At 28.1% G+C, this 71167-nt stretch overlaps 16 protein-coding genes across 16 annotated transcripts in view; 8 read left to right on the plus strand and 8 right to left on the minus strand.

Annotated features, from left to right (window-relative positions):
- Positions 1-429, minus strand: part of OCT59_011078 (uncharacterized protein) — a gene marked incomplete at both ends in the record, with an annotated part of 2325 nt that extends 1896 nt beyond the window's left edge. Inside the window, one exon of the mRNA XM_066136278.1 lies at positions 47-429. Coding sequence (XP_066000917.1) covers positions 47-429 — 383 coding nt within the window. The remainder of the gene's footprint in view (positions 1-46) is intronic.
- Positions 430-2769: 2340 nt separating this feature from the next.
- Positions 2770-3685, plus strand: OCT59_011079 (uncharacterized protein; the record flags this gene model as incomplete). Its single annotated transcript, XM_066136279.1, has 2 exons — positions 2770-3273; positions 3659-3685. 2 exons carry the CDS (start codon positions 2770-2772, stop codon positions 3683-3685), a joined length of 531 nt encoding a protein of 176 aa, XP_066000918.1.
- A 1197-nt stretch (positions 3686-4882) lies between these two features.
- OCT59_011080 (uncharacterized protein) lies at positions 4883-5905 on the plus strand (the record flags this gene model as incomplete). Its single annotated transcript, XM_025329317.2, has 1 exon — positions 4883-5905. The coding sequence occupies one exon, from the start codon at positions 4883-4885 to the stop codon at positions 5903-5905; it is 1023 nt and encodes a 340-aa protein (XP_025172817.2).
- Positions 5906-6631: 726 nt separating this feature from the next.
- Positions 6632-7090, plus strand: OCT59_011081 (uncharacterized protein; the record flags this gene model as incomplete). The annotated part of the gene is made up of 1 exon (XM_025311334.1): positions 6632-7090. One exon carries the CDS (start codon positions 6632-6634, stop codon positions 7088-7090), a length of 459 nt encoding a protein of 152 aa, XP_025172816.1.
- A 1333-nt stretch (positions 7091-8423) lies between these two features.
- On the minus strand, positions 8424-9701 carry OCT59_011082 (uncharacterized protein; the record flags this gene model as incomplete). Its single annotated transcript, XM_025311333.2, has 3 exons — positions 8424-8621; positions 8776-9581; positions 9653-9701. 3 exons carry the CDS (start codon positions 9699-9701, stop codon positions 8424-8426), a joined length of 1053 nt encoding a protein of 350 aa, XP_025172815.2.
- An 11377-nt stretch (positions 9702-21078) lies between these two features.
- On the minus strand, positions 21079-21570 carry OCT59_011083 (uncharacterized protein; the record flags this gene model as incomplete). Its single annotated transcript, XM_066136280.1, has 2 exons — positions 21079-21352; positions 21425-21570. 2 exons carry the CDS (start codon positions 21568-21570, stop codon positions 21079-21081), a joined length of 420 nt encoding a protein of 139 aa, XP_066000919.1.
- A 385-nt stretch (positions 21571-21955) lies between these two features.
- OCT59_011084 (uncharacterized protein) lies at positions 21956-22255 on the minus strand (the record flags this gene model as incomplete). The annotated part of the gene is made up of 1 exon (XM_066136281.1): positions 21956-22255. The coding sequence occupies one exon, from the start codon at positions 22253-22255 to the stop codon at positions 21956-21958; it is 300 nt and encodes a 99-aa protein (XP_066000920.1).
- A 3474-nt stretch (positions 22256-25729) lies between these two features.
- On the minus strand, positions 25730-30243 carry OCT59_011085 (uncharacterized protein; the record flags this gene model as incomplete). Its single annotated transcript, XM_066136282.1, has 7 exons — positions 25730-26881; positions 26958-29538; positions 29668-29751; positions 29833-29892; positions 29972-30001; positions 30097-30107; positions 30241-30243. The coding sequence occupies 7 exons, from the start codon at positions 30241-30243 to the stop codon at positions 26240-26242; spliced, it is 3411 nt and encodes a 1136-aa protein (XP_066000921.1). The 3' UTR covers positions 25730-26239.
- Positions 30244-31790: 1547 nt separating this feature from the next.
- Positions 31791-37173, plus strand: OCT59_011086 (uncharacterized protein; the record flags this gene model as incomplete). The annotated part of the gene is made up of 22 exons (XM_066136283.1): positions 31791-31922; positions 32383-32483; positions 32569-32641; positions 32710-32771; positions 32844-33000; positions 33075-33266; positions 33347-33395; positions 33488-33676; positions 33763-33864; positions 33933-34132; positions 34219-34309; positions 34609-34750; positions 34837-35000; positions 35073-35230; positions 35287-35400; positions 35476-35550; positions 35638-35835; positions 35916-36104; positions 36169-36327; positions 36402-36559; positions 36622-36709; positions 36780-37173. The coding sequence occupies 22 exons, from the start codon at positions 31791-31793 to the stop codon at positions 36945-36947; spliced, it is 2961 nt and encodes a 986-aa protein (XP_066000922.1). The 3' UTR covers positions 36948-37173.
- On the minus strand, positions 37121-39603 carry OCT59_011087 (uncharacterized protein). The gene is made up of 9 exons (XM_025327121.2): positions 39392-39603; positions 39129-39322; positions 38913-39065; positions 38693-38837; positions 38351-38629; positions 38117-38280; positions 37722-38051; positions 37539-37647; positions 37121-37477 (listed from the first exon to the last, which is right to left on the minus strand). Exons 1-9 carry the CDS (start codon positions 39530-39532, stop codon positions 37220-37222), a joined length of 1773 nt encoding a protein of 590 aa, XP_025172812.1. The 5' UTR covers positions 39533-39603; the 3' UTR covers positions 37121-37219.
- Positions 39604-39751: 148 nt separating this feature from the next.
- On the minus strand, positions 39752-41300 carry OCT59_011088 (uncharacterized protein). The gene is made up of 2 exons (XM_025327120.2): positions 40531-41300; positions 39752-40460 (listed from the first exon to the last, which is right to left on the minus strand). The coding sequence occupies exons 1-2, from the start codon at positions 41164-41166 to the stop codon at positions 40293-40295; spliced, it is 804 nt and encodes a 267-aa protein (XP_025172811.1). The 5' UTR covers positions 41167-41300; the 3' UTR covers positions 39752-40292.
- A 175-nt stretch (positions 41301-41475) lies between these two features.
- OCT59_011089 (uncharacterized protein) lies at positions 41476-43362 on the plus strand. Its single transcript, XM_025319821.2, has one exon. It carries the CDS (start codon positions 41485-41487, stop codon positions 43291-43293), a length of 1809 nt encoding a protein of 602 aa, XP_025172810.1. The 5' UTR covers positions 41476-41484; the 3' UTR covers positions 43294-43362.
- Positions 43363-44068: 706 nt separating this feature from the next.
- Positions 44069-52294, plus strand: OCT59_011090 (uncharacterized protein). The gene is made up of 13 exons (XM_025327119.2): positions 44069-44412; positions 44547-44614; positions 44750-45088; positions 45161-45303; positions 45377-45638; positions 45710-45907; positions 46045-46499; positions 46580-49922; positions 49993-50590; positions 50674-50912; positions 50988-51116; positions 51198-51464; positions 51540-52294. Exons 1-13 carry the CDS (start codon positions 44367-44369, stop codon positions 51744-51746), a joined length of 6294 nt encoding a protein of 2097 aa, XP_025172809.1. The 5' UTR covers positions 44069-44366; the 3' UTR covers positions 51747-52294.
- Positions 52295-53315: 1021 nt separating this feature from the next.
- Positions 53316-55081, plus strand: OCT59_011091 (Fructose-bisphosphate aldolase 1). The gene is made up of 2 exons (XM_025319820.2): positions 53316-53709; positions 53812-55081. The coding sequence occupies exons 1-2, from the start codon at positions 53405-53407 to the stop codon at positions 54584-54586; spliced, it is 1080 nt and encodes a 359-aa protein (XP_025172808.1). The 5' UTR covers positions 53316-53404; the 3' UTR covers positions 54587-55081.
- A 10074-nt stretch (positions 55082-65155) lies between these two features.
- OCT59_011092 (uncharacterized protein) lies at positions 65156-66495 on the minus strand. The gene is made up of 2 exons (XM_025319819.2): positions 65792-66495; positions 65156-65704 (listed from the first exon to the last, which is right to left on the minus strand). The coding sequence occupies exons 1-2, from the start codon at positions 66194-66196 to the stop codon at positions 65588-65590; spliced, it is 522 nt and encodes a 173-aa protein (XP_025172807.1). The 5' UTR covers positions 66197-66495; the 3' UTR covers positions 65156-65587.
- A 3406-nt stretch (positions 66496-69901) lies between these two features.
- Positions 69902-70183, plus strand: OCT59_011093 (uncharacterized protein; the record flags this gene model as incomplete). Its single annotated transcript, XM_066136286.1, has 1 exon — positions 69902-70183. The coding sequence occupies one exon, from the start codon at positions 69902-69904 to the stop codon at positions 70181-70183; it is 282 nt and encodes a 93-aa protein (XP_066000923.1).
- Positions 70184-71167: the final 984 nt, after the last annotated feature.

The following is a 71167-nucleotide window of genomic DNA, read 5'->3' on the forward strand; positions in this document are numbered from 1 at the left end:
TAAACACTAAAAGTTCATAAATTCAATAGGAATTAATAAGAATTACCTATAATCTTTTATTTTTTTATATTCAGAATTCATCGGGCGAAATTTTACCCATGTTCCTTTTGGTAGCTCTTTTAATCGGATTGTCACTTCCGCACCTTCGTCGAGTGAGAGTGAATTATACATCCATTCTGGTAAATAGACCTTATCATCACTTGCATTAAATTCCAAGACACCTCCATGAGTTATTAATTGTGTTCTTGGATTAGATATTTGGAAAGTAATTGGATAAGGAAGTTGTGCTTCCGAAAAATCGTTATGTGAATTATTGCTAGCCGCACGTAATATCTCTTCGAGAACAAAAGGTGGAAGAATAAGTTTATCTCCCTCCAAAGTCGAGATTACTGATCCTGACAATAAGGTTCGGGTATAAGAAAAAGACATTGTTAAAAAAACTTTCGTAGAATTCTTGCAAAGAAAAGTTGTTCAGAAAAAAAGGATGACCGAATAACTCTATATATTTTTTTATGACAGATTACGTAATAACAAGTACGGACTCTTAATAATCTGTATAGATTATTCTCGATTATACCATTGTAAATTTATCGCACGTGAAAAATATGATTACGCAACTGGTAACCTGTACCATTATGGGTATTTAACTACCTAAAAAACCTATATATAAACACCAAATTAACTTGAAATGACATAATTCATGACAAATGATTTTTTTTAAAAACACGCAATATACCAATATACAGTATTATCGTTCAGCCAAATAGGATCATGCAGATTTTCATAGACCGATATTTTTATTAGCCATAGCAATAACACATTATTTATATAATAAAGTGGAGTAAAAAAATGGCGTAAATGAATATTTTGTAGGAACAGTTTAAATAAAGCTTATAAAAATGAAATTTATAGAAACTTATTTATGATGTTATTAATTAATGCATGATCAAAAACGTCAGAACGATAACACTTTTATTGGATGTGGGGCTATATCGGTCACAGGGCCCTTCATTGATTGGTCCTGTGACCGATATAGCTTCCAATAATATGTATATACAGTATCCCACTGCACATAATACCCCGGGTATTAGGCCAAGTAAATAAAATTATTCGTTTCTCATAACCGGGCAGGTCATGTAAAAGATAAAAAAATTTATTTTATTTAGTCATGTGATTTTAGTTTTGACCAATCATAATCATAAAAAAATAATTTTTTTTTCCACCCAGTGACCCGGGCAAAAAATTTATTAAATCAACCAATCAACTTCTAGGAATCGGCTAAATTTTTATTAAAAAATAATTTTTTTTCCGGGCGGCCGGGTCAAATTTAGCAATTTTTTTTCATGAGAAAACGAATAATTTTATTTCTTTGGCCTTATACAAAATACCTGATTTAAAAATTATATAATACCCGTGGGTACTTTATGAGATACCAGGTATTATATGAGGGCGTCCTTAATGTACAGTAGGGGTGTACAATATTAACGTACAAACTGGCCCGAGTTTAGGAGTTATGCACTTGCACGTGATAGCGTTAACGTTAACTCCAGTCAGTTTGTACATTAATATCGTACACCTTCACTAAGATTGCTTGTCTAAACCTCTTCAAAATCCTACGATTAGTTTCGTCAAAATTTTACTATAGATTTATTATAGTTTCGGCAGAGTTTCGGCAGTTTCGCCATTTATAATAAGTTTCAGCAGTTTCGCCTTTCTCCAAAGTTTCGCCAGTTTTTTAATATAACTTTAATATAGTTTTGGCAGAATTTCGCTTTTCGGAAAAATGCCATCTTGCCTAAACCCCTAGGTTTCGGCAAGCAACCTTAACCTTCACTGTACATTAAGAAATTTCATTATATGAGGGGTACATAATAATTTTAACCAGAATTAAGCTAAAGTTACCAGAATTAGGGGGGTACTAAATGAGAGTAGAAATTTTATATCTAATAAAATACCTGGGTCTTATAACGTGGGATACTAATTTTGGGGAAATACTATAGGAAATAAATATCAGTAACACTATTCACTGCCTCAAACAAACCCAAGTGAAATTTATATTAGGAAACGAAAACTCAAAGTACCGTTATTGTTGTACATTTTCACGTGCTAAATTATTAGCAAATATTTAACAATTATTGATCATAAAAAACTTATATACCACTAGATTTCTCTTATTAAAACCATCTTTTCAGGTTCAATATTGATATGTCTAAAATCATATAAAGGTAAATTTAATATTATTATGACTTTATAAAATTGATGTAATTTGACAAAATATTCTTATATTAAATTGTATTCAATTTGCCAAAATTTAAATTGTATAATTAAAGTATATGCATTTCTAATACAATTACGTGCAATAAAAATATTAATAATTTTTCACCAAAACATTTCTAATAAATTATTAAATCAAATCTTATCTTAAAATCTGGTATTTATTTTATAATTGGACGGGTTTATTTATTGCACATAGAATTGGTATTCGAATAGGAAATTTTAATATTCAAAAGAATACTTTAGCTGCTTTTAGTCCCCTGCTTCCTTCAGCTGGAAAATCTAATTATACTCAATCGGTTTCACATTTCTTTGGAATTCTTGAACAATACCCCAAATTAGAGGAAAAATTGCAAATTGCAGGTCTTTTAAAGTATCAGAAGATAGATTTGGACATTTTATGGCATTTGACGAAGCTCTAGAAACATTCGGAGTAAAATTTATTAAGCAGAATGTTACAGGTAATGTTATAGATCAGGAAAACCTTAAGCGACAATGCAAGTGAAAGTATCTCAGTCAGAGTATGAACGAATAGAATTATTTTTGAATGAATATTTGCATAATAATACCTCTACTAATCATGAACGATCAACAAATTTAAGAAAAGATGAAATGTGGAATTTGGTGGAGAAATTGTTGATAGCTTTTGATACCAAAGATTTCAATCATTATAATCAAACACATGATTTTTTCCATACTTCATATCCAAAAGAGATTCATGCTGATGGAATAAGACGATTAAAGGAATGCTATAAGCAGGGACTTCACCATATACATCTCATATATGCACAAGAAGTGTTAAAAAAAGAAAAAATTGATACTACAGGACGAAGGGTAAAAGAAGTATTAGTTACCAAATATAAAGATATTGAAAAACCTCTCAGAAAAAGAAAAAACACAAATATTTTAGATAACCAACCTGGATCATCTGATGAACCACCTAAGAAGCGAGTATGTCGAATTCCATCAAAAGAAGCTGTTGAAATACTTGCCCCGATGGTGGCTAAGGTTGCTTATCTAAACCTCTTCAAAATCCTACGATTAGTTTCGTCAAAATTTTACTATAGATTTATTATAGTTTCGGCAGAGTTTCGGCAGTTTTGGCATTTATAATAAGTTTTGGCAGTTTCGCCATTCTCCAAAGTTTCGCCAGTTTTTTAATATAACTTTAATATAGTTTTGGCAGAATTTGACTTTTCGGCAAAAGCAGCCATCTTTACTAAACCCCTAGGTTTCGGCAAGAAGCACTAATGGTGGCCCGTTAACACCTTTCTTAAAGAAGAAGTACAACGATATCTTGCTGCACTTGAAGATATATCTTTATCTTCAGATATTTGGGATGCAGCTCGATTAACTCAGTATTATAAAAATTGACATAAAAAAGCTAAATAATGGCAAGGAAAACGGTTAATAACAATATTTGAAATTATAAAATAAAAAAAAAACATTTTAAATAAAAAAAACTTTATATTTGTTTACTAGTTAACTACATACTATATTATTTAAAATTACAATGTCACTTTAAAGCTCTATTATCTGTTATATATCAAAACTAATATTAGTGATAGTGTATGTTTTACTCGGACTGGTTTCGCAAATCTGGGTACTTACAAAATTGTAATATTTCTTCCGTTTGGAGAATCCTTGCCATAAGTACGAAAATTAAGACCATATTTAACTAATTAAAATAAGACCAGAAGCAGGAAAAAGTAAGAAATTTCTTTAGAAATGTATAGTTTGAAACTTGGAAAATGAAGTTTATTTAGAAAGAATTCGCAGTTAATATATGACAATTTGACATTAATATATTCCCTAATTTCTACGAATGATTGTTACACAAAACAATTTAATTAATGATCTGCACTCAATCAAACATATCACCTGACTGTTAATTAACATTTCATCTCTTTTTTTTTTTAGGTAAAGGAAGCTGAAAAATAAGTTTTAGATTTTTATATCAAAGATAAAACTTCAAAATGTATTATTTTTTTATTAATTTTATTTAATAAAATGTTAATACTAATATTTTTTGCTTTTTTTAGATTCTTGCTACCTATTTTGAAGGTAAAATGTAAAGATTTCAAAACTTTAAATAAGTTTGCATTTATTTTTTTTTTTGTTTCAAATTTCTTTTTACTAACTTTTCTTTCTTTCTTCTTTAAGTTTTGGTAATTTCTCAAGACTATAAGTGAGTTTACCATTAGGTTTTTTTCTTTTTTGTTTTTCATTTTAAAATCTTTCTTACTTATTAACATCAATAAAGCTAGAAATACTTGCACTATATTTACTATATTATATGACCAAAAGCTGGTCAATAAATGTGACTTATCTAATATTTTAAATAGAATTTTTTTTTTATGTACCGTTTACATCCATTTTTCACATAAGAATTAATATGCTTTTTTCTCGTTAAACTACTAGAAAAATAGCACTTCAATATTAAGACAAAGGTGTTTCTTGGTTTAAACAACACACTTTTTATTATCACTCTTTTCAGTTCGAACAAGTTCACAAGGGCTTAATAGTCCTTTAAAGATATAAAAGTTTTGTTTTCTTGCAAAATTTTTCAAAAAGAAGGCGTAAATATAGTGCACCAATCAGATATAGGATGCCGAATAAAGAAATTTTTGTCGGCTATACTTTTTTCCGTCCAGAAAAAGTGAAACGGTATACGGGTGCAGATACGATCTACTCCACCCGAAAAGAAAAGTCCTATATTCTTTTACATGTGGATTCGTTACAGAAAGAGAAAGATACATTGATGATTATTACCAATAATAGACATATAGTGAAGAAATATGATAAGCCGTTTAAGACTAATTCAGATAGGGCTATTATGAATACTAAATACAGGATTTCAAAATACTTAACAAGTGTATTTTGTGGGTTGCCTATTGATTTAAATGCTAGAAATAAGTATTTTTGTAGAATACGTCAAGTATTATTGGATAAACTTGTAGCGATAGAAAATAGATTAAAGAAACAAGAAAAGAATAGACAGACTACAACTTATATTAAATTTAGTTATGGTAAACGAACATGGTATTTGGGATTCTATATTTCATGTTCATTTTGTAGTAATGTCTGTGCTTATGTAATGTCAAACAATAGAAAAGTATGCCAAAATTGTCGTTCAAAGGTGATGGTAATACCTACACCTCCTATGCAAAATACGTTTAAAAATTATTGTCAAAGTAAACAAATAGTAAGTAAACGCATAGGCGTTACTTATACAAAAAAGGTTTCAATGGATAGTGGCACAGGTAACTATTTAGTTATATACTCGAATTTGGCTATTAACAAACAGTTCAAAACGATGAAAGAACAAGAGAAGTATAAAAAGAGGTTTACAAATAGCCTCAAACATCATACGAATAAATGGAATTACATTAATAATAGATTTGAGTCAAAGCCAGTAGTTTTCAAACATCGATTGAAACGAAGATGTGATATTCTTAAGAAACATTATATATCTAACAAGGAATTGGAGTTTCTGTTAGACCAAGTTACAAGTAGATCAGGCTACAACATGTTGAAAGAAGATATTTTTATTAACCACTCCTTCAACAGTGAATATTTTCTTGAATTAAGAAAGAAAAAAGAAGCTGCTTTTGAACGTGAAGATATTTAGGTAGCAGAACAGTCGTTCAGTGCTGATAAAAATACTATGGTCGAAAATATTACCACAAATTTTCAAGAGCTAGAAATTAGAGAACAGGATAACGTGCTTTCCTGACAAGAAATACTACGTAAAGAAACACCAATTACAAGGCCTGAATTTCATAGGGGTTGAATAGTGTCAGAGATCTAAAAACTCTGACGATATATCGTAATAGAGTTAGAAACAAAAGACTTGTTTATAATTTGTCTTATAAGTATGTTATAGATCAGTATAAATTAAGGACTCGTAAGATAAAGAGCGCCTCGTGGTGTTAAGAAAGTATTAATAAGTAATTAGTTATTCTTGTTTTGTTTTTCTATTTTCTTTTGTGGGATGACTAATTATGAAGAAACAAATTATCAAAAGGGAAAAAATGAATAATTATTTTAGGATTTTAAATCATTCCTTATTTGATAATATTTACATAAGGCTATTTGGTTAGAAAGAAAAATATATAGACAAATTGTCTATTGAATTTATTTTTAGTTTCACACCATTCCATATTTAATAATATTTACATATGGCAAATTTTATTTGAAAGAAAAATATGTAAACTTCTTTTAGTAGTTTTAACGAATTAATTATAAATCGTTTCATCATTCTGTATTAGATAGTATGTACATACAGCTTTTTTAATAAAGAAAGAATCATACATGCACGTTATTTATAACGTATAGTGTCGTGCAAGATATACTCATGCGATTAAAAATTTTTTTAGTTAAAATTATACAGGAGTATTCAAAAAATGATATAGATACGCAAGAATTAAATGGTAAAATTAATGAGCTTGGTATGTGCGATATTGGATGTTTATATGATTTTACATTTTTAATGAAGAATCAAGTCAGTTGTCAATTAATAGAATTATTAAGGTGCTATAAAATAATTGAAGAAAAATTGTTGTATAAGATACTGAAACAAATAACTGGGAGAGTTTTATTAGAATTCAAAGTGCTTATTTGGAAACCAAGGAACGAGTTACAAATAAAGGAAGAAAAGCAGTGCGGTATTAGCGATAAAGATAAAAGAGCTAAGTCACATAGTAATCGTACTGAAGTGGGTGTTAAAAATGTTGGCTGTAAGATGTTAGAAAGTAATTGGAATAAATGGAATGATTTGGCATTCCATCGAGGTGGTCATTGGGCAAATTTTTAGGTAGATCATGACAGTCACCTTTGAATTTGAGGTCGCATCATGGTTTTTAACAATGATGTGATCGTTTAAATAACAGGTCGACTTGTTCTTTTTGAAAAGTAGTCTTATTTCATAATGCTTAATTCTTATATGTATTTTTTTATCTTATATTTTGTAAGTTTATATACTGTATGTAAGTAAGCGTGATTATAATAGGACATGATCGCATCTATAATAAAGGTTTAAAAAAAAATAAATAAATAAATAAATAAATATGACTTATCTATCTTTATATTAATAAACATTTATATAATGAAGGTTTTATCAGCCTGAACATCCACTTTATTATATTAAGAATTGACTGTAAATTGGCCTACCAATCCATTATTTACCTACTGAGTGAAAGAATAGAATTTGGGATTGCTTGACGTATTTTAGGGAAAGAAATTTCCATACTCATATATTCTGAAAAAAAACTTTTATACATATAAAACACTACCATATTTTATGTTTCTTATGCAATTAGCTTGTATATTTCAGAATCAGAGTTTCATTATCATTAATTAAGTGTATCCCATTATACTTGACATACTCCTCATAACTACCTTCAAAATACTTTAACCATCGGGACTGGACATAACAAATATACATTACTCCCAGTAAATAGTTTTTATATAAATTTATACCAAACTGATTCATTGGCTCAAAATTAACTCAAATTTATGCAAAAAATAATCCAAATTTAAGCCAATCTAGAGTAACTATATATGGATAAGTCCATTTGGTACAAATTTATATGAGATAGATAAAAAATGTTTAATGATTTATAGCAATTTTATCAATTTTATCAAGTTGAATATCAGATTCATTTTATTCATTTTAGAAAAATGTGTCATATGAGGTGATTGTTGTGTTATGGTGAATAAATTTTAGGTGATTTATGATCATTTGCGTCATGTACAGATCAAGAGCAGCTATATTTTTACATCATTACTCCTTCGGTCTGCAGCTACATAATGGCTAATCTTTGATATAATTATACAGGCATCAATCACAGTGGATTCTCAATCATTATTTTATAATATAAAAATCACATATTATCGCATTTACATGAAAAAAAAATTGTTAGTATTATACTATACATTTAAGTCCAGATCAAACTGAAAAAAAAAATCTGAATCAGGGAATATTAGTATATAAACACAATCCTGCAATCACATTACTCTTAAAAATTTTAAGCCTTATGTGAAGAAACTTTATTATATTCACGAATCACTAGAATAAGTACAGTTTCTTGTTTTTTATGATTAAGACTACCTTAATACAAAAAATATATGAAGAATAGAAAATTCTTTCATTTATCATTAAATCTCCCTTGAGAAGAACAGTGATGCTTTGAAAGATATTCACTATCATCATCATCATATGTTTTAGCTTGGACTTGTAGAATCTGAGCAATGTATTCTAATATTTGTTTTTCGTCTTTCATATCATCACTATAATCACTAAGTTTGCAAGTAAATTCTTCAGTAATATGGACTATACTTCTCCGCTAATTAATTACGTCGTATTTCGGCGAACGGACCAATTCACTATTTATTATAAAATTACTATGAATTAATTACGTCTGTCAAAATACATTACGTCTGTCAAAATAAATTTAATTAGTATTTTGTCATTTTGACGAAAAGTATAATATGGACTACTGGTTCATTTAATGATCCCGTCCAACGGAAAAATCTCCATAATTTTCCAGTTGAAACTATTCCGTACACTATTGGTTTACTGAATTCACGAAATAGTTTTTCTATTGCAATGTACGCTTGTACAAAAGCCTGTACCGCTCCTTGTTTTAGATCATCTGATTTTGCTACAACTAATAAAATCAAAATTTGAGTGAGTTTCACTAAGTAGTCTAGGGGTCCATAATCACGAGTTCCGTCTAGCGCTACTTTCACACTCAACTGTAATGGCTTATTCATAGATATTTTCACATGTCGAACTGCAGTTGTCATGAAGGGATTAATGTATATACGACTTGTCATCTCATTAGTAAAGGCTGCTTTATTGAATGCTTCAAGGTTTTTTTGAAGTTCCCACACAAAAATTTCTAATTCATTTTTAGAAAATTCGTGTTCTAATGGAGGTAGGGTCTTCATGTCTAAACTTAGCATTTTCTCAAGAGAAATATAATTCTTTTGTAAAATCTCACTAAACACTTCCTTGATATCCCAAGCACTAAAAGACTTTTTATCATTTTCTACAACTTTTAATGAATCAAGTATATAGTTATTACCATCAAGTTCACGTTCAGATATAAAGGTGTTAAAATCATATTCGTTCTGGATCTGACGTTCTACATTTCCTTCCTCATATACAAAATCGAAGTTTCTTATCTTCAAATCTTTGTAGTATTCCATAACTACTTCTTTTATCAAATCAAGAGAACCACTGCTATGCGGGATATCAAATTTAACAGGTTTATGATGCCCATACTTGCAAGTCACTTGAACTGCAATTTGACAGAAACAAATAAGCACTTATTTAGAAGTAGGAAAATGAAGCCAAGAAAAGAAAACTTACTATTTGCATTTGAGAGCGGGTACCGCACAAGAAGTTTTGTTTTATTCATAACTTTCAGGTTTTTGAGGATAGTTTTTGCCAGAAGAAATTAGTGTTGGCCAGAATCAGAAAATACATAAATCTCAATTTTTCCTACCTCTTGAACATTCTTGAAAACTGTAAATTTCTTTTGAAGACGAATCTTAAGGTCATATACGTAGTTTTCATCATTAAAAAATTTATCTTTGATGTTATACAAGTCGGGCTCTTTGTTTCTCTCAAATAGAACCCACATCGTTATTACAGACTCTGAAGAACTTGGATAAGAACTTGGACGCTCTATAAGTTCAAATCCGCTTTTATCTTCAGACTGTGTTATCCTTCTTACAGATTTAGTTAATTTGAATAACTACATCAGGAAATTTGTTTAGGCGTAATTTAGTGTAATATTTCGAAGGTGGTGTAAAATTTCGAAATATTACACTAAAAACGTAATATTACAAAAGTTTACGCTCTTAAATTTGAATAATTATAGTAATTTAAGAATATCTCGCTATCTACTGATCCAATTAAGACGATCTATAGCTCATTGGAATCAGCTCATCAAGACGAATCGAATGGTAGTAAAATCGTATCTTTACGTTTGATAGATGACTTTCTATTAATTTAAAACTTTACTGCATACTATAAAGCGTTCTATCAACTGTAGAAATGCGAATTTACTACCATTCGATCCGTCTTGATGAGCTGATTCCAATGAGCTATAGATCATCTTGATTGGATCAGTAGATAGCGAGATATTCTTAAATTACTATAATTATTCAAATTTAAGAGCGTAAACTTTTGTAATATTACGTTTTTAGTGTAATATTTCGAAATTTTACACCACCTTCGAAATATTACACTAAATTACGCCTAAACAAATTTCCTGATGTAGAATAGGCTAGAATTAATTAATTGCAATATTTACTAATATGCAATTGATTTGTAAATTATAAAATATTTTTTTTTTTATTGCGCAATTGACTTAATTTTTTTTTTATTGGACAAGAGCTTTGCATTTTGCAAGTTCTTTAAGTGTATTTATTTTTATTGGGGAAACTTTACTAAAAATGACACTTTTTTTGATATATATTTGTAATATTTCTGTAAGCCTTACAAAAAGATTGTGTATATATATATATATATTTTAAGTGTTGACTCAATTTGGTTACGAGTTTAGTGGTTAATTATAAATGATCTCCTAAGATTATCCAGCGGAACATTAAAATTTTATGCTATTGGCATAAAGTGAGTAACGTAAAATCACATATATTACTCAATCTGTACTTCCATATATAAAGCACAGAATGTAAGATGAACTTTATCCACCACCCCTTATATATAGTATACAAGTAATATATAAAGAATTTATATTTACCTTACGTTCCGTACTTTATATATACACAGGCAATCTCGATCCTCGATAAACCAGATTTGGCACTATTTTGGATTTATATTAAAACAGTCTTGATATATCGGACTTCATTAGTAAAATCTCGATATTTTGTAAATCGGATTTTATCCTAGATCAACTATAGTTAAAACTTAAAAAAATCTTAATATGATGTATTAGTTTTTTTGGAGTCCAAAATAATTATGTTAATCATTTATTAATTAGGCAAACAATTTTTCTCACTGTGTTTTTTTTCAAACTATACTTTAGCATGAGAGAAAACAAAGATACAAATGAGGATGCCCGTAGCAAAAAGGGGGGATAGGCCAAAAAATTCAAATTTGAGATTTTATTATAATTATATGTCTATTAGTCTAATTATTAAGAAAATATGGGTTTTTATTAATAATATATTAGTAAAAAAGTTTAATTTTGAAATTTTCTTATTATTTGCATTTTACTTTTATAAAATTAACAAGCAACATAAACTTATTAAAAGAAAATCAATACTCTTAGTAAATTGCCTGTAAAATTTAGTTTTAAATAAAAAAAAAGGTCTGAAAGTCAATTTATTTCACAATTAAGTGATGATCTGCCAAATTTATTACGTGATTTAAATTGCGATTTTTTTAAAATTACGGAATTATCCCATTCCCCCCTTTTGCTACGGGCGTCCCCAAATAATAAAAAGAAGAAATCTTTAACATTAGCTTAAAAGAAAGAAATTTGCAAAAAATGAAGAGATCAAAAACTTAATTAGCAGCATGATATGGAATTTCCACTAGCGCAGTTTCTGATATTTTAAAAAGATTAGAACATTGGGTTTCCATTGATACCACTGTACCAAATGCAAATAATTTTTATGAAAAATCTAGTGTTTATCTACAACTAGAAGTAATGAGCATTTGGGTTAATCAACAAATTCAAGAAATTTAACTATTAATGGATCTATTATTCAACAAAAAGCAGTGGAATGTGTTAACTTACTTGATATTACCAACTTTTCAGCATTTGCAGGATGGTTAAACAACTTTAAACAGAGAAATAATTTGCATACATATAAAAAAAAGGAGAAGCTGGCAGTGCTCCTATTGATGAACTTCCATAAATGAGAGTTGAATTACAAAATTCTTTTAGCATATGAACCAAAAGATATCTAGAACTGTGATGAAACTGCTCTTTTTTGGCATTTAGAACTATCCAAAACAATAGCACATGATCCTGTACTTGGTAAAAAATGTCCTAAAAAACATGTTAGTATTTTGGCAACTTGTAATACTTCTGGTGATGAAAGATTGCCTTTAGTTTTTATCCATAAATATGAAACACCACGTGCATTAAAAGAAAATTTCTTCTTATTTGGTATTATAGTATTAAAACTTGGATGCAAATATTTTTAAACATTATCTTGAAAGATTAAATTCCAAAATGCTTAGAGAAAATCAGCATATTATTTTACTAATAGATAATGCTAGATGTTATGAATATCAATAGTCTTTCAAATATTAAGATTCATTTTTTATCATTAAATACAACATCATTTTTTCAACCATTAGTTCAAGATATTATATATAGTTTAAAAGCACAATATTGCAAATTGCTATATTAATAAAATTATATTCAAGCTTATGATTTTTATAAAGAAGGAGATTCCATTTTACTTCCAATTGATATTTTTAATTCAACCAATTTAATTGCTAATACCTAAAAAAAAGTATTTAAAAAAACAATTTTTAATAGTTAGGTTAAAACTGGAATTTTTTTCAATAATAATATGGAAGATTCTGAATGTTCAAACAATTCTAATTATAAAGAAGATAATATTAAATATGAATTACAATCATTAATTGATAAGTTAGTATTTGTAAATCCTTTAGCTGTAAATAACTATATTAATATTGATAATAAAGTATTTGCTGAAGAGGAATTATCATTACAAGAAATTGTTGATATTGTAAAGGAAATAAATGAAAAGGAAATTGAAGAAATTGAAGAGAAAGAGGAGTAAGATGAAATCTTTACAATAGTTATGTTAAATAGTATTGAAAATGTAATTAAATATATTCAACAAAAAGATTTAGAAATTGGTAATTTAGAAATGAAAAATTTAATTAAATTGAAAAAAAGATTTTTTTTAATAATATAAATGAAAAAAGATAAAGTAAACTAAATGAATATTTTGATTTTAATATATAACAGATAGTTCTTTTATAATAACAAAATTACAGTCAACTCTCAATATAATGAATCCTTTGGTTTTCATCTTAGTTCGTTATAAGGTTATAACAAAGAATTTTAAAGAATTTGATTAGTTTCTTTATTATAACATCATATTTGATTGGTTAAATGTCATGTTCTTTGTTATATCACAAGTTCGTTATATCAAGAGTTAACTGTATATTTCATTTTTAAACTTTAAAATTTTGAAAATTTTGAACGAAAAATCAGGACCCCGGATATCTAATATAAAGGTCATAATGGACTTTTGGCCAAAAACACCCCTTTTTGCTGAAACTCAAAAAATCGTTTTTTGTAAATATCTCAGCATCCAGTAATTCAATTTTAATGAACTTTTTTTTATTTTGTAGCCCTCATTTAGCTCTACAATTTAAAAAAATGTTCATCAAAATTGGACTACTGGATGCCGAGATATTTACAAAAAACGATTTTTTGGTCCCCCCGAAAATGGGCCAATCTGCCGAAAGTGTGACTTATGACCTGTTTTGAAGATATCCGGGGTCCTGAAAAATCACATGATTTTTTGATATTTTGAATTTTTCATATAAATCCATTTTGGTGAGATTTTTTTGATACATCAGATATCTTAATATATCAGATATTTTTACTAAAACTAACTGATCTGATTTATCAAAATTGCCTATATATAAATCATGATATAACTTTTATATTTATTTTAATAATCTTAATGTTATCATCTTTATATGAAAAAAATTACAAATATATATATTTATATTTTTTTTATTGTATTTCACATATAATGTTGTTAAGTATAAATTAAACTGAACCAAGTCTAACTGGACTGATGGGGTTGATAGATAAGTTAATAGAACTAATGGAAAGTTAATAGGACAAATATTAATAATCCCATTAGTTTGATTTAGAGATCTAAATCAATTGATTTGGTTTGACTTTAGTTTTAAGTCAGACCAAATTAAACTATTAATAACATTATTTGTACAATATCTTTATTACAATATTTTAATTATTTAATAAAGCTATTATTTATATCATTATATTATTTAATTTTCTTCATATGAGCCAATTCTTGGAATCTAATTTTTTTACACAAAAATAATTTTATTAAAGCAAATATGAATTATTATTTATATAAAAATAATAAATTTATACTAAATAATGCAAAAAAAACTAATTAATTATATAATTTTTGATTTTTTTTTAATATAAGATATCATTAAAATTTAAAAGATCAAATATAACTTTTATGACAAAATCATTGATAATTCTTCTTAGAAATAAGCTATATAAATAAATTTATATTCATTTGAAAGAGAAAATCGAGATCTATTTAATAAATCTAAAATCAAGTGAATTGAATTACTAGTTATTCAGTAATCATGTTCAGTATATTTATTGAATTTTATCTCATTAATTACTTTATATGTAGTGATTCAATTTGAATGATCTTTGCTTTTTAAGGTGATGCCAACTTTTATTTTTATGTTTTTGTTATTATTTTATTATTATAATATAATTAACTTTGATATTATTTTAATATTTTAATTTCAAAAATACCTTAAATATATCTTGATATATTTTAAAAATTTTACAAAATAATTTGAAAACCATTGTATTTAGGTTTATAAAAATATTTCAAAAAATTAGCCATTTTTAGTAAAGCATTCATGATAATAAAAAAAAAAAATAAATCCCAGATTCGTACTTACGAATCTTGGTTCATCTATTCATTAAAAATCCACCTGAATCTATAAAAAAAAAAGAACAGTTAGTAAACTATTCCATAATAATAAAAAATAAATAAAACCAAGATTCTTAAGAATCTTAGTTTCTCTTTTTTGTTTCTAAAACTTTAAATAACAAAATCCTCTTTCTCTTTATTCTTTTTCTGTTTTTACCTTACAGTTTCATGAACAATTCAGCATTCTCCTACATGCCCTACAAAAAAAAATAATGAAAAGAAACGTTAGTTTGTTTTTTAACTTTAAAATATTAAAATTCCCTTTATACTTCCTCCATTCCCTATTTTTACTTTAAAGTCCAGTTTTGTGTTAAAGTTGATATCCTCCTATGTATTCGAAGTTGCCACAGATGTGTTAATAATATTAAATTATCTCTATAGTGTTGCAGGTCAAAAGTTAAACCAGTAGTGTATTTGGAGATAATGGTGAATAAGCTTGAATTTACGAATATCGCAAATTTTGTTATAGTGAATATGATGGAACATTAGTATCTGGGTGTTGTGTACAATCAATGCAGGGTATTATTCCTGTTAGGTAGAAATGTGGGTAATTTCATTGAAGGATATTATGTGTAGACGTATAGATTGGGTATACAGAATGATTGATTGAAAAATATACTCATGTCACACTTGAAATTTTTAATATGTATGTAGAGGATGTGGTTATAGGATTGTGGTTTATATACTAATATTCACTGATTCAGATTTTTTTTCAGTTTTGATTCGGACTTAAATGCATAACAATTTTTTTTTCACGTAAATGTGATAATATGTGATTTTTATATTATGAAATAATGATCAAGAAGCCAACGTGATGCCTGTATAATTATATCAACTTCATATGAAATGTTTTTCTAAAATGAATCTGATATTCAACTTGATAAAATCAATAAAACTGCTATAAATCATTAAACATTATTTAAGTGGTTAAAGTGTTTTGAAAGTAGTTATAAGGAGTATGCCAAGTAAAATGGGATGCATTTAATTAATGATAATGAAACTCCAACTAAGTGAAAGAATAGAATTTGGGATTGCTTGATGTATTTTAGGAAAAGAAATCTCCATACTTATTCTGAAAAAAAATAACTTTTATGCATACAAAACACTGCCATACCTTGTTGATGGAAAGGAATATTTCCAAAAATGTGAAATGGCTATCTGTTTTTCATGCAATCAACTTGTATATTTTGGAATAGAAAACTTTTCAGTAAATAATGGATTGGTAAACCAATTTATAACTAAGAGATTCAAATATATTACCTTTGATGAAATATAGTCATAGCTTATATCAGAAATAAGTTTTGCAAACTAGATTTTAAAGAATATATGGAAATGAAATAGCTGATCTCATTGGACAAATAAATGGATTTCATCAATATAATTTGCAAATTAGTGTTACTTTGAGGTTTATAAGCAAAATCAATTCAATATCAAAACTGTATCAAATATATAATGTATTGATATCTTTTAATATAAATTGAATTAATATCATTCAATTTAATATTGATTCATCATGATATTATAGGAATATCTTTCTAATAACAACTAATATGACATACAATATAATATTAAACTTATATTATTTTAATATAAAGTTGATATGGTGCCGGAAGTCTATACTTGACAATAAAAATGTAACACTTAAAAATCTTTCAACTCCTTAAAAAAATACAATTTAGAAAAAATAAACTGGTAATTTTATTCTTTGAGGTAAGGTTGCTTGCTGAAACCTAGGGGTTTAAGCAAGATGTCATTTTACCGAAAAGTGAAATTCTGCCAAAACTATATTAAAGTTATATTAAAAAACTGGCAAAAATTTGAAAAAAGGTAAAACTGCCGAAACTTATTATAAATGCTGAAACTGCCGAAACTCTTCCGAAACTATAATAAATCTATAGTAAAATTTTGACAAAACTAATTGTAGGATTTTGAAGAGGTTTAGACAAGCAACTTTACTTTGAGGTAAGCTCTATCAAATTACTGATCAATTTTTTAAAAGAAGATCTATGTAAAAATTTATAAGCATTTGAAATTGCATGATTTCATATGATCAGCCCAAATTTGAAACAAAATATGTTGGCCAGAACTTATGATAATTTTGGCCGACTCCATACATTGTGATAATGCCAGCCTGAATTATCATAATATGAATCAAATGTAATTTTTTTTTAAAAAAAATTTTTTATCAATGTATGACTTTTATGAAATGGTAGTTGTGATTTATTGCTGAAATCTATTTTTTCTTATGTTTTATCTTATTTGTAATAAAAAATTTTCAAAATCTGCATTTTATTAGTACTTTATACAAGAAATCCCAGTTTTTTATTGGCTGAATTCCCAATCACATGATATAGAATCAGCTTAGAAAATTGAAATAAAATCATGTGATTGTCAAGTATAGACTTCCGGCACCATATCAATAAAACATTGAATTGATATTATAACTGCATTATAGTGATATAAAATTAACATTAAAATAACATTAATTCATAAATAAATATTGAATTAATGTCATAATTGCATTATAATGATATAGATTAAGATATTTAATTAATATCATAATGATATTAAAATGATATTTTATTGATATAAAAATTTATTTTATATATAAATTTTTTAAATTACATTCAATTAATTTTATTATATATTTTATTAATTAATATAATAAGATGAATATTACTATATGGTGCTTTATTTAGTTATTCTAAATATAGTTCTAACTACTTGTTATTAATAGTGTAAAACATTGTTCCAATTGGTTCGATTCTAATAAATAATTAACAAAAATTTGTGAAAAGTGATATAAAATATACAAAAGAAGAAAATCAAAATATTAGTAACATTTTATTTGTTAAGTTTGTTAAAGAAAAAATACAAAAAAAGTAATATCAAAGGTAAACATGCTATCATTAGAATTCTCTCATTGAAACGAATCCAATAATATAAATTTTATTAAAATCGAATTACTGGTTGTATTAAAAACAAGGATATGTAGGATAATGAAATTTTAAAAATACTCTGTAATACGCAACTTTTGAAAAATTTTAATATACTTTTTCTGACTTTAATAATAGGCACGAGTTCTACATGTCTTCCTTTTGGAAAGAAGTTTCTTAACATTAAATGTACAAATGGAATAGGTAACTCTTGATTAAAACCTGTTATATGAACAAAGAAATTTCTATTCCATGAATATAATTGTTGTGTTTCCTCTTGGTTTAATTAAAGATATTTTTTTTGTGAGAGAAGGTCTTTAAACATTTGTTCACATTTATATATAGTATGGTTGGCCACTATTAACCATTTATCTTTGAGTTGCTGGCAATAAATTAAATGATTATTATCTTCATTTTCTATAAGACATAACCTGCCCATATAAATCATATCTTCTTTCTTTTATAGTTTCCAGAGTTGGTAGTAAGTTATTTGTAAGTTTCAAGTGTTTAATAAAATTGTTATTTACTGATGTTGTTGTGCAGTTAAATCCTGTGTTCTTTTTAAATAATGCCCAAGTTACTTTCTCTTCTATCATGTGTGTTACATCTTGAAAAATTGTTCTGTATGTGCGATTAAAAGACCATGATGCCTCTAATGCAGACTACATAAATTATCTATAAATTTTCTGATATGTCTATTTACTCTTTTACCATCCAAATATAAGTCAAATTTTAAGTCCTTTTGCTGTGAATCATTTATTGTGATGCAAGTTAATTTTCCTGTGTCATTCTTAGCCACTCTGTTTGCTTTTTTATCGCCTTTTGACTCGAAGCCAATTTTCGACTTTTATTAGTTTTACTTCTAAATGTTTGCTATCAATAAAATTGATTATACTACTAATTATGCTGTAATTATTGCTTTTGCACTATATTCGTATTTTATCTTTTTCATTCATTAATTTTATTTTTATGTGATTAATGCTATCTATCACACTAGTCAAAATCAAAAAAATCGGACTGATAAAGATATTGCTTGAAACTATTTTTCAGTTTCTGAAACTGAAACTAAAACTAAAATTAAACCTGAAATTTGTCTGAAACTCTAAAACTATTCCAAAACTCCCAAAACTAGTCCAAAACTTCTAAAACTAATCTGAAACTCCCAAAACTAGCCCAAAACTCACTAATTTTGGCCAAAATTAAAATTCAGCCAAAATTATGATATTTTTATTATATGACGTTATACCAATTTCCTAAAAAGAAAATTATGTTTCCCAGTAAAATTGGAAAAATTAGTTATACAATAGTTACATAAAATTCCAAAAAAGGAAATTTTAATGTTAATCATTTTATTGAAATGGCCAGGATTATATCAATAATTTTGGTTAAATTTTGAACTTTTAGTAATAATTTTGGCATTATAAATTTTGGATTAGTTATTAGTTTTACCAGTTTCAGATTAGTTTTACCAGTTTCAGGTTAGTTTTACCAGTTTCAGATTAGTTTTACTAGTTTTACCAGTTTTGGAAAATAAGAAAATTTCAGAAATAGTTTTACCAAGTTTTGGTTTTGACAGTTTTAGAAACTACTAAGTTTCAGGTAGCATCTTTAATTGGACATATGAAAAATTAGCTAAAAATCAAACTAAAATCAATTAACATTACAAATCAGCGGGTTACATATTCCCCCTTCAACAAATTGTGACCCCACAATTCTAAATAAGTTAATGAAAATATTACTAACTATTATCTATCTAATTTATCTATGTTTCTATATACTCTAAATTAAGAATTGAACTTAGATCTTGATCCACTAAATCAAGCATGCAATATTCTCTAACTTGCTGCATTTTGTTGATTATCTTACGTCTTCTTTTCTTGATCCAATTGTTGTTATATGTTTATCATATTTTTCGAATTTAGTATGTGATCCCTATAAAAAATTTTTATCTGAATATTTCCATTATTTCTCCGTGTCTTCTGTAAAAATTCTGTGAAAATGATACATTTACAGATATCCATGTTAGCAAGATGAAAATTTCCATGATTTAAAGCTATAAATTCCATTAAAATAATACATTCACAGAAAAAACATGGAAAGATAAAAAACGGATCAGATTTTTTACAGGGGATTATTCTGAATTTCTTTGTAACTTCTTCGAGATTTTCATGTGATACTTTATGTTTATTACTGTGATATCTTCGTATTTATCACTGTGATATCTTCGTAATCATCACTTTATTCTCTCATAATTATCACTTTATTCAGAAATTTTTATGGTATTTTTGTACCAGATTTCTCTTAAGTCTTTTCTCTAAATTCCCATTAATTTTTCCTAATTTTCAAATTATTTTTGAGTCATATGATTTCAAATCATGTGATCTTCTTCTTTCGTATGATTATATCTGTAAACCATTAATCTTTGATTAATGTGGCAATTTTTCATCATAAGAAAAATGCTAAAAGAATTGAAATTATCATTATTCCAAGAGTAAAATACTGTGAAATAAAATTTTTCTTTTCAAAATTTTATTTTGAACTCGGTCACAATTCAATCCTTTTTATAAGTTTTCCTGATTATTGATCTCGCAATTTCAACCATTCTTTTCTCAATTCTGAATATTTTATGGACTTATTTTGTTTATTTTGTAATAATTCTCTCATATTTGTTAATTTCTTTAATTGTGGTTGTAATTATCTTTTTTTTCTCTTGTCATTTCAATTCATCCTTTAATTGGACTATTTTGCTAAGTATTTTATCAAACCTTTGGATTATTTCAATTTTATCTTCCATGATTATTTCCATATTTTTAACTTGATTCGAATTTTATCCTTTTTATTATTAATTTTCATTTGATCTATTACCTGCTTTTTCTATTGCTTTCACTTTGTTTATTACATACTGTTTTTTTTCTTCATTTAGTTTGGAAATGTATGACCATGTAAATTCTTTAATTCTCATAATCCTTTTTCTTCCTCCAATTTTACTGAACATTTCATAAACTTTAATTGCTTTTAATACATTATTTGCTATTGTTCTGTAATTATATCCTGGCATTCCTTTCCATATTCTTTTATTTATTTCTTCAGCAGCTTTTTATCTATCCATCCTTTCATATTATTCCTCTCTTTCTTTAATTACCATTTTTGCAAATTGGTATCCATTTATTATTTGTTTTAATTTATTGCGTTCCATTTTTCTGAATAATTTTATTATATCCTCTGATTCCTCATCAATTCCTTCTTCTAATACATTAGATTCTTCAGTTATCAATTCTTTGATTAGATTATCCAATTTTTCTTTATTCTTGATTTTCCTTTCTTGGTAAATACAACTACTTTTGGTTTTATCAATAATTCTCTTTTTTCCATCACCGTTTTCAAAATTAACCCTTAATTCTTGATTTTCATCTCATAATAATTATATATATTAATTCAATAAAGATCAATAACTTTATACATACATTCTTTTTCTCTCAACACATCTACCATTATACATTTTTTTTCTGTTAACACATCTACCATTTCTCAATTCCCAGTCAAACTTTTGTTTACTAAAATTATTACAACCCTCCAAATTAATATTCATTTCTTTAGCTTGTTCAATCATTTTTTTTTCTTCTTCAACAATACTATCCCATTTCTTAATTACAAATTTCCATAAACATTTCTCACATCTTACTCATGTGTATTGTTTCATCATCAGCATTATCATTTGTTTCCATTATTTTTTCATTATTTTGATTTTCATTGTTGTTATTTTCTTGATCTATAATATTCTCAATATTACCATTTCTGATATTATTATTATCACAATTTTCCTGATCTTCAATATTTTCTTTATTGTTTCTTATGTTGGTATCATTATTCCTTCGATTTGTGGTATTTTCAACATTACTATTTCCATTATCGTTATTATGATAATTGTTTTTCCAATTTTCAGATCATTATTATATTCATCGTGTTCTGCTATATTTTCACTATCATTATCCTCGTTATTTTTCTATAATAATGTCATTATCATTTCTGATATCACCATCATTGTGATTCTTTACACTTTCATTATCATCTTCGATATTTACTTTAGACATTTTTCTTTCAAATCTCTGTTCATAATTTTCATATATCGTGTCTATCATGAAATTCTGTAATTCTCTGATTATCCTTTCATATGTCCTTCTTTGTTTTTCTGTTTTCAATTCCATTTCTTGTGTTATTACCATTACTTCATTTTCTGTAATACTCACTTTTACTATTACTTCATTTTCTTTGTCAGATTCTAAACTATTCATCATTTTTGCTTTTCAAATTTTAATTTAACCGAACAGATGTTATTGGTATTATTGGTATTTCCTTTTCTTTATTGGATTTTTCTTTACTTGAGCCAATTTCAGGTCCTTTTATATCTTTTTCTTCTTCTTTTTCATCACTTGATAATTTTTTTTTATATATATTTTCATCATCATAGTAATCATTATTGTAATAGTAAATTTCTATTCTGTCTTATCCTGATACTCCATAATCAATTTGTGTTGCCCTTTTCTTAATACAGTTACTTGCATAATACCCTATGTTATTGCATCTATAACATACTATCTGGTCTTTTTCCACTTTGTCACTTGTACATTCTTTAATAAAATGTCCTTTTCCTCCACAATTTTCACATATATTGTTTTTCCTTTTAATGGTATTCCTTCCTTCTACTTTGCATCTATTTGAATAATGTCCTCTATTATTACATCGATAACATATTACTTGATCTATAGACTTTTCTTTATGCTGACTTACATTGACTTCATTTTTATATTGATCTTTCAGTTCTTCTATTTCTTTTCCAATTTTGATCATTTCGATGGTGATATTTCCCAAATATTTATCTAAATTCTTTATTGATTCTTGCATTTAATTGATCCTGATAATTTATCTTGTTTTGATCAAAATCTTATCCTTTTTATACTTTTCCTGTTATTTCATCCATTTCGTAACCCATATTCCATAATCTTATCGGTTCCTTTTTATCAGTGTCAATTTCATCTTCTTCTGATATTCTTCTAAAATTCTTTAATTTTATATCATTCAACTTCTATAAATTCCAACTTTATATTTTTAAAATTTCTATTTATAACTTTCCTGTCCCTGCTATCATTTATATAGCGTCAGCTTCTGGGTACGCTTTTATCCACAACTTACCAAAATCTTCTATTTTTAAATTTAATTTTCATTTTCTTCAACTAATGATTGGCGTATCCTCTTTTCAGGTGAATCTAACCTTTCAACATCATTTATAATCATTAAAAGTCATCAGCTATCCATTGGATTTAACTAACCAATCGCTGTTCTCTGCCTTCAACTAGTTTGATTTATACTGGGCTTATCTCTATTTTTACCCATTGGTAATACTACCTATTCACTGCAGTAAAAGTATGATAGTTTCCAGGTTTGTCAACATTTTTGTTTATTACGTATTTCTTGACAGTAGGTTTCTTTACAATCTGTATCCTTCATCTCAAAACAACTTCTGGATTGTTGATTTTGAGTATCCAATTTGACGTAACTATATGTGATTCTCTTCATGCTGAAGGTACATATTTTCTCAATTTAGAGCATTATCCAAAATTTAAACTTAAAGCTAGCATGCTATGCTATGATGAACTCATCGATAAATTGTTGCGTTTTCCCATTATTAACCTTTACCTTTAAAATTCATTTTTATTTCTCCAAATGGAATCTCTCAGGTACTTTCGCAATTTCCTGAAAGAAGACTCCTTGTGCTTTCTATCAATTAAGTGATTACTCACATAACTCCATACTTACCGCTTTTTCACCTTAAACTTTTGAAATTAGATTTTAAGATTCGATAGATCCTTAATAATCCATTGGTTCCTCTTTGAACCCATCAAAATTTCCAATCCCAGTGAGATCCAAAAATAAATTCTAAAAATAAAATATTGACTAATAATATCTGTCAGTGACTTACTAACAAAATTATATTTCTATTTTTATTCGACAAGATCGTTATTATTATATAATCGTCTTATAATCCAAATTTAACACTTATGATCATACGACGATCATTTTCTTTCGGAAAGATGCATCATATGAAGCAGGCTGATCTCCTCCTAAGAGTCGCCACATTGAATCAGGCTTTATAAATAAAAATTGAACAAGGTTAGTAATACAAAACACGTGATAAACAAAAATTAAAAATTCAACTTCAAATCAATTCTGAATTTATTCATTACGAATAAGTCCTCTATTTATACAAAACTTAAATATAAAAATTACGCAAATAGAATTTGCTAAAACTATGATGTAATAAATGACATCATATACCCAGTTTATACTCATATGATAGGAGTGATATCCATCATTTGTGTATCATATCGTGGAATCAGTTTATACTCATGACCTGGAGTGATTCCTTTCTTTTATATCCTGAATCAATTCATATTCATGATCTGCATTGCTTGCTAATCTTTAATATCATTTCTTTAATTCTATAATTCCTGTTTACCTACGACCATAAATTTTCATTAATTTATGCTTAGTTCCTGCGGATTACAGTGCTGATACAATAGAAGAACAATCAAATTCAGAATATCAGTATCCCATTGAGTTTTTAAATTCCATAACAATTGGTGGACTTCCACCTTATAAATTAGTATTAAAAAAAGGATCTCCAATACTATTATTACAAAATATTAGTCCATCAGATGGCCTGTGTAATGGGAAAAGGTTAGTTTGTTGTTCTTTTCAGAAGAATGTTATTGAGGCAGAAATTATTACTGGAAAACATGCTGGAAAACGTGCTTTTCTTCCATGTGTTACCCTGTCTCCTACAAATGCTACTTTACCTTTTACTTTTAAGCATCGTCAATTTCCAATACAACCAGCTTTTGTAATGACTATTAATAAGTCACAAGGTCAGACATTAAATTGGGTTGGATTATATCTTCCAACTCCTGTATTTGCTCATGGACAATTTTATGTTGCCTGTTCAAGGGTAACAACAAAAAAAAAATTTAAAGATAATTACCACTAAAGATGATAATAGAAATTTAATAAATTGTACTTATAATATTGTATATTTAGAAGTTTTCAATAGTTAGAAATTATAGTAATACTAAAAATTGTAGAAATAAATGTAAAATGTAAATTTACTTATATAGTTTATTATTTTTTATATATAGATTTATTTTACATTATAATTATTATTATATATATAAAGTAAAGAATAGAATGTTGACGTAGTCAACAGGTACTACTAGTTATAGTAAAAAAACATAATTTTGGCCAAAAATGCATTGTAATTGTTAAATTTTAAATTGATATATTATAATAAAAATGCAATAGTAAAAGTAACTTACATTGATAATTTATTGGACAGGTATTCTTTATTTTTTTTACATAATTTTTTTTAGTAATATTAGATGATGTTCTAAACAAACTGTATGCCTACCCCTATATCCATCCCCGAAGGGGTAATGCATTGCCAGCATTGGTCGAGATTGGTCGTCTATATATACCACCTCAGGTTAGAGCTGTATGAGGCTCCATACAAATTGGTAGACCACCTGAACGGTGGTAGGTGCCCCCGCCGACTCCTTTCTAACCCGGGTACCAAGATGTCTATTTTTTACCATATAATTTTCTATCAACTAATCCATCAGGCACGTGATCATTTATTAATTCGAATAACATGAATTTCTACAGGTGCCATAATTTAGGTTTTTATTACATACTTTTATATCAAAGTAAACACATCTTATTTGTCACATAATTGGACTATATCATTTATTGAAATAAAAGGAAAAAAAGAAATAAAAAATTACATTGATTTTAAATTAAAGGTTTTTTTTTAAAAAAAATAAAATTTATACTGAATCTATTGGTATGATATTCGCAAGAATATAATGAAAAATGCAGTTAATATTTGAAAAAAAAAAACGTTTTGTAATGATTCTATCTTACTACAATATTAATAAAAAAATTTCTTCGTAGGTTAAAGATTTAGTATTTACAAGTCCTATAAATTATAGGATCATCGAAATTTTTTATTACTAAAGAGAGAGAGAAAAAAAAATTTTTTTTGAAGCCTTGTTAAATGAAGTAATGCGGGTTCAACAATACCTTTGTTATACAACTAAATAATATCCTTATTCTTTTACACATTTTCCTATAATCTTCCAAAAGAGTTTTACAAAGGGAATTAAATAAATTCTTTGCATATAATCAATTAAACTAAACTTGGTCATTAATTAATTCTTCCTTTTCCATTTTCATAATACCTTGATATTCTTTTCATTATCAGAAACCCAAAATTCCCAAGCCATAGCATAACCTTTTTCAAGATTTGATACAATTCTTTGGGTATCAAAAAGCCTCATATTATCGCGATTTAGAAAGAGTTTTTTCCTCAATTCAATAAGTTCACCAACCCCACTTCGATGAACTTGCGGGGGCATAAAATGTGGAAAATTAGGTTGCCAATAATTATACCTTACGGACCTGGCAAGCTCGATCGCCCTTCGTTCATAATCAGCATGATCTTTGGCAATCATTTTATCACCGGACCCGGTTGCTTTGCATATTGAGGCAGCAACTCTCGAGCACCATTTATGATCATTACCGCAGAGCGTTAAGATTGGAGTTCCAGACCATAAAATATCACACGCTGTAGTATGCGCATTTACTTGTGGTGTGTCTAAAACTAAATCGGCAACTCTTCCACGAAGAATGTGATCATGTTTACCAGCTATATCTGTAAAATGAATGCGGGTTGCAACCCCTATACCAGCCCATTGTAAAGCGGTGCTGTACAAATTCTTGGCTCCATCCGCAGGAAATTTTAATAACCATAGGATAGAATTAGGTACCTGTGCAAGAATCTCCAACCACACCTTGAATATAACTGGGTCAATCTAAAAAGAAAGCAAGGTTTAGCACATTTGTTAATCTCTATGAACGTAACGAAATTGTGTAATTGAATTAACTCACTTTATATAATTGGTTAAAGTTTGCAAAAATCACCCAATCATCGGGAACACCTGGAAATAGTTGTTGTCGCATCTTCCAACGTTTGTCTTCCTCAAGAGTCCATTGGATATCTGCACGAGTTGCAAAAACTGTGCCTCTTATGTGTTGATCATCACGGAATCCTTGTTTATGATCATTTACAAAGTAGGTATCTGGAAGGCTGAGAATTTTCTCAGGGTATACCCAAATATTATCATCATCTTCTTCAGGATCTAACTCTTCACAAATATCACCCACGTGATGTTTTGTTTTGCGTTTAAATGCTTCTTCATTTGTCAACAGAGGTGGAACAATCATATCATCAACAATATTATAATCAGTCCAAAGACCACCCATCGTACCTGCAAAGCCCATATGTTGCATTTGAATAGGTGCAGGCCTAGCAGCAAAAATGTGATTACGGTCTCCTGCTGTATATCCGTTTAAGTTGATCAATATATGGATGCCATCTTGAATGATCTGATCACATATATCTTTTGTTGAGCTTCCGCTACAATCTCTAGGGTGATCACAACCTGTCATAATTTTTTGTCTATATGCAGAACCATCATCAGGATTTAATGCATAAACATAAATCTCAAAATGCTGTCTGTTATGAAGTTCAAAAACTGATTGCATTAAATGAGCAAGTGGATGATCTTTTAGGTCAAATGATACATATCCAACTTTAATTCTTGGAGATGGCGGTGGCGGTGGAGGAAAAACGGTATCTGGGAGCCAATTGGCAGTAAATGCATCATATGCAATATGTAATGCTTGACGGTGACTGACTAATCTTATTTGCTTTGGACTAAGATCATAAGTAAATGTATACCATGGCTGTACAGGACTTGGCGAAGGTTGTGGTAAACCGGGTGGAACTTTTGGACGAAGATATTTTTCATTATATTTATCACCACTTTTACAAATTGCTACCTGAGAAGTCTGTGAAATAATTTGATTCCCATAATATTCAATGTACCAACGATGTTGCACACGACGTGTTAATTTGTTAATAAGTCTTAATATAAACCCGCCTTCATTTTTTAAACTCGGTGGATTTTTTGTAGAAGCTATCAAATCAGCCCTTGCTTTTAACCATTTATAGCATGGGTCATCGGAATTAAGTCCAACGCAAAGAAAATTGAAGAGTTTATGCAACCCTCCAAATTGTTGAATAATTCCTTCACCAAACTTTGCCCCCTCCTTTATAAAGTTGTCAACAACATCAGATACTCTTCCCATCATTCCGACTTTTTTAGGAATGTTAGAGAACATCAATGTATTGCATTGATCTACATAGAAGACTCCAACACCACCCCGTTTTGACCAATCGCAAACTGAATTGAGCGCTTGCGAATAAAATGTCAAAGCATCAGTGTTATCTGGATTGATTGTGTAAGCAGTTTCAAATAGTCTTAAAGCCTCTTCCCATCTTCCTTCACTCCTGCATTTTTCTCCAGTAACATTACATCCTAAAACGTATCTTCTTGTTATTTCTTCATCGTGGGGTTTGTTTCTTCCGTATATCTTTTGATAAATAAAAGTAGCCTCGATTAAATTATTTTGGCGCCAGTAAATATCCGCCATCGCCATATAAATATCTGGATTATTGGGATCAAAAAAAACTGCCTTGTATAAAAATTTCAAAGCTAAATTTGGTCCATCAAGGATTTCTTGACCCATCGTAACTGAATCAGAAATTTTAGTCAATACTTCTGCAAGAAAAAGAAATGACTCAGTTGTTGGATATGTTGCAATTGACATATATAACAGAAGTAAAGATATTGATCGCATTGGTGTTGCATTTAAAAATTTTGAACATTTTACTGGATCTGCTTCAAATGCCTTTGAAATTTCAAGGAATCCTAAAGCGGCATCTTTTTGTGCATACTCACGATCATGTAAACTAATTATAAAAGTGTGACCAGGCAGATATCCATGAGCAAATGGGAATAGGTAAGGTAATAAACCCCCGAGAACAAAATCAGGATCCATGAAGAAACTTGGTATAGGAGAATTTACGAAAGAATGAGGTTGTAAACCGTTTAATAAAGTAACAGTTTGCTGAACATTCACGTAATTTTGTATGCAATAGCCATAAAAGTTGCAACATCCTAGTATATGATCTATTAAATCTACAAATTGAAAATTTGCACAAGCTACTACGATAATATTTATGAGATCTTCAATAGAATCCTCGTATCTGTTAAGATATTGCTTAACCAATGCTCGCCGTCGATATAATGATTGTATTTGATTCCACTCGGTATTTGGTATCGTGTGTTTTATTGTATCTAACCTGTTAATCACGGCATCCAATACTTCTAATGCTTCGTTGTAGTAATTGTAATTTGGATTCATGAACGCTGTGATAACGGAGTCGATCCATAACCAATCTGTAGGTTTGTGTAATACCGATTTTTTTGCGTGGAAAATTGCCTGTGAATAATTACCAATCGACCAGTATGCCTTTGCCAATTCCGCATTGTCGGATTGTAGCTTCAATGCTTCTAAATTCGAACCGATCGGATCCTGCATATTGTTCCAAATCGTTTGGCACCTGTGCGTATTCAAAAATATCCGGCCGCCCGTCGAAGTCCCGTTGCCGTATTATAAGGTAAAAATACTGTCCCAGAGAAAATAAACCTTCTTTTAGCTCTTCTATTATTTATTGTATAGGAAATCCAACCAATCACCTAACAAAGGAGTCAGTTGGTTGAGGGGAATGTTGAAGATCGAGCGTGATAAATTGTTGAAGCATAATTTTGTAATCCTATGTAATTATTTGAAAAATCATAAAAAATTGGGAAACAAAGTTTCTCACTATTTACGAGTGAACGAGACACTTACTTACAGAAAGAAAAAAACGAAAACTTTGTAGGTTTTCGTAAAAGAATGGCAAAAAGTTTGCTTGCTACAATTTTATTAATAAGGTTTTATTTATTAATAATGTTAATAATATATGTAAGCGTTTAATATTGAAAGAAACTTACTGGTTTATCTTGTTAAGAGCCGCTACTTCTCTTTTTGGATATTATAGGCGATGTTAAGAAAAGCGCTTTATATAGACACCTACATATTAATTAAAAAAAATCGTTAAGAGAGGGGTTTCTTTTACCTATAAAGTGACTTTCGAAATCAACATTTCGGTTTTCTTAACAAAAGAAAAAGAATTTTTTGATTAAGTTACAAAAAAGTATAGGTGAGAAGAACATAGACTAAAAAAAATTACGATTTTATGGTTTAAATTTAATTTTCAAACCATCAAACCTCTCGAAACTCTTAGCAAAAGAAGCTTTGTGTAATAAATTTCTGGAATGTTAAAAACATGATATATGCAAAATATATCATACCTTAAAAGAATAGAACAAGCGAAACCCAGAGTGAAATTCGGAAAACGCTTCTTCACATGCAAGGAACGGTGTCTAGTACGAGAGAGAGTTTTGTAATAAATCGAAAGATCAATATTCAATAATCAATGATGGAAAATTCATGCAGGAATCACATAAGTTAGTGTCAGGACCTCTGGGCTAAGACACGATTGACAGTAACTTTTTAAGGCAATGAATCGATAGGCTAAGCTTAAGTGAATAAATTGATTGACAATATTCAAATGAACTATAGTACATATAGTAAGGAAATTTATTAAGTAAAATTCTTTGATTACTATTTTTTTTAATTTTTTTTTTTCAGCGCGCAGTAATGTTCCAAAAGTTTAAAGACTTGAACTATTTTGAAATGATTTTCATCTTGAAACGTGAAATACAAAATTTCTCCTATCGAAAACAAGAAATCAAAGTGTAATAAAATTCATACAATTTACAAGTTAAATGTGTTTGGGGCAATGAAATTTCAAAGCCACATACAATACTAAACAATAAAATATATTACGATATTATTGTGATATTTTTTTAAAACGCGTAATTTCCAATTTTAATTATCAGTTTACAAAAAACTTGGCACTATGAAATCATTTTAGTTACTACGGACAGTACAAAATTACTAACTACAAAGAAGCAACTTAAAGCCATACAGGGTGCAAGGGGCAGAGTAGGGGCACTCATCATAATGTTGATCTTGGTTGTTGCACTGCAACTTATTCGTCTAAGTATTGCTATTCATTGTTTGTCAGAGGCGGCCGCTATTGTATGACAAATAAATAAAAGGCTTTTTAAATAGTTTTTGCTGTATGTAATAAAGAATCGGAATTCGGTCCTTCTCCGTCAAATTGATAATCCATTAGAATATTGTTAAAAAAGTCTTCTTTATTGAAAGATTGCCAACTACTTAATTATTAAAACTTTGAAAAAAAGAAAAAAAGAAGTTCCTAATAATGCTAATGACAATTTAGGTAAAATCGATTCGCACTATTAAATTAATTATGCTACATATTTGTGCTACATTTCATATTATTATATAATAATGATTCATATTATCTCTTGTTTCCTTAAAAATATCTGATACGTAATTATATATGTTTGTGCTGTAGGATAAAAAAAGAATCACTAAAACCGGTTTGAAGTGCAGCGAACACGAGACTCGAAACCCCAAACCCTGTTAATTACATGTATAATTTTAAATTTAATTTAAAAAAAAACTTTCGCCACAAAAAAGATCCATTCTTTTTAGAAACAAAGTTTAGTATAAAACTGTAACGTGAAATATTTCGCGCTTTTAGTACTAATTTTGGGATTAATAAATAAATTTGGCAACGATCGACTGTGCTTTATCCGGGAAATCCACAAACCGGGTATATGGTACAGTTTTTTTTTTTAAAAAAAATTTTTTATAATCAAATTTTACTAAAAAATTATGTCTTCCCCTCGCGATCAACTTTTACAAACCTTAGCAGAAGCGACCTCACAGCAACCAGAACGTATAAAACTTGCCGAGGTACAACTTAAACAGTGGGAAGTAGTTCCAGAGTTTTATATTACGTTATTGGTGAGTGAAACATATTATTCTGAAGTTGAGGTTGTACTAGAAAGAATATAATTATGCCCCGTAATATAATATGTAAAAGAACTATGTAAAGAAGTTTCGTGGTTTTATTTTGAAGTTATAAAGCTTGTGCCAAAGAATTGATAATTAAAATATTACTTGGAAAATTATTGTGTAAAAATGCAAATTAAATTATTATCATTAATTATTATTCAAATCATATATTAATTTATATTAATTTGATTAATTTATAATTTATCTTTCTTTGATGCATTCATAATTCGATAATCCTGAAAAAATCGATTCGATTAATAATAATTAGTATGTGAATGATATAATTATCATTAAGAAAAGACAATCATAATTTACATGAAACTATCTGATTATTAATTAATTTATTTTATTATATATATATATTTTTATTATTAATTATATTTAACTTCGTAAATGGCGTTGTTTGTAGGAAATTATCAATGACAAGTCCGTTGATGTGAATATCCGATTTTTTGGAGTTATATTTTTCAAAAATGGTGTCGATAAATACTGGCGTAAAACAGCGAAAAGGTGATAATTAAGATCTTTTTCTTTTACTCAAAAATTTTATATTGGTTAATTTTATATTAATTGATTTATCCTTTCCTATCGTAAGTACCATCAACCCCGAGGAGAAAGCGAAGATTAGAAGCCAACTTTTGTCTTTTATGGACGAAAGCCATAATCAGGTATGAACCAACTCATAATGCTGAATCAATTTTACCGCAACTAATTAACGCGTTTTTTAATATTCTAGCTTGCAACCCAAAGTGCAGTTTTAGTATCTAAAATTGCCCGCATTGATTTTCCTAACGAATGGTATGTATTGAAATTATACATTAGTGTTACATAAATATATCATATATTTAAACAAATTATCAATAATTTAAGGCCAGATCTACTTCAAAATTTGTTATCCATAATTCATTCAACAATGAATGTTAATTCAGCAATCTTGATACAAAAGAGAGCAATTTTAACATTACATTTAGTAGTGAAAGCGTTATGTTCGAAAACATTCGGACCAGATCGGAAAATGTTCGAACAGGTTTTTATCTTTAATTTATCTTTTAAATAAATTTCCATTTTTTTTTAGTTAAAATCTTTTTATAAATTAAAAAGATTGCGCCAGAATTACTTCGTAATGTGGCTAGCATTTACGTGGAGCACACCAATCGATTCTTCAATATGATTTCAACTTCTAATGATATTGTAAATGCAACGGATTTAGAAACGTCACTAATTGCGCTGAAATCTATCAGACGTTTGATTGTTCATGGTTTTCAAGACATTAGTAAAGTTGATGAGACCAAGGTGAATGAGACAATAATATTGATTATAGAAGATTTTAATTTTTACGATCACTATATTTAAATAATCTTATTCTATCTTAGGCATTCTTTGTTTTAGCATTTGATCATTTACAAAAATTTTATACTTTAAGTAATTTTTTTTTATAGTCATACAATTAAGTTTTGCTTTGATAATTACCACATAATCAATATATATATATTTTTATTATTACTTTTTTTAAGGAAATTCATCTCAAGATACATCCTCTCCGATTTTTGAACTTTTAGATTCCAAAGTTAATTTAATTGGGAAATTTTATATTGAGTTACAAAAATTGCGTCCAATTTCATTTATAATGACTCCAGGATCTAGGGATGTAATTCATTATTATTGGCAATTGCTCGTCATGCATAGTAAATCGTACGAAACAGGCATGCAAATTAATTTAAAAATCTATATTTATATTTTTCATGATAATTACTTCTTTTATTTAATCTTATTTTTTATTTTGATATAGAAATGGCGACCCAACCGTATGGTACAGAAAAGATTTTAATTCAAGCCTTATTGTTATTGAAAGGCATCATAAGGAAGTCTAGTTATAATCAAGATATCAAAGGTATATATACTCTTATAACTAATTTTTAGAATTTAAGTTCGTTGAATATAACTTTATTGCATAAACAGAAAGCGAAGATCTGCGTATTTCTGATGCGATGAAAATATTAGAGGAACAAATATTGACACAAAGCTTCGTCGAATCATTTGCCGAATTATTAATATCAAGTTATCTAATTTTGAGAAAAGAAGATTTGGTAATGTGGGAAGAAGATCCCGAAGGCTGGGTTAATTTTGATGAGATTGATCATTGGGAATATCAGATAAGAGTGTGTTTGAATTCGATTAGTATTATAATTTTTTTTTTATTTTTTGATATCTACTATTTTTAAAAAATTCTTATTTAATGTTCTAGCCCTGTGCCGAAAAAGTATTTACAGATTTAATCACCCAATGTCGCGACCTTCTGTCACCAAAAATTTTGAAATTGTTGGAAAATGCCGCATGTGAGTATTTTCTCTTATTTAAAACTCAAATTTTTTTGATTTTACTAGCAAACGATGAAACTTCATATTCACGACGGTCTTATTAGACATTTATAGTCAAAGATTAAACTGCCATAATTGGCTTTTTCTGATCAATTATTATTTATTAACAATTTTTTTTTTTTATAAAAAAAAAATGATATCTAACTCGATTACTTGTTTTTTGTTTAATTATGTAGCTTGTAAGTTTATTTTATCTTGGAATCTGAATATCAAGTAATTTGAAATTAATTATATAACTTTGGTTCCAAATTTACTAGTGACTCAATCAGATAATTTGTTAGTTAAAGACGCTATTTATTGTGCAGTTGGATTAGGTTCACATGAATTATATGATGTGCTTGATTTCGATTCTTGGCTTGTTAATAATTTGTTGATTGAAGCAGCAAATAATGATCCTAGGCAAGATTGGATTGATTATATTTTCAGTTTTCTTTAAAAAAATTGTTGATTTTGTAATAAGACTATAATGTTGACTTAAAATTTAGTTTCAAAATAATTCGGCGTCGTATTGCATGGATTATTGGAAGATGGGTATGTGTTAAATTGTCAAAAGAAAATCGACCTAGAGTTTACGACGTTATGACATATTTTATAAACCCGGAAGAGGATTTTGTCGTTAGATTGACTGCTGCAATTAATCTAAAAAATTATATCCTTGATAATATCTAGTATTTATTTACATTTTTTTGCAAAGACTTTATTATTCTTAACTTTTAAGTACGTGTAGATGAGTGGGATTTTGATTCAGACGGATTTGTTCCATATCTTGATCGTGCAATCACATTATTAACGCGTTTAATTGGAGAGGTGGAACAATTTGAAAGCCGCTTGAAGATTTTGAACTGCTTATCCCTAATAGTGGAAAGAATGGATTCACAGGTAAATGTTATATGTTTTTTTTTCCTGAAAATTGTATACTCAATTTTAATTTTTAGATTGCACCCTTTTCTGAGAAAATTACAAACTTATTACCAACATTGTGGCAAGTTGCTCAAAGCGAATATTTATTCAAACCAGCTATCCTTGTGATATTAACCAAACTTGTTCAGGTAAAATAAATATATTATATTATATTTATTTAAATTTTAAATTAAAAAATTTTACACGCGTTGTGTTTATATTAGGCTTTGTGGGAGCAGTCTGTTAATCTTCATGAGTTTATAATACCAATCATTCAATACAGCGTTAGTCCAAACACTGTAAGTTGAATAATATTTACATATTAAATAATGCAATGATTACTCTCATCATAATGTTCGCAAGACATCATTCGCTCATTTGTTCAGGAAGAACACGTATACCTTTTAGAAGACGGCTTGGACCTTTGGTTGGCAATTCTTGAAAATACCGTTGAATGCACACCACTACTATTTAATCTCGTCCCCGCTGCTATTGGGTTATTGGAATTTGGGTCTGAAACACTCAAGAGAGTACTTAGAATTATAGAAAGTTATATTCTTTTGGTACCTGAAATGATTGTACAGGTGTTTTTTTGAATTTTTTTATCACTTGTTCGCTTTTATTTATTTTATACATTTATTGATATTGCATTGTTTGTCAACAGTCATATTCAATTCCTATCATGGACGCATTTACTCGATTATTCGGGGACCTAAGACCTGAAGCATGTCGTGCTATCATTTATGTTATTGATGTTACTTTACAAGCTTGTCCATTTGGATTATTGAAAGAATCGATTATTAGCACGGGACTTCTCGGAAAATTACTCAATACTATAATTTCTGTTAATGAGGTATTTTTTTTGTTGTGTTATTATTTAAGATATAATCTTTATTAATTTATTTATTTTGCAACAGGAAAATCCTTACGTTCTTGTAAGTTATGTCTCAATATTAGCTAGGATTATTATTAATGATCCAGTATTTTTTTTACATTTCATCACAATCGCCAGTCAACAATATAATATTCAACAAGAAGATTTATTAAAGAAAGTCTTGGAAACATGGTTAGATAAGGTATATTATTTAATCATTTTTATTTATATTATAATATTATAAATTAATTTGTTTAATAATAAAACTCTCACCAGTTTGATAATATTGGACATCCGAAACAACGGAAATTGAGTGCAATGGCTTTTGCTACATTGATCGCTACAACAAATTCCACCATTTTAGGCTTCTTAGCCCAATTTATTGGAGTTTGGTGTGATGTATTGAGCGAAGTTAAAGAGTCCGGTGGTGGAGAGTAAGTTTAATACTTTTGATATTATTTTTTGACATTATTTTTTTTAATACTTTGGGTTATAGCGCATTAGTTTATTGGCAAGAAGAATATGTGGGAAAAAATGAAATTGATGATAGTGATGCATCACCTGAAACTAAACGTAAACGGGCTGTAAGTTCTTTATATTTAAAGTTCATTTTTATATTTTATTTAAACTAACTTGATTATGTTACAACTATAGTTATTACAACGAGATCCTATTCATACTACCAATCTAATTCATTATATCAATTTAAAGATTGGTGAGTGCGAAGCTCTTAATGGGGGGCCTGAAATGTTTAGACAAAAATATTTAAGTCGAGTTGATAATACTTTATTAGATCAATTAAAAGGATTAATGAATGTTTAAATTAACTTTGTTTATTATATTTTCTTACGAATTAAACCTTTAATTTGTATCATTTATTTTAAATTGTAATTGTAAGTATTTATTTGTTGGTTAAATTTATTTATACCATACTTGGTTGTAACCAACTGATCTGTAAAGAAAATTGGAAAGTAAGAATGATAAAAAGAATAATTAATTAGATTACTAATAAATATGTAATCTCATCTGTTATTTATGGGTTGAAAATTAAAATATAAATATTATTTGTCTTGACATATACAAGTATAAATAAATTAAATATTTTGTCTAAAAGAACCATGTCCAAAAGATAAGGGTATAACTTGTGGTAAATCGACACGAGCCTTTTCCAATAAAGTTTTTGCGTCAAGTACCACTAAATAACTTTTAACCTTTTGACCTTCAAATATAACACTTAATAATACACCATCATCCTCATCGTCGTCATTACCAGGGACTGGCACAAAAACAGGTTCAGAAGGGTAACAATCTTCTTCACTCCACATAGCGATAACCTCTTTAGTATCCAAATCCTGTATTAAACGTGGAAATTAATATAAAGATATAATTAGGTTGAGGTATATCAATACTTACGCATTTAATAAGTGAATCCCATATTTGACCATCTTGAGTGGCAGCTTTTGCCGAAAGACCAATTCCATAGACATAACGATATTTCTGACCATGGAATTTTGGATTGATTCTGAATTCATATAAATATATAATGACTTAATATTTACGGATGTTTAAAAAATGATTATCATTTTTCAAAAATACCTTGGTAATTCTAAAGTGGAATCTAAGCAACGAACATAATTTGCAACAGGCAAAGGATATGTAACTGGTTGAACATTTTTGAATAGACCAACTACAGTATTCTGCAAAGTCTCCAATTGCGTTGCCTGTGGTATTTTCGAAAATTTTATTGATTCAACTTGAATATTTTGTAAAACATATCTACGAACTTCAGCTAAAGGAAGTTCAACAACTAATCCGGTTCTTAAATTTTCAAGTGATAAATCATAACATATTTCTGTATTATCGTAGCATACTATATCTAAATATAAATTATCATCATCATCTTCAAAAGCATTAATATGGTGAAACCTAATTTATTATAAAAATTATTAATAAGAAATTGTAAATTAATAATTCAATGTTCTCAAACTTACGCGAAACATGGTTCCGATCTATATGTAGCAACATGCTGTTTTTCTGCTCTTGATATAACGTAAAATAGTGTAGATTCTTCTGGTCTGTAAGTAAGCGAATCCAAAATATTATCCGACCACTTGAAATTAATACCAGCATTTTTTCCATGAAACGGAAATACAACCTATAACATAAAATGTTTAATTTTCTCTAATTTAGAAGAATAAGAATGACATATTAATTTAATTATATACCAAAATTATAAATCTCTGTGTCACAGCAAAACTATGTACATAACTTGCTTTGGCTGATATACTGGCGATAAATTCACCATTTGGATTCTTTTCCGTGATGGAAAAGAAATTATATTTTGTTCCCAATGCATAAACTTCCATGTTAAAATTGATTAATTCCCCAGTATTATCATCATAATGTGGGTGGGGAGAAGCATGATCACCTCTAAAAAGTGGATTTATATCGTTCCAAGAATAAACGCGTGAAGGAGCAAGATCATGTGCATCAAGTTCTACCACCTATTAAGAGGTTAAAATTTAATAAAATAAAGTTTATAGCATGACAATTAAAATATAACTTACTTGACTTGCGTGATTTTGACAAAACACTTTAGGTTTTTCGCCAGATTTGTAAAATGGAAATTTTGTACTAATATTAACGGAACAAGGTTCCATTTCAGGTTTATCTGTACGTTTTTGTCCAAATAATTTTGCCAGAGGCGTTTGACTTTTATATAAAAACATAATATAAATTAATTTTATTCAAATAAATTAACATAATTAATAATAACATTATTATTACTTTGCATGAGTCTTAAATAATGTAAAAGGATGTCTCGTAACGATACCATGATGATCGCGTATTTTAATTTCATATTTTCTACTGGTAATTCTTGACCGATATTTAATCTTACCATCCTTTCCATCAAACTCAAATCGATTAACGAGTGGTAAACTGATATTAATATGATGATCAGTAAATATTTGTCATGAGAAACAAACGAATCGCTTGACGTACCCATCAAACCAGTGACCCATTGAGAATGTTTCTGTGGCACTTTCAAATCCTCCTTCACTTTCGATCATACGGGTGTATTTTATGTCGTATGTGCCAGGACCTACTGTGTAAAGTTCACCACTTAACCATGAAGGAAGTTCTCCACTAACTTTTAGCTCGACAGGTGTAAGAGTTTCCCCAGCATTGCTGAACCCCTTTTAATTAAATAATTTATTCCTAAATTAATATGATAAATATTTTTTTTTTCCTTTTGTAATTACTACCTTACGATAGGGAAGATTAAGTTTCTTAATTTCTACTGTTGGGATTTCAGCATGAGTATTTCCATTCTCATCCTCTGTAATAATTGTTGGTGGTTCTGAATAAGTATTAAGCTCTACATTTGTAGTATTATCGTCTTCCATATTGGATATAATGAAAACTTACAAAGACGGTATCTTAATTTACTATAAAAAATTTTCGCGTAAATCATTTTACGTAATTTGATGGTAATTAATTGTTAAATAAATTAGTGCATGAAGATCTTGTGGAAAAAAAATAGTCGACGTGTAACGACTTGTTTACTGCCGAAAATTTCCGCAAACACGGGTGTGTTATATAATGGTGACAAATATGATAGCATATTTTTTTTACAAAAATAATATCTAATTTTTACTTTTTTATTTACAAAGGTTTTAAATTTTCCCTTTAGCTAAATTTGTTAATTATGAATTATTTTCTATAGAAGAGACCCACGAAGATATCCATTATCTAACCCTAAATCCTGTTTCAATAAAATTCAACGACCATTTAAAACTTATCCTTGTCGTGAAACTTGTGTTTTTGGGAGTGATATTATTGTTGTTAGGTTTTGTTAACCGATCTGATCCAACGATATTCTGACTCTTATTTTTCCAACAAGACATGATATTGTAGCATTATTATATATTAAATTATGATTAATCTAATCTTACACATCCTAATAAAACAATTAAAATTATCAAGAACCAGCTTATTTCACTTTAGCAGCTGTAATAGAAAAGGAAAAGTGTTAATATTTTCCATTCCTAATTTATGTTGTAAGGAAACCATCTCAAAGAATTAAAGCATTTATCTAATTTCTTCCAGAGAAAGAGAAGGAAAAGCGTACATATTATGTTATTTATTTGCATTAACAGAACAAAACTAAGAATCTAGAATGAAATCTTGGCCAATCCAATCCGTCAAAAACACATCACCCGATCCACCATCCTTGAGTGGACCATTCGGTGAATTATAATTATCATACGTGAAATACGGCGGGTGTACTTCCCATAAGTTAGGATCTCCAACCACTTGGACCGGATTTTGTTCCTAGTAAAAAAATATTAGAAATTAAAAATATTTAATAAATTATAAGATTATAATCTTTTTTATAAAATACCTGAATATATATTGAAGGATCTATTAACCCAACATTTTCTTCTACATATGTATGATCCGATTTAACATTTGGAACTATCTCCGAATTTGTAAATGGTTCTTCTGATATCACATCGTTTAGTCTAGCATTATCATTAAATGTAATAATTTGCTCATATTTCAATTTACGTGTACTATTTTTTGAGGATTTTCTCTTGGTGACTTGATTATTACAGGTCTTATGAAGACTAATAGATGATAGATTGTATTTGCTATTACATGGCGTTGACAAGTCAGAGCTGGTCGAATAATGATCCGGAGTCGAGATTGAACTTTCGGCTGATTCCGATGAAACGCTCGTGGATGAGGATTTCGAAAATAGTGTTGTAAATTCAGAAAAATAATCTTGTGATTTTGTATCGCTAAATTCTATTTCGAAAGGAGAACTAGCTCTAGTTGATATAGGTGAACCGACAATTGTTGCCGAATCGGTAGGGGAGTTGGGAATAGTTGAAGAGTTACTACTACTTGTAGAAGAGTTACTATCTTTAGGAGATATTGTCTCGAAATTAAGGCTAAGTAATTTTTTTTCTCCAGTAACTTTATATGGGTATAATGAACCTATCCGATGAAATCTAGGTCCTAGTTTTCTAACCATTTTATGTTTAATTTCTATAAAAATTTAAAAGTAAAGTAATATAAATGTTGCTAAGTAAAAATAGTTGGTTATTTCGCAGGAAAATTAATTACTATCAAAATATTGTTTTTAAATCAGTTTTTCTCGTGAGAAGCGAAAAAAGAACACGGACTACGGAGTATACAATCCTTATCTGAAAATTTGCTTTGCGTTTGTGAAACCCAACTTAATTTTTATATAGCAAGACTTAGAAAGCGGATTTTGATCTGCGCTGGATGACCGTGTGACGCATCAGCTTAAAAATATCTAAGCGATCAATTAACAAAATGCATAATAAGTATGACCGAGAACGAAAAGTTTTATACTTCAATACTCTCTGATACTAGTCAGGAAATTTTGTTGAGTCAATTAATAGAGTCTTTGTCTGAAACACAACAAGAATTAGTTAATAAAGAATGGGGTAAGGATTACCTAGATAGACTTACATCTCTATCCCTAGAATCACTTAAACACGAGCCTATTTTAGTTAAAGATGAAGAATCTAAAATTCAAAAAGAGTTGGCAGAACTTTCTTTTCGTGAATATAAGTCATGTATTCATGTTAATAGTTGTTACGCCGATATTAATAATTCTTTAGATAATTTATCTTCACAATTATCCATTCTAACTGCAGAAATACCGTTGTTAGAAACTTCCTCCGAGTCTTTTTCTCAACAAACTAAACAAATATCATTGCAGCGTAATAAAATTAATACAATTTTAGAACATCATGATAATTTATTAGAAATTTTGGAAATTCCACAATTAATGGATACTTGTGTTCGAAATGGTCTATATTCCGAAGTCATGGATTTATCACAACATGTTGCTAGACTTGTCTCAAAACATTCTAATATACCTTTGATTCAACAAATTGAGCAAGATGTTAAACAAACAATGCAATTAATGTTATCAAAATTAATTTCCCTTTTAAGAGAACAAATCAAGTTGCCAAGCTGTCTAAAAGTAATTGGTTACCTGAGACGTATGGAAGCATTCGATGAAGCAGAATTACGTCTTGTATTTTTGCTCTCTAGAGATGCCTATTTACAGTCTTTAATTCATACAATTGATAAAGAAAGGAAAGATCCTGTACATTATTTGAAAAAATGGATCGATATCTTTAGGGAACATTTTTTTGATATAGTTACTCAGTACAGAACAATTTTTGCAGATGATGTAGGTGGACTTGCTTCAACACCTATTTATTCTTCATTTATTATTCCACGATCTCCTTCATCCCCATGGACGACGGCATCTTCAGATTCTAACGAATATTCTTCTGGAAGACGTAATTTAACAGCAACTTCTGTTCTCGCCGATTACACAATTCATATTCTTGATCAATTAACTTTAGTTCTTGCCGAGTTCACTCCTCTTATTACAGACACTCAATCTCTTTCTTCAATATTGACACAACTTATGTATTGTGGAATGTCATTTGGTCGAGTCGGTGTTGATTTTAGACATCTTGTGACAGGCTATTTTGAAGAAGCTGTTGAAAGAATAGTTAAGAAAATCATATCGGATGGTACACAAGTATTTTTAGACGAATTGAATGAAGCTATTAAGAACGTAAATATTCCAAACACATGGATGATTAGTGATAAAAAATCTGTCAATTTGTTTGAATCCATCCCTTCAATACGACCTTCATCATCATCATCAATTTCCTCAACAAATTCATCAACAACTGTGACTTCGTCATTCACGCCATTGGTTATTTTATTAGATTATCCGCCTATTGCTTATTTAACGAATGCTTATTTAACAGCTTTTAATTCACTTCGTGTAATAGCTCCAACATCATTATATTATACTCTTGGTGCTTATCTTTTCCAGAACCTCTTGACAATATCCGAGTCCTTACGTGATTACGGAAAACTTCTCATTCAAAATAATCATGATACAACAGTACTTCAAGGGTTTAACGCAACATTTGCTAAAAGTTTTGTACCTTTTATTACAAGATGTTATGTGGATGGAGTTTACGGAGGATCATTAGGAGACGAAGCTCATTTAAAGGTTATTGACCAAGCTAAGATATTAGATACTTTAAAAGAATTTTTACCTGCTTCAATTAATATATCAAATAAAGTTGATATCTGAAATTATTCTTTAATTAATTTAAATAATTAATAGTCAACTAATCAACTTTAGTCAACCACAAATCACATTTAAAATTTTCTTTCTTTTTAACTTATTGATCCATTTACACTAACTGCAAAGCTTGTACCTCTAATACTATAATGAACTGATGCTGCTATCTTAAATATGAACCTACTTTTGCTATCTTAAATATGAACCTATTTTAAATCATATATAAAAAAAGTATTGTATTATGTATCATAAAAAAATATCAATTAGTTATTAATTTTACTAATTGTTAATATTAATATTTCTAAGTAATTGGAATTACTGTATATAAAGACTTATACCTTTATTATAAGTTAATTTAAAGTGAAAATTTGTATTCGAAAACTTTTTAATAATATCAAAGTATTTAGAAATTATAAAATTAAAATACTTTGAAGGTAATTAATTAATTAATATGCTTGTTAAACTTTTATAATAGTAAATCTAGATAATAATATTATTTTATTGCAAGATGGAATGTTACACATAAATAACATAAATAATTTTAAAGCAGTAATATCTTTGAAATATCAAGAGACTATTACATTAAAATAATAGTCTTAAAATTCAAGCTAAACTATTTTGACAATTTGTTTGGGCAACCAAAGAATTATTAAATGCGATGCTCTATTTAATATGTACACTTGTGTGAAACTAACTATAACAGTACTAAATAATGTGGAACTTTCTTTTTCGCGAATGGTTACATTTTTATTTTCCTGCAGCCAAAACTTCCTTTGATCACATTGTTTTCTTTGAAAAGTCACTTTGCTTTTTATAAATTTTTCACGCGCTCACGCGCTCAGAAAATGATGATAAACCCGCAGTTTTATTATAATTCTAATTAAAATTTAGTAACAGCATAGGATTATCACCTGACTCTTGACTTTTTTTCACTTCTTTGCCGTAAACAAAAAAAATCTTTACTAGACGATTTAATAAAGGGAAAAAAAATAATAAATATAATTTTATAGTATATGAATGGGAACCTTGAGCAAAAATATTACATAATAGAAATACTCACGTAAACTATCAGATTTGGACCAATGACCGAAGTTGTCGAGAAGGTGCTTCTCGCATTAAAGGGGAATAGTATGTCTTTATTATTTATGTATCAAGTTTTGTTTGTTTTTAACTTACTGTCGCAAAAAAAACTGATAATAAATACTGTTACATATTTAATTTTGGTTATTATATTCCAAAAAAAACTAATTTTATATAAAAAGACACGGACAAAAAAATTGAAGCGATTACAAATTTAGAAGATGAATTATTAGAGGAGACTCCACTGGAGGTTAGTAAATTACAATAAAAAAAACTTAATTTTGATCGATTAAAATAACCAAAAATTGAAATTTAAGTTTCGAGGTGAAATAGTAATATTCAATTATTTTTTAATCAATGCTAATTATAACCTTTTTTTATTTAGCCACAAGAAATTAATCAGCTCGTACCAGCTTTGAAAGATGCTCTCAAGGGCTCCCAACAGCAAGTTTCATATGCAGCACTGATTTGTCTGAATCCATTTATATCTTTAATATCTGAAACACACCCTACATTTCTTAAGGGTGTTGTTATAGCTTTAGCAGCGGCAGTTATAGATAAACTAGGAGATAATAGAGACAAAGCAAGAGACGCAGCGTCAAATGTTTTATTGACTATGTGGGAGACGGCCACGACGAATGGTGGTAATGCAATTACAGGACCATTAGCGACTATAATTAAAGAGACAGCTTACGGACATAAACAATGGAGAGTTCGCGAACAGGTGAAAATTTTAAATATTATTCTAATATTTTAAATGTCAATACACATTCTTACATGTTTGTCATAATTTCAGATTTTACAATGGATAGTGACATCTACTAGGAGACGCTCAGATTTTTCTATAAAACAATGGTTACCGTATATGGTAAAATTATTGGAAGACCCTCATGAACAAGTGAGAGAAACTGCAAAAGACAGAATAGTTTTACTTTTCAGGTGAGGTGATATTCTGCTGATCTTTTTAAATCATACAAAGTTTAATGAATATTTATGCAATTAATAATTTCAGTGGTGCAGCGACACATGCAAAGTCAGATCTTAAGCGCGAACTTGAGAAACAATCAGTTCGTCCCGCAATAGTAGAATACATATTATCAAAAATGGGTTCTAATGTTGAGATAAGTGACGTTGATGTTTATCCTGATAATGTAACAGAGCCCACTGAGGAAGATTATATGAGTGGTGGTACTCAGAATGAAGAAATACCGAAACCTATGGAACATGCTATTAGACCTCCTAGTTCTGCTGATAGTGAAGTTGGATTAATACATGTAAGTAAAATATTACATCTAACCTCGCTAATCATACATATTTCACCGATTATTATTTCCCGTTCTTATAGGTCGAAAGTGCAAGAGAACTGGAAAAAGAGTTTCAAAACTTATTGCCAACATTCTCAGGAAAAGAATCTGAACAAAATTGGTTAATTCGTGAGAAAGGGATTAACAGACTAAGATCTTTGACAAGAGGAGAAGCATCACAATATCCGGATATATTTATAAATGGGTTGAAATTAATTATGGATGGCATTCTTTCATCAGTATGTTTAAATATTTTGATTTTTTTTTTTAAAAAATAAAAAATAGCGTTTTTATGAGATAGTCAAAATTTATTTTAATTTTTTTTTTAAAAAAATCGCTTTATCATTCAACTTGTGGGGTGACAAACGATCGCTAGCTTGCAAGTTTACGAACAACACTTACATTAGCTACAAGTGGATTAATTAAAGATTTGGTATCACACCTTAAAACAGCAATGGACCCTTTTACTGATAATTTACTTGCAAGTTTAATTAGAATGGTTTCGTCAACAAAAAAAATGGTAGCAAGAGCTGCTGCCAACTCTGCGAACGCATTATTGCAACATTGTTCATATCATGCTAGACTTGTAACTCAAATTTGGCATGCAATGGAAGATAAGAATACTCAATTACGAACTCATGCTATCGGATTTGTGAAAACAGTTATTCAAGCACATGTTGATCGAAGAGATGCAATGGAGCGATCCGGTGGTGTAGAATCACTAGAAAAATGTGTTCGAAAGGGCTTAACTGATGCTGCACCCAAAGTAAGAGAAGGATGTCGTGAAGTTTTTTGGACATTTTATGAAGTCTGGCCAGATAGAGGAGAAAAGTATGTCGTTTTGTTACAACGCGTTTTCATTGTAGTTTTGAACACAAAATAAAAGTTTAATCTGGCTAAAATATGTGTAGGATTTTGAAAAATTTGGAACCTGCAGTAAAAAAAAAGGTAGAACGCGATCGATCAAGAAATATTTCAATAACATCCTCACCAACGATAACATCATCACCACCAAGACGATCAATAACACCCGCTCCAAGAGGTAGATCTTCAAGTATGGGTAAATCAAGACGACTTAGTATTCCACAATCGGATAGTATTGCGAATGACAATCAAATGCTAAATGATTCACCAAGAAACGTAAAAGAACCTCAAAAGTCTGCAAAGCCACAAGTAGCATTGCGTTCAAAATCTCCTGCACCACCTTCAATGAGAAGTAAATCCGCAAACAATATTTCGACAATCAACAATTCACCTACAAAATCATCTATGAAGCCTTCAAGTTCTTCACAAAGCAAAAAAGGTTCGCCTAATCCCCCACAAATGCAACCCAGAGAGCTGACAATTATTGAACAATTAGAACATAGTGATTGGAATATTCGACTTGAAGGATTATTTAATGTGGCCCAATCAGTAGTAAAAAGATCATTAGAACCATCTCCAACAAACGATTTCAAAAAATCTGATGAAGAATTGTCTCCAGTATTGCTAAATATGTTACATGATCCAAATCTTAAAGTTATCGAAACTTTTTTGGATCCTAGTGTTATTCCTGAATTGGCAAGAGTTATTCGTCTTGAAAATTTAATACCAAAGCTTTTATTAATTGTTAATGACGATAGTAAATCGGAACAATCGATTTTAATTCAAAATCTTTTTCCTGGAGTGAAGAATTCTATCGGAAGCGAGTATGCTCTTGGAGGTCTAAATAAATGTTTATCATTACTAAATCCTGTATTGACGCCAAAAAAAGCGTCTGCGGGACCTGTATTTACATTGCCACAAAAACGTAAAATTTTGAACGGACTTCTATTATGGTTAAATGAAATAATCGAACCAAAATTATCGATTGTTGAAAATGAGCAAGAGCTTACTGGATATTTAGGGGACTCTGAAAAATATAAACTTCTTACCAACCGAATTATTCCACTAGCAAATAATACCAAGGAGACATCGGAGAATTATCAGCCTCTCAGCACGTTATTGGTAAATTTACATAAATTAAATCCCGATTCATTTGAAACGATCTTATTTACTTTCGATAACAAAATAGTAGATTTAGTAGGTAATATGGTTGGATGGGAGGAAGAATTAGATGAAGCTGAAGAAGAAGTTTTAGCTGAGGAAGAAGCAAAGCTTAAGGAAGAACAAGAACGAGAATGGGAACAACAGCAGTTAGAAAGGCGTATGTATGAGGAGCAAGTGATTGCAGAACGGAAAGAGCAATTAGAAAGACAACAACGTGAAAGAGAACTGAAAAAGCAACGCGATCGTGAGGCACAATTACAACGTGAACGTGAACTACAAGAACAACGTGAGCGTGAAATACAGTTGCAAAAAGAACGAGAATTGCAACAACAACGTGAACGTGAATTACAGCAACAGCGATTGCGTGAATTACAACAGCAAAGACAAGAGCTCGAATTACAAAAGCAAAAGGAGCGAGAATTACAAAGACAACGTGATCTTGAATTGCAGCGACAGCGCGAATTGGAATTACAGCAACAGCGAGAGCTGGAATTGCAGCAACGGCAACGCGAATTTGAACTACAGCAATTAGAAATTCAAAAACAGCGCGAATTTGAACTACAGCAATTAGAAATTCAAAAACAACGCGAATTTGAACTACAGCAATTAGAAATTCAAAAACAACGCGAATTTGAAGCTCAACAACAACGTGAGTTTGAACTTCAACAACAACGAGAGCTTGAAATACAGCAGCAACGTGAAGCAGAATTACAACAATTACAACAACAGCGTGAAATCGAATTGCAACAGCAACACGAATATGAGTTACGTGAGCGTGAATATGAGAGAGAAATGCAATCACATTTATATGCCCAGAGGCCTCCTCCATTGCAGCTCCAGTCGTCAAATAAATTTCCACCTCAAGATACCCGTAAAAATAACATAAAAGACAATATTAATGATTGGATGGAAAATCAAAGAGCACCACATTTAATGCAAAGAGATGACTTACGAAATCAAAAAGAAATTTCGAAAGAACAAGAATGGGCACGAAGAAACCGACCAAAAACTGCTGAACCTCAGTGGCCTGATCCACATGCAAGAGATATTGACAGAATAAGGAGGACAAAAACTCCAACGAGAGAGAGTGAATATGAAAGGCGAATGTATAGAGACAGTGGTAATTGGGATGAAAGGGAAAGGCATATGTCTGATGTATATGAAAAAGATGATAGATATGAAGATAGGCGAAGAGAATTTGAATTGAATGAGAGAGGTAGACGACCAGCAAAGGATGAAAAAAGTCGAATGTTTAGAGAAAAAACCCCTCATAAGGAAAATAGTTGGAGTGAAAGAGATAGACGTAGAGAATACGAATACGATGAAAAGGACAGGAGGGCACCCAGAGAATTAAGGGAACATGAATTAGATGGTAGGAATCAACGATTCCTAAGAGATTTACGCGAAGAAGAATGGGATGGAAGAGATAGACGTCCTTTCCCTAGGGGCTCTAACCAAAGCGATTCAGATGAAAGATTAAATGGAAAACGTTCGCTTAGAAGCTCAAAATCAACTGATTGGGATGATAAAGCTGATCGACTTATACCGAGAGAACGAGATCTGAGAGAGAACGATTGGGACGAAGTTAGTAGTCGATCTTCTGGAAGAGAAAGAGATTTAAGAGATAATGATTGGGAAGAAAGAAGCGTTCGATCATTACCGAGAGACATAAGAGAAAGTGACTGGGATGAAAAATCCAGTCAACCTTCTCCAAGGAGAGATCATGAATGGGACGATAGAATGAATAGACTTCGGCCGAAAGAGTCTAGGGAAAGTTTGGAAGGTAAAAATACGAGGCCATCCCCCAGAATTTCGAAGGAGAATGAGTGGGATGAGAGAAGTTTAAAGGCATCGCAGAAGGACCCACGTAGAAATGACTGGGATGAAAGAAATATTTATCGTGACAATGGCAAGACACCTGAACGAGGTTCTGAATTGATAAATAAAGGTAGACGTAGGTCAAGAGATAGTGATTGGACTGAAAATACAGATAGACCAAGTGAAGGCCATGAAGAAGATGAAGATACTATAAGCGAGTTTGATCTAAATCAATCTGAGAAATTAAATATCAAAGAAAGAGACCAAATGAATAAACCAGCAGGTCGTATTGTATCGTTACCACCATTACCACATGATTATCAAGAGTTTGATGATAAGGATCCCGAGCTAGAAAATCTAAAGGAACTTGTAGAAAAACTGGATAGAGAGGAAGATAGTATACATGAGGTAAAGCATTTGTTACTCAATTTTGTCTTATTCGCATTTAATATTTATTATTAAGAACAATTCATATTAGGAAAATGTTCCGGATAATTTTGTTGACATGACAATAAGTCGACCAACGAGTATCTTCATTACCGAAGATACGTGGGCTCAACTAGCGAATACATTGAATGGTGGTAATATAAATCCATTATATTTGAATCCCGAAGAACGATTCAAAACCGATAATAATGGAGTAGATGCAAAATTAGCACCAATACAAGAAGTTGAAACTCCAGAACCGACGCATATTGAAGAAAAATCCAAGTCCCTTGATGATGATTCACTTCAAACATCACCTCCCACTTCTCCAATAATTGATTCACACGATACATTAGCTACATCACCAAAACTGTCAAATGTTTCAGAAACGGTTATGGAACAACCTTCAGAGACAGTATTACAAAATACAGATTCAGAAATAATAGAAGAAATTTCAGCAACTGATGTATCAGTTGTTTCCCCGAAAAATACTATATCTGTTCCAAAAGAATCATCACCTACTAATATGCCCATAAACAATATTTCTGCAGTAGTTGAAGTACCATCACCTGCATCACCCGCATCTTCTGTGGATAGTGGTAATTCTTCAATATTTGGTGCACGAGACAGAGCTTTAAGAAGAGCTCAACGTTAGTATACACTTTTTTTTAATTCATGAATTAATCTCTGTATCAAATTTGACTTATTTTCATTACGAATTTTGTTTTGGCAGGTTTTAATCCTGGGTCACCACTTCCTGGTGCTGCTCAAGAGAGACGTTTATTGCTTGCGACATTATTGGCTCGCTTACATGATCACGATACTGACGTCCATTTATTTCGCAAGCTAATTATAATATCCAAAGAGACGCCGTTATCAAATAAGGAATTGGCGGAGGATATATGGGAGAGTGGAGATAGATTTGTCGAGCTAATCAATGCATTAATGGGTTTCCTGAGTGATTTAGAACAGGTATTTAATTAATCATTTGTTTATTTTGTTTAGTAATTAATTTTCTGCGATATTTATTTATTTTAATTTTTATAGCCAAATAATGAATTAAAGGAGGGTGCAGTAATTTTACTTGGACAATTAATTAATAATCAATCAGATTATACCAGAAGTCAAGAAAGAGATATATTAAGAGTCTTATTAGAATGTCGGGCTGATCCAGCGGTACATTATTTTTATTATACGAATCACAATAGAAATAACATTTGCAATATTTGTTTATTAATCTTTTTTTTTTATCTACAGGTATGCGGACAGGCCGATGATATTTTAGATAATTATATCCAGATAGTAGATGCTAATGTCGGACTTTACGCATTAATTGATATAATGGAATCAAATTTTTTTAATACATTCGGAAGTTCGTCGTTACCGAGTAGTAGCTCTCCACAATTAGGATCAAAGGCAAGCATGAAAGGATCTGCTTTTGTAGTTTTATCAAAATTGGTAAAAAGATTTGATAAAAAATCGTTGGAAAGACAAGTTGGAAGTATTGTGCCACTAACTATCAAAGTAAGTTGACGTATATTGTACTTGAATTTTTTTCATGTCATAATATTCAAATTTTACTTTCATTAAATGTTATAGGGGTTCAGCGATCCAAAACCCGAAATTCGAAAATCGGTAGTCGATGCACTTGTTGCAATTTATTCAGTAATTGGGGACGATAATACATTATTCCAGTATCTTGGTAGTTTAAACGCAGCTCAACAAAACCTTCTAAATTATTATTTTGATAAAAGTCGAAAACAGCAAAGAACCACGTCATCACCTGGACGAGGAATCCGAGTATAATTATAATTATTAAAATGAATAAAATTACCCTTTTTTAACTTAAAAAAAACCAAAAACAAAAAATTCTCAAACTATTTATATATATTAATTTATTTAAAAAATTTTAGTTAAATTATTGTTTAAAAAAAGCGAGAATATGTATTTGTAATATTTTCAATCATTTTATTGTATTTGGAACATCATTTTTAATAGATATAATCACATAGTTAAGTTATTCAATATTTATTCAAAAAAAAATTAAAAAAAAGTTTTATTAGATAAAAATCACATCTCGAATTATTTGATAGTACAGGATTCAATTTATCCAAATTTTTTATTTTCTAACCGTTCAGCATCACCGACAAATTGAAATGCACCCCTTGTATCTTTCTTGGACTTCAGATATTGTATGACAAACATATTCTTTTCTTGACCTGAAAATAAAAGCATTAACGCGTTGTTATTTCATTATTTTTTTTCTTTTACAAGAGTAGAGTATAGACACAAAAAGAATTTTTTTGCAAGACATTAATATAATACTTAATGAAAAAATAATACAGTACTTATTTTTTTTTTAATATTTTATATCAAAACATTATTATATATTGTAAAACTTGATAAAATTGTAAAAAATAGATAAATATTAACAGATAAGAGAACAAAATTTGATTTTAACAAGTTATTTTCAAAATATTTCTTTTTTGTTTATCACTATCAATTATCGCCGGCGGGACAAGAAGGTAATTTTTGCATATCTGATCGTACAAGAAAATAGCATCTGATGGTCCAAGAAAGATACATAAAAAGGCAAAAATTACGTTCTTGACCCTCCTCGTATTACTTTCTTGACTTGATCAAAATATGCATGATTATGTATGACAAAAATGTTCTTTTCTTGACCTGCAAAAAAACATTAACGCGTTGTTATTTTTCTTAAGGAGATCAATATTTAATGTCAAAAAGAATAATTTATTTTTTTATCATTAATGATTAATGACAAAATAATTTATTATTTTTTTTTTATTTTAATACTTATTTTTATGCGGGTTGTAGTTTAGTATTTATTACCTAATTCTCTTAAATGTAATCTATTTATCGGCTATCTTTTGTAAATAAAATAAAATTATTTTATCAATATTGTAGAAATAAAAAAGTATTAAAGAACATTATTTTTGTTAAAGAATAAAATATTTCTTTTTTTGTTTATCGCATATCGCGTTTCAGGTCAAGAAAGGAACATTTTTGTCATACATAATCATGCATATTTTGACCGGGTCAAGAAAGTAATACAAGGAGGGTCAAGAAGGTAATTTTTGCCATAAAAAGGGGTGCATATTGTTGCATAATTTGATCGTATAAGAAATAGCACGTGATCGTATAAGAAGTCCAACTTATTTATATAGGGGGTTTAGGATAAAGAACCTGGACCCCGGTTCAGGATAAATTTGTCCTTGCGTTTGTGTATAGTGAAATTAGAGAATCATGTGATAATGCACATCATTTTAGATAAAATTGAATTCATCATTATCGATTGTGCGACGAAATTTTTAGTGATCAGAAAAAATTTTTTATCTTTAATCACATCAGATTATGAATGGCGTGAGAATTTAATTAACTATAAAAATACGGAAATCCTTCGTTTACAAAACCATTTTTTTTTTTTTGTGAATACTTTAATAATGGCTTGTAAAGAACTTGGTATTCCAACTGGTGTTGTCACTGGAGAAAATGTTCGTAAATTGTTAAATTACGCTAGCGATAAAGGTTTTGCTATTCCAGCAGTGAATTGTACTTCTTCTTCAACAGTTAATGCAGCTTTGGAAGCTGCTCGTGATATCAAAGCACCACTTATTATCCAACTTTCTCAAGGTGGTTCGGCTTATTATGCTGGTAAAGGTTTAAGTAACGACGGACAACGAGCTAGTATTATCGGAGCTGTTGCCGCTGCCCATCACGTTAGACTTGTCGCAAAAGAGTACGGGATGTAAGTTAGTAAAAAATTCTAATTTCTTTTATGAAATAAATTCATTTTATTTTATTTACTTATTTATGTATCTATTTTTGTTTTTTTTTGATACGATCATAGCCCAGTTATCCTGCATTCTGATCATTGTGCCAAGAAACTTTTACCTTGGTTTGACGGAATGCTAGAAGCCGATGAAGAATATTTTAAAAAACATGGAGAACCACTTTTCAGTTCGCATATGTTGGATCTTTCGGAAGAGCCGAAAGATGATAATATCGCAATCTGTAAAAAATATCTTGAACGTATGTCAAAAATCAATCTATTATTAGAAATGGAAATTGGTATTACAGGAGGAGAAGAAGATGGTGTTGATAATACGGGAGTTGATAATGCATCATTATATACACAACCTGAAGACATTTGGGATGTTTATCGTGAATTGAGTAAAGTTTCTGATATGTTTACTATTGCTGCTGCATTTGGCAATGTTCATGGAGTTTATAAGCCTGGAAATGTTAAACTTTCTCCTCATTTACTTAAAAAGCATCAAGAGTATGTTAAAAAACAACTCAGTAGTAAAACCGATAAACCTATTTGGTTTGTTTTTCATGGTGGTAGCGGTTCTGTTAAAGATGAAATTAAAGAAGCTGTTAGTTATGGTGTTATCAAAATGAATGTTGATACTGATACTCAATGGGCTTATTGGGAAGGTATTAAAAATTATTATGAGGGTAAAAAAGGTTATCTCCAATCTCAAGTTGGCAATCCTGAAGGTGAAGATAAACCAAACAAAAAATATTATGATCCTCGTGTTTTTATTCGTGAAGCTGAAAAAACTATGACTAAACGTGTTCAAGAAGCTTGTCGTGATTTAGGAAACGTTGATCGTTTGTGATCATAAGGACCTTCAATATTTATTATGTCGAGAAGAAATATTTAATATAGTTTATATGTTCTTATTTTGATTAATTTGCTACTTTTCTTAAGAAATGAAACCTAATAAAATTATTTGTCAATTTGAACTTTTTTTTATAAGTAAAAACTAAATATTATTTTTAATACCGTATTTGAATATATCTCGTGATCTAATGATTATAAAAAAATAAAATTTAGTTAATTGAATTTGACGAATTTAAAGGTACAAAATTTATAATTTTTAAATTAATATCGACTGAGATATCATCAAAAGGTGCTTATATGTGAAGGTGGAGTTCTTAATATCAATCAAATACGGTATTTGGTACAAATTTCTTAATTCACCTGGTTGATTTATGAAAATCCTTAATTGCAATTCATGCGAATTACTATTATACCTTATTAGTAAATGGAATCCAAAATGTATAAAAATTCATTAACTATCTTCAATTTAAAATAAATTATATTAATTCAAAAGGAAGATAAATAATATATTTATTAATCTTGATTACTAATTCTAATATTGCATAGGAATGTTGGATTCCAAAATTATGGAAATTATTATATCCTTATTTTTGTTTCTAATTCTTATATGAAATCTTAAAAATAAGCATTTCCTAAACTTTTCAAATTATGCAAAGTTATATATATTACTAATACATTACTTCAGACTTTTTGCTTAAAATTTTTGCAAAATAAAAGTACTTAATTTTAATAAAATATGGTATAATGTTTTACATCAAGTAATTTTTTGGGTAAAAAATTATAAATACAATAGGAATTTTCAAAAAATATTTAATATTAAAAAAAAAAACACTAGGATTTTCTACATATTAATAATATATTAAATTAAAAAAAATAATAGCATTAAACTTTACTAATATTAGCTTTTTATTTTTTTTAAAAAAGTTAGCAGCAGCATATTTAATACTTTATTTGAAAAAATAAACATAAAACCAGTTATTCATATATAAAAAAACTAGTAAATTCTAATCTAATTTATTAAGCATTAAACCTCCTATCATCAATCAAGAGTTCAAGATCCTATATCAGTTGAAAACTCTAGTTAGAAAAGTAAGTATTGTTTGAAATAACCTTTTTTAGAGGAATTCCTTTCTTCCAGTTTACACCTGTAAATACTCAAAAGACTCACTATAACTGCAACATGAAACCCAAATTTAAAAAAAGAGTAATAATAAAAAAAAAGCTAGGGTAAAAATTATAAAAATAAAAAAAATATATATATATTTTAAGTATAAAGTAACCACTATAATATTCTATTTGCTCTGTCTATAATTAGCCAAGCTTGTACAATTATCCTATTAGTAAAGCTCCGAACGGTTCGGTTTGGTTCTATTTTTTGGTTCTTTTTTGATTGGTCAGAATCCATTTTGCGCAATAACTCGCCATCCAGTGATCGTAGAAACCCGATCTATAGCTCGTTGGAATCGTCTCGTCGAGACGGTTCGAATGGTACCAAAATTATCGTTCTAGCATCGATAGATGGCGAGTTAATTTTGCCAATTTTTCAAAAAATAACTCGCCATCTATTGATGCTAGAAAGATGATTTTGGTACCATTCGAACCGTCTCGACGAGACGATTTCAACGAGCTATAGATCGGGTTTCTAGGATCATTGGATGGCGAGTTATTGCGCAAAACGGATTCTGACCAATCAGAAAAGAATCGAAAAATGGAACTGAACTGAACCGTTCAGAGCTTTACCTATTAGTATATAAGTCTTTTTAATAAGAAATGAATCTCAGTTAAAACTGTAAGTTTATTTATATTGTTAAAGTCTTTTTATTTTTTATCCATTTTCAGTTTTCCAAAGACTTTCCTTTCTGCTTTTTATTACCTAAAACCTTATGCATAATATTCAGATTATCACTTTAGTTCTGCTTATAGTTGAAATCCTCCTTTAGTGGTCTATTTTTAGATTTATTCAAAACCAGCATAAAATACCACTTTTATATATTATTAAATTTATATAAATATTTGTAATCTTATTTAAGTCTATCTAATAGAAATTGTAATATGTGATTAATTTATAGTGCATTTTGTTTTAAACAATTTTAAATGCTTTACATTCCATTAATGTAAGCAATAATTGGGCTGAATTATCAGCATGATAAATACATTTATCACCACAAATTTGGAAATATTCATTAAAACAGCCTAAATTTCTTGCATTCTTTATGTTACTTCAAATTTCAGATTGCTGAAAATTATCATACTGGTGTTCCTCTTAATAGAACAATCTATACTTCATTATTCTAATATTTTAAGACTATTTGATTAAAGTCAATCAATACAGTAAATATAATATATTTCTTTTATAATTTTAATTTTATCGTGATCATATGATCTTATTCTTTAAGATAATTCAGAATATTAAATTAGAACTAAATAAAGAGGAGATTCAGTTATATATGATTATTTTATAGATATTGTCTTTTAAAACAGATTCATATTTAGTCATAATTGTAAAATTTTTTTTTTTCAGTATATATAACTGTTAGCTTTTAGCTTTTATTTTAATGTTCTCACTGGATTTTTTCTACTATTTACTAGATAAAGTAGAAGAACTAAACTAGCTATTATTTTTTATATATTTAAAATATACTTAAAGCACATTTTAAGAATATTTTAAACATGTAAAAAATACAATTATATTGTACTTAAATTCTAGTTTAAATATATTTTAAGTATAATTTAAATACTTGGGCAAAAATCAAGTATATTAAAAGTATAACTTTAAGCATATTATAAGTATATTATAAATTAAAATTAATACTTATTTTAAGTATATTTTAATAAAATTTTAAGTATATTTTAAGTATAAAAACTTTTTATAGGAATAATAAAAGCTCTTATAAATTAGAACCAAGTTCATCATGCACTTAAAAGAAAATTTATATAGTATGTGCATTTATAAAGAATGCACTTATATAGTGTTCAACCTGCAGATAATCTGTTATTCATCAATCTAATCTGTTTAATATCTACATCAGGAAATTTGTTTAGGCGTAATTTAGTGTAATATTTCGAAGGTGGTGTAAAATTTCGAAATATTACACTAAAAACGTAATATTACAAAAGTTTACGCTCTTAAATTTGAATAATTATAGTAATTTAAGAATATCTCGCTATCTACTGATCCAATCAAGACGATCTATAGCTCATTGGAATCAGCTCATCAAGACGGATCGAATGGTAGTAAAATCGCATTTCTACAGTTGATAGAACGCTCTATAGTATGCAGTAAAGTTTTAAATTAATAGAAAATCATCTATCGAACGTAAAGATACGATTTTACTACCATTCGATTCGTCTTGATGAGCTGATTCCAATGAGCTATAGATCGTCTTGATTGGATCAGTAGATAGCGAGATATTCTTAAATTACTATAATTATTCAAATTTAAGAGCGTAAACTTTTGTAATATTACGTTTTTAGTGTAATATTTCGAAATTTTACACCACCTTCGAAATATTACACTAAATTACGCCTAAACAAATTTCCTGATGTATTATTTATCAATCTGATCTGTCTAATAAATACAATTTGAATATCTGTAGTGATAAATTGAAAATTATCTGAATATTTTAACAGATTCATTTGAATACTCTTTAATAATCTAAATACAGTCAACTCCCTCTATAGTCACTTCCGTTATAGTCACATTCTACTATATAGTCACACCAGTTGAATGTTCAAAACACTTTATTATTAAAATCTATCCTATATAGTCACAATCTATCTATAGTCACTATCACACCTATCTTTAAAAATCTTATATTAAAAAGAACCGTTTATAATCACAGTTATATAAAGAATATATTAAATAACTTGGCATCTAATAATCGTACAAAGATGTATCATAGCTTGTTAGAATCGTCTCACTGAGACGAATCGATGGTGGTAGTTTTATCCTTTTCCTGTGCAAACAGTCTTACGACTTTATCTTTTATTTATATTTAGAACTTCAAAAATAACATCGAACAATATTACAAAAATAAGAAAATAAACTAATAAAAAATAAAAAAGAGTAGCTTCACGACTCATACAAGTAAAGAAATCTAAACTAAAATAAATTAAAGCAAAGAAAAACTAAACTATTACAGAATCGCATACCCCAACTTTACCCGAAGGCCAGTGTGAGTCAACTATCCAACATCCAAAAATCCAGTCTGTTACCAGAAAGAGATCCTAAGAGGTTGAACTGTTAAGCGGCGCAGAAAATCCAGGTGCGAGATCCATGATCCACCCCGAATTATAGAAGAGGATATCCAAGAAATCCAGGAATCCTGAGAAACTGTCGCCAAAGAGGAGTCGTGATGATGAGGAGAGATAGTATAAGAAGAAGAATTTGTAGAAGGGCCACGTAATTTGGAAGCAGTCGAGATACCCTGCGACTCTTCCCAAGCATGAAAAAGAACATTCCGGCATAGCCAAATTTCACCATATAATTCGACTTGGAAGTTTTATCCTTTTCCGATCACTGGCTGACGAGTTATTCAACAAAATGTTAAACATCGGCATTATAATATTTCTTGATTTACGTTTACTGTGCCATTTAACATTTTGCTAGATTTCTCGGTACCTAGTGATTGTAAAAAGACGATTTATAGCTCGTTAGAATCGCCTCATCGAGACGAATCGAATGGTGGTAAGCTCATCTCTTTGTAATTAATATTGACGGAGTTATTACTTAAAAACCATTTAATATTTTTTAATTTCGGAAATTGATCTAGTGATTGGATTTCGATGTATCTTATACCATTAGATTCGTCTCATCAAGACGAATCGAATGGTAGTAAGATCGTCTTTCTAGGATCAATATTGGCAGAGTTATTACACAAAAACCATTAATATTTTTTTTTAATTTCAGAAATTAATCTAGTGATTGGATTTCGACGTATTTTATACCATTAGAACCATCTCATCAAGACGAATCGAATGGCGGTAAGATCATCTCTCTACGATTAATATTGGCGAAGTTACGATACAATAAAGTTTTAAGTATAATTCTGGCTAAAATTATGTTAATTTTTGGCCGGAATTATGATATATAAATATAAGAAATTTTTTATATAGTCACATCTCTTCATAATCACCAAATATGGACTGTCCCAAATATGTGACTATAAAGAGAGTTGACTGTATATGAAGATTTACTAAGTTAAAAAACTGAAAAATCTAAAAAAGAAAAACAAAATTAGTAAAAAAAAATAAAAAAAGGTAACCTAACTATTGTCTTTGAAGCTAGTGGTAAAATTATCCAGATTATCCATTAATGATACAAATAATCCAGATAATCTGTTATTAATATTTTTTAATCTTCTCATTCATATCCATTTATCATCTATATCTGTTTAAAAAATCCTATCCAGATAATCATAAATGGCAAATATCTGTTCACAAATATAAATTGTGGATAAATAGATTGAAACATTATATTTATAGAAATAATTCAAAATTAATTTCTAATTCTATACAGTATTAAAAATTATATTATACTATAACAAATCAAATATTTATCGCACTTTTCAAAATTGTGCTATTCCCTATAGATCATCTAATAAAAAAATTATTAGATTACAGAATAATTACCAAGCAAAAATTGGACAATGTTGTCCTGTAATCATCCACCTGTGTCGTCCTGCAACTGTCCATTAATCACTTAATCATCACAATGTACACAGAATTCTGAAAACTGCGATAATGCAATTTGATTAGTAAATATATTAGATTTTTAAAATAAAAAAAATATTTTAATAAAATATAATAAATATTTTTAAAAATTATATAATATTATAATTTATTAATAGATAAACTGAATTATGATATATTTTATTTATAATATTTTAATATAATGCATTTTTATTGGTCAATTTATATTATATAAAAAAAAAATTTTACTTTTAGCAAAAATTGAAATTTGAATTATATAAGAGTTTTTTAAAAAGAAAATTTATTTGCCAATTATTTAATAAAAAAATTTTTTTTTTTTAGGGTTGTCAGATAAATACTATAAACTGGACTTTAGAATTAAGGTAAATAGAGAAGGGGAAGTATATTTATTTATTTATTTTAAAAGAAATGTTTCTAATATTTCTTTTTTCTTTTTTATAGGTTTTTAGATGAATATTACAAATTGAACTCTAGAATTGAAGTAAATAAAAGAGAAAAAGTATATTTATTTAAAAGAAATGTTTCTAATATTTTTTCTTTTCTTTTTTGTAAATTGCTAGACAAATACTACAAACCAGATTCTAGAATTGAGGTAAATAAAAAAGAGGAGTATATTTATTTATTTTTTTTTAAAAAAAAACATTTCTAACATTTTTTCTTTTCTTTTTTATAAGTTATTAAACAAATATTACAAACTGAACTTTAAATTTGAAGTAAATGGAAAGTTCTTTATTATTATTAATAAAAACAATTTTAGCGTTTCTTTTCTTTTTTATAGGTTACCAGATTTTTAATAATAAAATGAATCTGGACTTACGTAATAAAATAGAATAGAAGAAATAGGAATTCTCTTAATATTAAAGAAACATACTAACATTTCTTATTTATTTTATTTAGATTGCCAGACTTTTAGATGAACCTGAATTTGAAATACTTGGAATGTAAACTTAAGAAAAGGAAAAGAATTTTTTTTTAAATATATTAAAGAAATATACTAACATTTTTTTTATTTATTTTTTAGGTTGCTGAACTTTTAAGCAAATCTAATTAATAAAAAACTTTTTTATTATAATAAGTAAAATTATTAAATAAAACAATAAATAAAATATTGCAAAAAATTTTAATTACATGAAAAAAAAAAGAAAAAATTATTACTAGTAAAAAAATCAAAACTATGCTGAAATTCATATAAAATATTAATATCAGTTATATTAAAATTATGCCAAATGCTAAAATAATTTTGGCAGTTTTAGCAGTTTTAATATTTTGGCATTTTAGCAATTTCGGTATTATATAAAGTAAACATGAGCCTGAAATCTTTATAAGGATTTTTGAAAGTTTTAAGTTTTAGAATATATAAAATGAAACCTTTTTCAAAACTCTAAAGTGAATCTGAATCTCAAAACTAATTCCAAATTCTGAAACTAGCTTCAATTATTCTAAAACCTCTCTTAAAACCTGAAATTATTATCAAATTTATTTACTAATGATAATTGTGAATAGGGTTCATTTTAAAATGACTTAAAATTTGGAAATCTTAAATGTACTTGATTTAGATTTAATGTTTAATGTTAAGGATAAATCAGATGATTTAATGAATAGGATAATAGGTAATTAATAGAACAATAATTGAACAAGAGAGATAATTTGATTTAGTTTTATAAGTGTAATACTAAAATGAGGTTTTAATATAATTGAAACTAGTTTTAAGTTTTAGACTAGGTTTTTGATTTCAAGTTTTGGGAAATAAGTATATATAAAAGAATTCAAAAGGTTTTAGTTTTAAGCTTCATATTTAATGTAGAAAGTCAATTTTTGGCATTAGGCTAAATGAATTTCAGCAAGCAACTTTAGTAATAACTGGTAGTATAATTAGACTTATAAGAAGACAAAAAATATTATTAATAATATTATAATAAATCTAATAACAAATTTTATTCTGGATTTAAATTTATCAATTTTAAAAGGAGAAAAGAATAGATAAAAAGATAAAAAAAATATCAAATCAATATCAGTATAATTTAAATTAATAAATATAGTATTGCTTATTTTTATTTTACTTTTATTTTTATTTGTATTTTGATGATTATATTCTACTGGTTAAATATAGCTCCGTTATAATAATTTGTTTTAATAAAGTATATATAAATTATTAAAATATATATATATGTATATATATAATTATATTTAATAAATTTTAATTATTTAATTTATTTTATTAATATAAATATTAAATTAAATAACAGAAAAATGTAAAATTATCTTTTTATAATTAATATTAGTTTTATTAAAATAAATCAAATAATGATAACGATAAAATTATTTTTTTATAATTATTATGCTTTTTAAAATTTTGCTATTTTCCATATAAATCACCTAATAAAAAAATTATTAAATATATATACAGTCATCCTCCCATATAATCACACCCTTCGGGACCATAAAAAAATGGTGTGACTATAAAAATTATATATGATGTGATTAAAGGGAAGGTTTTTTTAATAAGTTTATTAGTAACTTAGGATTAATGTAAATGTGCTTATAAGGGAGTTTTGATTATACAGGGGGTGACTATATGGGAGGATGACTGTATAGGGCTATGTGTATTTTTGACTGCTCTACAAGTTTTCTTAATATATCAAAAAGGATTTAGAATGTAATTTTTGACTTTTATATGTAACATATTATAGGATATAATATAATACAAGTGCAATAAAAAACAAAACCCTATTTATTTATCCATTTTTAGAAGATTTTGTATTAAAAACTAATTATTAATTATATTATAATTGATAGCTTTGAAAATTTGTATAATTCAGAAAGATTTGCATTTTTCAAATAAAAAAATTATTTGTAATAACAATATTGTCTTTCAATATAGTAGTAATAGTTTTGAAGCTTTTTACTCATTTTTTAATTTTTTTAAAATGAAAAAATAAAAAAAATCAAGCAAAGAAATAGTTTTCAACAATAAGGTATATTACATTTATATTCACTGATTAATTGTGTAAATGGTAGGAAATAAATCAATTATCCTTCACTCTCTATTGAATCAGCCATAACTAATCAAACAAATATAATTAGAAAGAGGAATTACTTTCCAGTGTATCAATTCTCCCGAATTTACATTAAGCTGTACTAAAAATCTATTCTTTTAAATATATAATTGTTTTTGTTAAAAAGAAATTCATAATAATAATAATAATACAAAATAGTAACAGGTAATAAATACTTACAATTCAAGTTTTATAATTCTTAAAAATTAAGATTTTTTTTTTAACCTTTTCACCAATTTATTACTATAATCTAATTTTCATGATATACATAACTTGTCACTCTGTATTCCTGCATTATGCCCTTTATTAATTTCACTAAATGATAAGTAAATTCGGCATACCTTATTTGTAATGCTTTATAATTTGTAATTTGTATATGCAAAATACATATATATCATATGAATTCTGAAACAAAATTAACAGAACTTTAATTGAAGAATAGATTTAAATAAAGTTTTATTATGCAAAACATATTAATATAGCATATAGGTTCCTTGCAATCTGGTCTAATATTTTATGAAATTTACCGTTACAGAAAAAGGTTATCAGATAAGGCAGTTTCAGTATTGCATATGATTTCTTTCTTATACAACATCAATGTTAATGCAATTTGGGATACGTTAAAATACTTCTCATTAAATATGCACATAAATCATTTTCTCAAATAAATCAGCTCTCAGATACTTCATTACGGTAAAAAAGATGATCCTCATATTACTTATTTGAACATGAATTGAAACAGAATTGGAAGCCTTAGATCCACAAATAACAACGATAGATTTCACCTGTAACTTTCTAAGAAAATTAATATAATATGCAATAAATATTACGAGAATTTACATATCTGTACTCCATAATGAAGGAAGGGGGAAGTATTCATAATCACAAGCGAAAGCTACATCATATACAGTCATGAACCTATTTCCCGGTTAAAGTATAATTCCCTTGAAAAAAATAATTGACTCCAACTGAGATCATTGGTCCATTAGATATCAAATATGAAAGGGATTTGATTGAAAGAATGGAAGAGTTTTATTTTGATAAGACTAACACCTATTTATGTCCGATTACAGTATCGGTGACACTTTTAATTTCAGCGTTTAATTTCAGCATAAAGTGAAACTCCAGTGGATAGTAAAATGCATAAAATTAATTGAGGTTGAGTAACCTAACCAACCATGCTTGTTTACAATACTTCGTTCATGTACATACAATTGGTGGTATCACATTTGGAATTTTCTAATCACGCCAGTTTCTTGTATCACGTTCTGTGCTCAAACGTCAATGCATCTTCACATGGCGTGAAAGCAGCTTTGTGATATTATAAAATTAGCACACGCGTTGAAATTATAAAGACTAATAAAATTTTATCATATGAGCAGGAAATAGAGCTTGTCTTATTGATTAAATTTTATCGCAAAACATATACCAGATACTGTATAATAAGATATTAACTGTTATTTCACAACTTTCATCGAAAGAAAGATCAAACTGTAAAATATTTTTACTCCCTGTTACAATAAAAGAAATACGATAATCAAGAGCATAATTATACATTGCATTGCCCTATAATAAACTGATGGAACCCCTATAAAAAATTTTATCCGTTATTTCAAACTCCGTAAAAATGAGCCTTTCACGGATCCATTCACGGAAAATGTAAATTTACGGAAAAAAGATGGAATATAAAAAACGGATCGACTTTTTTTACAGGGAACAAAATGCAGGAAGCACTTTATGTTTGCTTCAGGAAATTCAGATAGTTTAAAGAAATTAAATAATACTGACAGTAACGATTAGTGTTTTATGATTTAACAATTTTTTATTAATTCGCGTATTTTCGCTGGTTACAAAAATTGATTAAACTATCTATTATAAAATATGTAGTAAATACATGTTTTTATTATTTGCTTAATAATAAAAAAAAAATGAATGAATGAATGAATGATAATATTTTATAAAGATAAAATGAAAAATGAATGAATGAATGAATGAATGAATGAATGAATGTTTGAAATGAATGAATGTTGAAATGAATGAATGTTGAAGACATTATGCAAGTTTGCAAAAATATCTTTATGATGCTGTAAAAATTGTTATGTACAAATTTGATAATGTGATAAAATTGAAAATAAATGATTGTGATGATTTGAGAATGTTTGTTTGCTGTTTACCCGTTTAAGGTAAAATAATAAAACTATGGTTTAAGGTAATAAACAAAAATGCCATTAATTTTTAGAGGACAAATAATCCATTACTATAACGTAATTTAGCGTTTTTGGATTTTGTGAAATTCCATAGACTTGTGTTGAATTTTTCTTGTCACATTCAATTTCAGCTACAATCTGTTAAAAAATAAAATAATTATATTTAATTAATCTTATATAATAAAATAAAGTAAATAAATATGTATATAATTATTTTTTACTTACCAATTTTAAATCATTCTGAGTCATATGGGAAGAATTATTTAATTCTTTCAATAAAACTTTCCAATCTTTCGATTTATTCAAATCAGCACTTTTCCACTTGGCAGAATAATTGAAAGAATTGCTACTGTTTGAATGATATGATATGTTATCAAATTGATCGTAGATAATCCAAAATAAATTGTCGCTTTTCAACGCTTTTTGTTGTTTGTTTATTTCAAATTTTATTTCATCAAATACATCAACGTAATCCTTTTTTTGTGAAACTTTAACTGAAGAATAATATTGTTGTTCTAATTTAAATGCAAGTTCATATGCGTCTATTATTGAGGAAATCGATTTTTCATTATAATCGGTTGGAGCAATTTCATAATCTGCATATTTACTTTTGCTGATTTTACAACCCATATCTAAAAAATGGTAGTCTTTTAAAAAAAATTTATGATGAAATTTATGATATTAGGAATTTCGATCCACGAAATTAATGGTCTTGGGATATTTTTCTTGTTCTATTTATAATGATAATTGTAGAGGTATGAAATGATGTAAATCAACTCCGATTATGGGATGGATTGTATTTATAACAAAGTTTCTATTCTACAAAGTCTACAAAGTCTAAAGTCTAAATCTAAAGTTTCAACGAAAAAAAAGGAAAGTGTTTATCAAATAAAATTTATAATGAAAAGAAAAATCATGGTGTGGATATTCTGATTGTTTTTCCTCATTTATATGTCATTTTATAGATTTCTTTGTCTGTGCTTTTTTTTTGTTACCAACTTTAAAGGACTGGACCAATAAATATTCAACAAATTATTGGGATACGAATTACATTCTAAAATAAAATATGACCTGCATTCCAAAGAGAACAAGGTCATTTCCTTATTTGGCCGTAATATCTGGTTTTTAATTTGTTGTTATTTGCTATTTGACAAAGAAAATTTATCCTTTATTTTGACACAAAGAAAACAAAATTTTATTGGGGCGGACTCAATTTAATTATAGTATAAAAAAGGAATACTTTTATTTTAATTAGATTAATGTTGTACAACCGAAAGAAATGAAGATTTTCTTGGTATGTATAAAGTTGGAAGAGAGGAAGTAATTTGTAAAATAGAGGGAAAACAAGATAAAATGACCAAGTTCATTGTCTTGTATAGACTAAAACTTACGGATGTAATAATAATAAGATAAACGACGGATGAAATAATAAGATCGAGCGAGAGTAATAACATTATTTGTTTATTAAACAGTATGTACTTTTATGCCTTTATGATACGACGTCATATAGAGTAAAATTACTCAATATTTACTATAATTCACATTTCACGTGTTGAATTTATTTTTTATATTAACTGTGTTATTATCACTAAACAAATATAGGTGATCGTTAGTGAGTTCGTTATTTTCTTTCCTTAATAAGTAAATTTGCATTATAAATTTGGTTTTAAAGGCTGAATAGATGTTTGATATTTGATATTTTCCGAAAAGAAAGAAAAGAAACATCTTATCTGTTACATCTTAATGATATCAAACAAAATGGCTTTTTTTTTTTCTTAATCAGTAGAATAGCACATAATAATAAGTTGTTATATTCCAAAAAAAGTAAAATTCTACATTGTGCGATTTTATTCGTTAAATCAATGTGCAGGGGATTTGAATCGGAAGTCATGTGCAATGTGCATGTGGCCATGTGCATTATTAGTAGCAAATGATTCGCTTCGCCAATAGTGAGTGACGAATTAACAATATATCAGATATGTGTGCATGTTACAATGTATAGAAAATTAACTTGTTAAAAAGGATCCACTGAGTTTTTTGGCTCTGTTATTTTTGACTGATTTTTTACATTGATCTTTTCGCATATATGGAAAGGAAATTTTGTTGGCAGAATTTGGCAACTATTTATCCTTCTCACCTTTCGAATTATAGATGGAATTTAAATTAGTTTCAATTATGTTTAAACTATTAAATTTATGAATGTATTTGAAGAAGATGAAAATTTATAAATCACACTTCTTATTTATATATTAATGTCTAACAAGTTTAAAAAATATTGTAATATTATTAATACAAATGCTTTAATAGATTTTGAACTTACTGCAATCAAATCTATTTATACAGAATTTTTATTCAAACATATTTAAATAACTTTATCATCTTGTTTTATAATATTTTGATTACTATAATTGAATTATATGTTATAAAGTTGGTATTATTTTCTTTTTTTAAAATAAAATCCTAAAACATTTCATATAAAACTTACAACTTATTTAATACAATTTGCTTTTTTAGATCTTTACAATTATTGTCTTAGTATTCAGTAATTCCCTATAATTTAAAAAAAATTAGCTAAATTATTGATTAATAAAATAATTGCAAAAATTACTTTTTTGAATTTTAAATTTATTTTAACATTAAATTTACTAATTGCCTTTTTTTTTTATTTATACTATAAAATTGAATTATAAATTATTATATTAAAAATATTTGAAATTTATAAGAAATTTTACAATGCAATAAATTTTTATTTAAAAAATTTAATCTATTAAATTTTAATCCAAGTAAATATTTATTAATTTTTTTTTTTAACCACTGCACATTTATTAAGAACAAGCTAAACCATTACAAATATACAGAATATATATAAGCAAGCTACCTAAACTATCTATCAAAATAAACTACTTGCCATCCCATTTTGGGACCTCACTTATGCACAGTCAGACAGGTATAAAGCTATACAGATACAGTTCATATGAAATGAACTTTATCTTAACCCTAATAGGCCCTGTAGTTTAAACTTAACAAACTACAAACTAATTCCAATATATATGAAACATAATATTATTATTATTAAGGTTGCTTGTCTAAACCTCTTCAAAATCCTACGATTAGTTTCATCAAAATTTTACTATAGATTTATTATAGTTTCGGCAGTGTTTCAGCAGTTTCGGCATTTATAATAAGTTTTGGCAGTTTCACCTTTCTCCAAAGTTTTGCCAGTTTTTTAATATAACTTTAATATAGTTTCAGCAGAATTTCACTTTTCGGCAAAACGCCATCTTGCTTAAACCCCTAAGTTTCGGCAAGCAACCTTAATTACTATTATAAAAACATTAAAAATAAAAAAGTAATGTAAAGAGTCAAGTCTTTTATAAAATACTTATTAATTATATATCTTGTCTAACTATTTATATATATTTTTCTTAATAGTTAATACTTATATACTAGTAGCAATTTTTCTTTCAAAAGATTTATAATAATATATAATTATTTTTTATTATAAATTTCTTTACTTTTTGAAATTTAATTGATATTATTATTTAATAATAATATTATTTAAATAGTAATATTTGGATTGTTTATTATTACAGATTAAAATTAAGAAGAGCAAGACCATGTTTAAGGAAGGAAGCAGCAGATTGGCTAGAAGAAATACAAGAATTAAATAATTTTGATGAAACAGCCAATAATACTAATTTAGTATATCAGATGAAAAGTAAATATACTAGTGCTGTTAGATAACAATAATAGATAGGAGAATTACAATCCATTAAACAGAAAGAAAAAGAAAATGTAAATGAATATGCAGTAAGATTTAATAAATTATTGAAAAAAGTAGCATCAGACAATAATGATTTACATAAAAGATTTAAAATAAATTATTTTATACAAGGATTAAACCCAATAATTGGAAGAAAAATGTTTGAAGAAAACCCAGATATTTTAGCAGAAGTACTGTAATTACCAGAGCAAAAGGTATAGAAGCAGGTAATACAGTCAACTCTCTTTATAGTCACACATTTGGGACAGTCCATATTTGGTGATTATAAAGAGATGTGACTATATAAAAAATTTCTTATATTAGTATATCATAATTCCGGCCAAAAATTAACATAATTTTAGCCAAAATTATACTCAAAACTTTATTGTATCGTAACTCCGCCAATATTAATCGTAGAGAGATGATCTTACCTAGGGATGGTAAATTACTGTAATTTATGAAATTTATTGTTACGTTACGGTAATTTTCTATAAGTTACATTACACTATTTTATTGTAACATTCAATTTGATATAAATTAAAGATGATCAAAGATAATCAATTTTTAAAAAAATGCCAAAACAAAGATATTCTTTCTGGTCAGAGTTTGAAGAAATAATAGATTCCAATGGAAAAAAACGATATAAATGCATATATTGTAATTCTGATTGGGCAAAAAATGCGACAAGATTACAAGAACATCTTAATACTTGTCTTGCAAGGAAAATTACAATGGAATCCATCATATCTGAATCTGAACCTGCTGTAAACCAAACTAATAAACGTAAACAAACTACTTTAAATCACTATATGCCTTTTTTTACAAAACAAGATCAGGAAGAATTAGAATCATGATTAGTTCGTGCATTTTGCAGTACTGGTCTACTGGAATTCCTTTTAATGTAATAGAAAATGTTGATTTTCAAGCATTTTTACAAAAAGCATGTCTTTCATTTCACATTCTGTCACGTCACACATTATCTGGTAATTTACTAAATAAAGAATATAAAGATTTGAAAAAATTAGTCTGAAATGTTTTTAATGAAACACCATATTTTTGCATAACTAGTGATGGATGGTCAAACATAAATAAAGCTCCAATAGTTAATTACATAATAACTACTCCAAAACCTATTTTTTATAAATCGGTATATACAAAAGAAGAGCATCATACTGGGGAAAATATAGCCAAAGGTATAGAAGAATGTATGATATCAATTGGAATTGACAAATTTACGGCTGTAATAACTGATAATGCTAATAATATGAAATCAGCATGGAGAATACTTAAAGAAAAGTATGCTGATAAGATTTTTCTTGGATGTTGGGCACATGAAATTAATTTGTGGGTAAAAGATATAATGAAACACAAATGGGCTAATGATATCTTAGAAAAAGCGAAACGATTGGCTTTATATTTTCGTAATCACCAAATTCCATTAGCTACACTTTGGAGAATACAAAAAGAAAAGTATGGATATGAAGTTGCTTTAACATTAACTGTTGAAACAAGATGGATGTCAGTGTTTGAGTGTTTAGATCATATTTTGAAAACAAAAATTGCAATGAGAGCATTGTTGGCGGAAGAAAATATTATTTTAAATCAAGAAATTAAAAATTACATTATTGATGATTGTTTTTGGGAAGAACTTAAAAATCTTCGTGATTTTTTGGAACTGTTTATAAATTTTATACGAAAATTAAAAGAAGACGAACCTTATCTTTCATCAGCTTTTGTTACATTACGAGATATTGAAAATAACATCTTATTAAATAATAAAATTCCAAATGATTTAGTTGAATATTCAATAGATAGAGCTAAATATCGGTGGGACAACT

This window comes from Rhizophagus irregularis, chromosome 19 (assembly GCF_026210795.1).
Source record: "Rhizophagus irregularis chromosome 19, complete sequence".
In the NCBI taxonomy this organism is placed as follows: Eukaryota; Fungi; Glomeromycota; class Glomeromycetes; order Glomerales; family Glomeraceae; genus Rhizophagus; species Rhizophagus irregularis.

Coding starts and splice junctions, on each gene's coding strand:
- OCT59_011087 (XM_025327121.2), bottom strand. CDS start 39,532: ATGGAAGACGATAATACTACAAATGTAGAGCTTAATACTTATTCAGAA. Junction 38,052..38,116: donor AGATCGGAACCATGTTTCGC/GTAAGTTTGAGA, acceptor ATAATAAATTAG/GTTTCACCATATTAATGCTT. Junction 37,648..37,721: donor TCCACTTTAGAATTACCAAG/GTATTTTTGAAA, acceptor ATATGAATTCAG/AATCAATCCAAAATTCCATG.
- OCT59_011088 (XM_025327120.2), bottom strand. CDS start 41,166: ATGGTTAGAAAACTAGGACCTAGATTTCATCGGATAGGTTCATTATAC. Junction 40,461..40,530: donor ATCCTTCAATATATATTCAG/GTATTTTATAAA, acceptor TTTTTTTACTAG/GAACAAAATCCGGTCCAAGT.
- OCT59_011089 (XM_025319821.2), top strand. CDS start 41,485: ATGACCGAGAACGAAAAGTTTTATACTTCAATACTCTCTGATACTAGT.
- OCT59_011090 (XM_025327119.2), top strand. CDS start 44,367: ATGACCGAAGTTGTCGAGAAGGTGCTTCTCGCATTAAAGGGGAATA. Junction 45,089..45,160: donor AATGGAGAGTTCGCGAACAG/GTGAAAATTTTA, acceptor TCATAATTTCAG/ATTTTACAATGGATAGTGAC. Junction 51,465..51,539: donor TTGTGCCACTAACTATCAAA/GTAAGTTGACGT, acceptor TAAATGTTATAG/GGGTTCAGCGATCCAAAACC.
- OCT59_011091 (XM_025319820.2), top strand. CDS start 53,405: ATGGCTTGTAAAGAACTTGGTATTCCAACTGGTGTTGTCACTGGAGAA. Junction 53,710..53,811: donor GTCGCAAAAGAGTACGGGAT/GTAAGTTAGTAA, acceptor ATACGATCATAG/CCCAGTTATCCTGCATTCTG.
- OCT59_011092 (XM_025319819.2), bottom strand. CDS start 66,196: ATGGGTTGTAAAATCAGCAAAAGTAAATATGCAGATTATGAAATTGCT. Junction 65,705..65,791: donor CTCAGAATGATTTAAAATTG/GTAAGTAAAAAA, acceptor ATTTTTTAACAG/ATTGTAGCTGAAATTGAATG.